This window comes from Babylonia areolata, chromosome 16 (genome assembly GCF_041734735.1).
Source record: "Babylonia areolata isolate BAREFJ2019XMU chromosome 16, ASM4173473v1, whole genome shotgun sequence".
NCBI classification, from domain to species: Eukaryota; Metazoa; Mollusca; class Gastropoda; order Neogastropoda; family Buccinidae; genus Babylonia; species Babylonia areolata.
The window spans coordinates 212,281-284,369 of record NC_134891.1 but is presented as its reverse complement, the minus strand read 5'-3'; the positions used below and the strand labels follow the sequence as shown (position 1 = coordinate 284,369).

General features: G+C 46.0%; 3 protein-coding genes and 1 pseudogene across 4 annotated transcripts in view; 1 reads left to right on the top strand and 3 right to left on the bottom strand.

Moving 5' to 3' along the window:
- The first annotated feature begins 12,775 nt into the window (after window positions 1-12,775).
- LOC143290712 (uncharacterized) lies at window positions 12,776-19,536 on the top strand. Its single transcript, XM_076600228.1, has 5 exons — window positions 12,776-12,840; window positions 15,022-15,070; window positions 15,700-15,783; window positions 16,474-16,546; window positions 18,755-19,536. Exons 1-5 carry the CDS (start codon window positions 12,776-12,778, stop codon window positions 19,534-19,536), a joined length of 1,053 nt encoding a protein of 350 aa, XP_076456343.1.
- A 6,953-nt stretch (window positions 19,537-26,489) lies between these two features.
- LOC143291051 (uncharacterized) lies at window positions 26,490-58,458 on the bottom strand. The gene is made up of 9 exons (XM_076600634.1): window positions 58,424-58,458; window positions 56,956-57,071; window positions 56,238-56,345; window positions 51,796-51,842; window positions 49,724-49,815; window positions 41,637-42,256; window positions 35,318-35,547; window positions 32,060-32,165; window positions 26,490-30,381 (listed from the first exon to the last, which is right to left on the bottom strand). The coding sequence occupies exons 2-9, from the start codon at window positions 57,026-57,028 to the stop codon at window positions 29,192-29,194; spliced, it is 2,466 nt and encodes an 821-aa protein (XP_076456749.1). The 5' UTR covers window positions 57,029-57,071; window positions 58,424-58,458; the 3' UTR covers window positions 26,490-29,191.
- On the bottom strand, window positions 43,951-47,254 carry LOC143290767 (uncharacterized). Its single transcript, XM_076600278.1, has 2 exons — window positions 46,590-47,254; window positions 43,951-46,137 (listed from the first exon to the last, which is right to left on the bottom strand). Exons 1-2 carry the CDS (start codon window positions 46,971-46,973, stop codon window positions 44,611-44,613), a joined length of 1,911 nt encoding a protein of 636 aa, XP_076456393.1. The 5' UTR covers window positions 46,974-47,254; the 3' UTR covers window positions 43,951-44,610.
- A 6,159-nt stretch (window positions 58,459-64,617) lies between the features above and the next one.
- Window positions 64,618-72,089, bottom strand: part of LOC143291050 (glutathione peroxidase-like) — a 9,711-nt pseudogene continuing 2,239 nt past the window's right edge. The window contains exons 3-4 of the transcript XR_013056466.1: window positions 70,712-70,855; window positions 64,618-66,275 (exon numbers count right to left, since the gene is read on the bottom strand). The product of XR_013056466.1 is annotated as a glutathione peroxidase-like (transcript). The remainder of the gene's footprint in view (window positions 66,276-70,711; window positions 70,856-72,089) is intronic.

The window sequence follows — 72,089 nt, the reverse complement described above, 5'->3', positions numbered from 1 at the left end:
CAAATCGGTTTGAAACGTTATCGTTTCAAATGATTCATTGTAATTATCACTTTGTGCAGAACTGTAATTCTTTACCATTATCACTTTGTGCAGAACTGTAATTCTTTACCATTATCACTTTGTGCAGAACTGTAATTCTTTACCATTATCACTTTGTGCAGAACTGTAATTCTTTACCATTATCACTTTGTGCAGAACTGTAATTCGTTGCCATTGTAATTATCAATTTGTGCAAAGCTATAATTCTTTGCCATTGTAATTATCACTTTGTGCAGAACTGCAATTTTTTCCCATTGTAATTATCACTTTGTGCAGAGCTATAATTTTTTGCCATTGTAATTATCACTTTGTGCAGAGCTATAATTCTTTGCCATTGTAATTATCACTTTCTGGAGAACTGTAATTCTTTGCCATTGTAATTATCACTTTGTGCAGAACTGTAATTCTTTGCCATTGTAATTATCGCTTTGTGCAGAACAGTAATTATTTGCCATTATCACTTTGTGCAGAACTGTAATTCTTTGCCATTGTAAATATCACTTTGTGCAGAACTGTAATTCTTTGCCATTGTAATTCTCGCTTTGTGCAGAGCTATAATTCTTTGCCATTGTAATTATCACTTTGTGCAGAACTGTAATTCCTTGCCATTGTAATGATCACTTTGTGCAGAACTGTAATTCTTTGCCGTTGTAATTATCACTTTGTGCAGAACTGCCATTCTTTGCCATTGTAATTATCACTTTGTGCAGAACTGTAGTTCTATGCCATTATCATTTGTGCAGAACTGTAGTTCTTTGCCATTGTAATGATCACTTTGTGCAGAACTGTCATTCTTTGCTATTATCACTTTGTGCAGAACTGTCATTCTTTGCTATTATCACTTTGTGCAGAACTGCCATTCTTTGTCATTATCACTTTGTGCAGAACTGTCATTCTTTGCCATTATCACTTTGTGCAGAACTGTAGTTCTTTGCCATTGTAATTATCACTTTGTGCAGAACTGTCATTCTTTGCCATTATCACTTTGTGCAGAACTGTCATTCTTTGCCATTGTAATTATCACTTTGCGCAGGACTGTCATTCTTTGTCATTATCACTTTGTGCAGAACTGCCATTCTTTGCCATTGTAATTATCACTTTGTGCAGGACTGTCATTCTTTGTCATTATCACTTTGTGCAGAACTGTCATTCTTTGCCATTATCACTTTGTGCAGAACTGTCATTCTTTGCCATTATCACTTTGTGCAGGACTGTCATTCTTTGCCATTATCACTTTGTGCAGGACTGTCATTCTTTGCCATTATCACTTTGTGCAGGACTGTCATTCTTTGCCATTGTAATCCATTACACCGACCTGGATGAGACGGTTTTATCCTGGAAGGAAAATACATTCCTACGGTGAGTGTTATTTTACAACCAACAGTTTTTTGATCACCTTTCAGTTTTTATCAATTTTCTCCACTTGTTTTTATAGACTAAGCAGTTATCGTCCTACCTTTCTGTTTTTTACTGTCTTTCTGCTGAATTTCCCGTCATGTGGTGTGTTCTTTCTGCTGTAATTCCCGTCACGTGGTTTGTTCTTTCTGCTGTATTTCCCGTCACGTGGTTTGTTCTTTCTGCAGTATTTCCTGTCACGTGGTTTGTTCTTTCTGCAGTATTTCCCGCCACGTGGTTTGTTCTTTCTGCAGTATTTCCCGTCACGTGGTTTGTTCTTTCTGCTGTATTTCCCGTCACGTGGTTTGTTCTTTCTGCTGTATTTCCCGTCACGTGGTTTGTTCTTTCTGCTGTATTTCCCGTCACGTGGTTTGTTCTTTCTGCTGTATTTCCCGTCACGTGGTTTGTTCTTTCTGCAGTATTTCCCGTCACGTGGTTTGTTCTTTCTGCTGTATTTCCCGTCACGTGGTTGTATTCTGAGCCACGTCCTGTGGACCTGTCGTGGTGACGGTTCCCACGCTGACTGAAACGACGTTAGCGGCGATAATGATGAAAATAGACGAGCGCCGCGCCGCGCCCTGACGCGCGCGAGAGAGACCGGTGAGGGCAGGCCGCAGCCAGTGGTTCCCCTCCCCCCTGTCCCACCCTTAACTCTCCCCTGCCCTCACCCACTCTACACCCACACACGCTCACTCCCCCGTGTCCGAACAGAAGGGCTGAGGTTTGGTCAGTACAGGCGCAGTTGTAAACAGGGACACCATGGGAGCGTGGGAAGACAAGCTGTCCCGTTAAACAACAGAACTATACGGCGAAATGGGACTACAGCCACAGCATCAAATCGATGGAGGCTGGAGGGGAAAAGGAGTGGGGTGGGGGGTGGGGGTGAGCAGGGGGTGATGGAGGGGGTAGAGGGGTGGTGGTGGTGGTGGTCGAGATGTGAGGAAGGTTGCGTTCGACGGGGCAGTTTCGTATTGTCAGAGCGTTCGGGACACATGATACTCTGCGCCACATCTGCTGACATAAAAAAGAAAAAAAGAAAAAAAAGAGCATTTGTTTGATCTTCACATAGCCCAACGCGCTGATCAGGCCTTAAGAGGCGGTCCTCGGTGAAAGAAAAATGCTGACATAAGAGAGAAATGAACTCCATCTTGTTCGTCAGATGGACACCCCCAGCAGAGAGAAAGAAAAATTAAATCCTCTGGAAACATAAAGCGAGAAAGACTTCCCGTACCTCTGCTTTCTTCCCGTCCCCCCACCCCCTCCCCCCAACCTGCCACTCGTCAACGCCACCTCCCCAACCCCCACCCATACACACACACACACACCACGACCCCCCCTCCCTCCACCTCTACACACACACCACGCCCCCCCCCACCACCATCCACCCCCCACCTCTACACACACATCACGAGTAGTAGTAGCAGTAGTAGTAGTGGCGGCAGGAGCAACATTAGTAGCAGTAGTAGTAGTGGCAGCAGGAGCAACATTAGTAACAGTAGTAGTAGTGGCAGCAGGAGCAACATTAGTAACAGTAGTAGTAATGGCAGCAGGAGCAACATTAGTAGCAGTAGTAGTAGTGGCAGCAGGAGCAACATTAGTAACAGTAGTAGTAGTGGCAGCAGGAGCAACATTAGTAACAGTAGTAGTAGTGGCAGCAGGAGCAACATTAGTAGCAGTAGTAGTAGTGGCAGCAGGAGCAACATTAGTAACAGTAGTAGTAGTGGCAGCAGGAGCAACATTAGTAACAGTAGTAGTAGTGGCAGCAGGAGCAACATTAGTAACAGTAGTAGTAATGGCAGCAGGAGCAACATTAGTAGCAGTAGTAGTAGTGGCAGCAGAAGTAGTTGTTGTTGTAGCAACAGTAGTAGAAGTAGTCGTTGTATCATCATCAGTTAATATTATTTCCATCATAATCACAATTATCCAACACAGACCACGAACAACAGGGTCACATCCCCCACCCCACCCCAGACAGACACGCAGAGACAGACAGAGACAGATAGAGAGATATAGACAGGCAGACAGAGACAGAGAGACGGAAAGATACAGACAGACAGAGACAGATAGAGAGACAGAGACAGACAGAGACATACAGAGAGACAGAGGCAGATAGACATAGACAGGCAGACAGAGACAGAGAGACAGACAGACAGACAGACAGACAGACAGACAGACAGACTGAAACAGACAGACAGCTAGAGAGACAGAGACAAACAGAGACTGACAGAGAGACACAGAGACATTCAGAGAGACAGAGACAGATAGAGAGACATAGACAGGCAGACAGAGACAGAGAGACTGACAGATACAAATAGACAGACAGACAGACAGACAGACTGAAACAGACAGACAGCTAGAGAGACAGAGACAAACAGAGACTGACAGAGAGACACAGAGACATTCAGAGAGACAGAGACAGATAGAGAGACATAGACAGGCAGACAGAGACAGAGAGACTGACAGATACAAATAGACAGACAGACAGAGACAAAAAGACAGATAGAGAGACAAAGACAGACAGACACAGACAGAGAGACAGAGACAGATAGACAGACAGATACAAAGAGACATAGACAGGCAGACAGAGACAGAGACAGACAGAGACAGACAGAGAGACACAGACAAATAGACAGATACAGACAGACAGAGTATACAGAAAGACAGATAGAGAGACATGGACAGGCAGACAGAAACAGAGAGACTGACAGAGACAGACACAGACAGAGACAGGCAGACAGAAACAGAGGGACTGACAGAGACAGACAGACAAAGACAGGCAGACAGAAACAGAGGGACTGACAGAGACAGACACAGAGACAGACAAAGACAGGCAGACAGAAACAGAGAGACTGACAGAGACAGACACAGACAAACAGACATAGAGAGAGACAGAGACAGACAGAGACAGAGAGACTGACAGATACAAACAGACAGACAGACAGAGACAGACAGACAGAGAGAGAGAGACAGAGAGAGAGAGACAGAGACAGACAGAGACCCAGTGGCAGCAGAGAAGCAGGAACACAGCACACATGACCCACCCACTGTCTGCAGCCATCAGCAGCCCTCAGCACACCCACTGTCTGCAGCCATCAGCACACCCACTGTCTGCAGCCATCAGCACACCCACTGTCTGCGGCCATCAGCAGCCCTCAGCACACCCACTGTCTGCAGCCATCAGCACACCCACTGTCTGCGGCCATCAGCACACCCACTGTCTGCAGCCATCAGCAGCCCTCAGCACACCCACTGTCTGCAGCCATCAGCACACCCACTGTCTGCAGCCATCAGCAGCCCTCAGCACACCCACTGTCTGCAGCCATCAGCACACCCACTGTCTGCAGCCATCAGCACACCCACTGTCTGCAGCCATCAGCACACCCACTGTCTGCAGCCATCAGCAGCCCTCAGCACACCCACTGTCTGCAGCCATCAGCACACCCACTGTCTGCGGCCATCAGCACACCCACTGTCTGCAGCCATCAGCAGCCCTCAGCACACCCACTGTCTGCAGTCATCAGCACACCCACTGTCTGCGGCCATCAGCACACCCACTGTCTGCAGTCATCAGCACACCCACTGTCTGCAGTCATCAGCACACCCACTGTCTGCAGCCCTCAGCACACCCACTGTCTGCAGCCATCAGCACACCCACTGTCTGCAGTCATCAGCACACCCACTGTCTGCAGCCATCAGCACACCCACTGTCTGCAGCCATCAGCACACCCACTGTCTGCAGTCATCAGCACACCCACTGTCTGCGGCCATCAGCACACCCACTGTCTGCGGCCATCAGCACACCCACTGTCTGCGGCCATCAGCACACCCACTGTCTGCGGCCCTCAGCACACCCACTGTCTGCAGCCATCAGCACACCCACTGTCTGCGGCCATCAGCACACCCACTGTCTGCGGCCATCAGCACACCCACTGTCTGCGGCCATCAGCACACCCACTGTCTGCGGCCCTCAGCACACCCACTGTCTGCGGCCATCAGCACACCCACTGTCTGCGGCCATCAGCACACCCACTGTCTGCAGCCCTCAGCACACCCACTGTCTGCGGCCATCAGCACACCCACTGTCTGCAGCCCTCAGCACACCCACTGTCTGCAGTCATCAGCACACCCACTGTCTGCAGCCCTCAGCACACCCACTGTCTGCAGCCCTCAGCACACCCACTGTCTGCAGCCCTCAGCACACCCACTGTCTGCAGCCCTCAGCACACCCACTGTCTGCAGTCATCAGCACACCCACTGTCTGCAGCCCTCAGCACACCCACTGTCTGCAGTCATCAGCACACCCACTGTCTGCAGCCCTCAGCACACCCACTGTCTGCGGCCATCAGCACACCCACTGTCTGCGGCCATCAGCACACCCACTGTCTGCGGCCATCAGCACACCCACTGTCTGCGGCCATCAGCACACCCACTGTCTGCGGCCATCAGCACACCCACTGTCTGCGGCCATCAGCACACCCACTGTCTGCGGCCATCAGCACACCCACTGTCTGCAGTCATCAGCACACCCACTGTCTGCGGCCATCAGCACACCCACTGTCTGCGGCCATCAGCACACCCACTGTCTGCAGTCATCAGCACACCCACTGTCTGCGGCCCTCAGCACACCCACTGTCTGCGGCCATCAGCACACCCACTGTCTGCAGTCATCAGCACACCCACTGTCAGCACACCCACTGTCTGCGGCCATCAGCACACCCACTGTCTGCGGCCATCAGCACACCCACTGTCTGCGGCCATCAGCACACCCACTGTCTGCAGTCATCAGCACACCCACTGTCAGCACACCCACTGTCTGCGGCCATCAGCACACCCACTGTCTGCGGCCATCAGCACACCCACTGTCTGCGGCCATCAGCACACCCACTGTCTGCAGCCATCAGCACACCCACTATCTGCGGCCATCAGCACACCCACTGTCTGCGGCCATCAGCAGCCCTCAGCACACCCACTGTCTGCGGCCATCAGCAGCCCTCAGCACACCCACTGTCTGCAGTCATCAGCAGCCCTCAGCACACCCACTGTCTGCAGTCATCAGCACACCCACTGTCTGCAGTCATCAGCAGCCATCAGCACACCCACTGTCTGCGGCCATCAGCACGGCCACTGTCTGCGGCCATCAGCACGGCCACTGTCTGCGGCCATCAGCACACCCACTGTCTGCAGCCCTCAGCACACCCACTGTCTGCGGCCATCAGCACACCCACTGTCTGCGGCCATCAGCACGGCCACTGTCTGCGGCCATCAGCACACCCACTGTCTGCAGCCCTCAGCACACCCACTGTCTGCGGCCATCAGCACACCCACTGTCTGCAGTCATCAGCACACCCACTGTCTGCGGCCATCAGCACGGCCACTGTCTGCGGCCATCAGCACACCCACTGTCTGCGGCCATCAGCACACCCACTGTCTGCGGCCATCAGCACACCCACTGTCTGCGGCCATCAGCACGGCCACTGTCTGCGGCCATCAGCACACCCACTGTCTGCGGCCATCAGCACACCCACTGTCTGCAGCCATCAGCACACCCACTGTCTGCGGCCATCAGCACGGCCACTGTCTGCGGCCATCAGCACACCCACTGTCTGCAGTCATCAGCACACCCACTGTCTGCAGCCATCAGCACACCCACTGTCTGCAGCCATCAGCACACCCACTGTCTGCAGCCATCAGCACACCCACTGTCTGCAGCCATCAGCACACCCACTGTCTGCGGCCATCAGCACACCCACTGTCTGCAGTCATCAGCACGGCCAGGAAAGCAGCAGTGTCGGTGACAAGCAGATGTCAGAGCGTGCCCACCGATCCATATACGCTACATCACATTCGCTGCTGACACCCACAACAAAAAGGAGCTGTTGTCTGACCGAACAGAGCCACATAACGTGCTGCTGAGACCTTCAGAGCCTTACCTGGCTTTGTTGTGGTGATACATGGTCACAAAACGAACGGGAAAAAAGAAGTAGATACACGAAGAATATAACACAATGAGACACGTAGAAAGGCAAAACTAAATGGTTGAAATGACAATGATAGGACAAAACTAAATGGTTGAAATGACAATGATAGGACAAAACTAAATGGTTGAAATGACAATGATAGGACATGACTCTCCCTCCATCTCCTCGCACAAAATAATCCCACAATGATGAATCCCTGTTGCAGTTCAATCAAAATGATGGGATTAGAACCGAACGGCTTTCCCAAGCAGGGGAAAACTGTCCCAAGGCTGCACATGGACTGTGGCTGGGTGGGGGGTGGAAGGGTGAGGGGTCGCACCACTGTTTGTCACTGCCAGTCATCCTCCCATACCTAAATCGATCCGCTCGTCCGTGTCAGAAACTCTAAAAAAAATGTCCGTCTGCTTTCTTGTCAGCGACTGTGGGGGTTGTCTCCCCTCCCTGACACGTGGGAACACGCAAGAGACGAGCCTCTCACAGGGAGATCGGGGTGGTGGGGGAGGGAGGGGGCGATGGGAGGAGGGGGGAGTCATGACGAGGACAGGAGGGGAGGGGGTGAAACGGAGGTTGGCAGTGGGGATGGGGGTGTGGGGCAGTGGGAACACAGCGAAAGAAAAAAGGAAGGAAGAAAAGAAAGAAGTGAGACCAGCTGGTAGACCAAGGTGGGAGAAGAGGGGGAGTTGTGGGGTGGTGGGGGTAGGGATGGATGGAGTGGGGGGGGCGGGGGGGTTGCAAAGGAAGGATCATTGGGTCAACTGATGTGATTAACTGCTGACCCAAGCACTCACACGCCGTGAGAAAGTGAAGGACACTTTTTTTTCTTTGATCCTCTGTTCGATTTGTTTCACCCTCTCCTCTCTACTGCCTTCCATGGGATGTTTCTGTTATCTCTTCCCTACTGCCTTCCATGGGATGTTTCTGTTTCTGTTATCTCTTCTCTACTGCCTTCCATGGGATGTTTCTGTTATCTCTTCCCTACTGCCTTCCATGGGATGTTTCTGTTATCTCTTCCCTACTGCCTTCCATGGGATGTTTCTGTTTCTGTTATCTCTTACCTACTGCCTTCCATGGGATGATTCTGTTATCTCTTCCCTACTGCCTTCCATGGGATATTTCTGTGATCTCTTCTCTACTGCCTTCCATGGGATTATTCTGTTTCTGTTATCTCTTCTCTACTGCCTTCCATGGGATGCTTCTGTTATCTCTTACCTACTGCCTTCCATGGGATGTTTCTGTTATCTCTTCCCTACTGCCTTCCATGGGATGATTCTGTTATCTCTTACCTACTGCCTTCCATGGGATGTTTCTGTTATCTCTTACCTACTGCCTTCCATGGGATGTTTCTGTTATCTCTTCCCTACTGCCTTCCATGGGATGATTCTGTTATCTCTTACCTACTGCCTTCCATGGGATTATTCTGTTTCTGTTATCTCTTCTCTACTGCCTTCCATGGGATGTTTCTGTTTCTGTTATCTCTTCCCTACTGCCTTCCATGGGATGCTTCTGTTTCTGTTACCTCTTCTCTACTGCCTTCCATGGGATGATTCTGTTATCTCTTCCCTACTGCCTTCCATGGGATGTTTCTGTTTCTGTTATCTCTTCCCTACTGCCTTCCATGGGATGTTTCTGTTTCTGTTATCTCTTCCCTACTGCCTTCCATGGGATGATTCTGTTATCTCTTCCCTACTGCCTTCCATGGGATGTTTCTGTTTCTGTTATCTCTTCCCTACTGCCTTCCATGGGATGTTTCTGTTACTGTTATCTCTTCCCTACTGCCTTCCATGGGATGTTTCTGTTTCTGTTATCTCTTCTCTACTGCCTTCCATGGGATGATTCTGTTATCTCTTCCCTACTGCCTGCCATGGGATGTTTCTGTTATCTCTTCCCTACTGCCTTCCATGGGATGTTTCTGTTATCTCTTCCCTACTGCCTTCCATGGGATTATTCTGTTTCTGTTATCTCTTCTCTACTGCCTTCCATGGGATGTTTCTGTTATCTCTTCCCTACTGCCTTCCATGGGATGTTTCTGTTATCTCTTCTCTACTGCCTTCCATGGGATGTTTCTGTTATCTCTTCCCTACTGCCTTCCATGGGATGTTTCTGTTATCTCTTCCCTACTGCCTTCCATGGGATGATTCTGTTATCTCTTCCCTACTGCCTTCCATGGGATGATTCTGTTTCTGTTATCTTTTGAATGGATGCTGTGAGTGTGCTGTTTCTTATAATGATATAGAAAGATAGTGGTCAATGGACTGATTCTTATAATGATATAGAAGGTAGTGGTCAATGGATTGATTCTTATGATGATATAGAAGGTAGTGGTTAATGGATTGATTCTCAGAAAGATATAGAAGGTAGTGCTCAATGGATTGATTCTTATAATGATATAGAAGGATAGTGGTCAATGGATTGATTCTTAGAAAGATAGTGTTGTATTGTATTGTATTTCTCTTTTTATCACAACAGATTTCTCTGTGTGAAATTCGGGTTGCTCTCCCCAGGGAGAGCGCGTCGTCACACCTACAGCGCCACACTAGCGTCCAGATCACCACTCAAGGTCTAGTAGGCGCTAGTCATTCGGATGAGACGATAAGCCGCGGTCCCGTGTGCAGCATACACTTAGCGCACGTAAAAGAGTCTACGGCAACAAAAGGGTTGTTCCTGGCAAAATTCTGAAAAAAAAACCCCACTTCGATAGCAAAAACAAATAAAACTGCACGCAGAAAAAGAAGAATAAGAATTGGGTGGCGCTGTAGTGTAGCGACGCGCTCTCCCTGGGCAGAGCAGCCCGAATTTCACACAGAGGAATCTGTTGTGATAAAAAGAAATACAAATATAACTACAAATTATTATTATTATTATTATTATTTAGCATGTATTAGTTTAGGTCAGGGCGTACTTAACTGTGATCATCTTTATCCTCGGCAATTTTTTTTTTTAATCTAATGTAATCATTCTATAGGAAGGGTCTTGAATTAAGAGTCTGAAAGGGGAAGCCACTTTGTTTTAAAGTCATTTGGCCGAGACCATTCCTCACCAGATCGGATTTTCCCACACTGATGCGACTGGTAGTACTGGGTGACGTGGTTACCAGTATCGGAGGAGAACCAAACAAGTTGTCAGTTTATTCTGCTTCCAAAATTAAAACGCCTTTTTTTTACGATGTTCAACTCTCTCTCTCCCCCTCTCTCTCTCCCTCCCTCTTTCTCTCCCTCCCTACCCCCCCCCCCCCCTCCCTCTCTCTCTCTCTCTCTTCCTCCTCCTCCTCTCTCCCCCTCTCTCTCTCTGTCTTCCTCCTCCTCCTCTCTCTCTGTCTTCCTCCTCCTCCCCCCCCCCTCTCTCTCTCTCTTCCTCCTCCTCCTCTCTCCCCCTCTCTCTCTCTGTCTTCCTCCTCCTCCTCTCTCTCTCTCTCTCTCTCTCCACCGCAACGTGCCCCGTCACCATTGATGTCAAACCGATCAGCTGTCTTTCGTTTCGCTCAATCGTCAACCAATCAAAGACAGTTTTTCCTTCACGTGACCTGCAGCGCGTGCTGTGTGACAGGCCGGCGCACGCGATCCCTCCCTGCTGCTTTAGGGGGGCCACACTCTGTGTGTGTGTGTGTGTGTGTGTGTGTAGGGGGTACGGGGAGCGTGGGTGGAGCGTGGGGTGGGAGGAGGAAGGGTGCGGAGAGAATGGGGTAGCGCGCACGGACGTGGGTAGCGCGTGCGGGGCGCGCGCGTGTTTTATTTGGCCGTGCGCGTGAGGAGTGGGGCAGTGTAGGAAGAACTGACGCTGAGGAAGCAGTAGCAGCGAGTGGTTCCGCTGTGTGTGATGAGCCTGCTGCAGTCGCCACTGGTGTCGCCACTGACCGGCCACGTGACTCTGTGTGCAGCCTGCTGTCGTCCGTGTGCACGAGACACAAGGTGTGCTTTGTGGGGGTGCGGGGTGCAGCGCTGTCCTGACCGTGTCCTGCACGTGGAGTGACGCCATCACCAACAACAAGCTGCACGTGGACCGGATGTTGTTGTTGTCACTGGTGAGCACTGATTGACTGATTGACAGAGTGACAGAGTGAGAGAGCCACCAGCGCCGTTCTCATGCTACCCACAGTGTCAGTGCCAAGACAGATTCCCATGGGACATTAATTAATTAATTAATCAATCAGTTTTAGGCTTCTGGTGTTCACATCGTCATCCTGTCTCAATAATTAACCTTCGTTGTTGTTTTTCTTTTTGTTTTCTTTTTTTTCTTTGGGTTTTGTGTGTGTGGTTCTTTCTGCACGTGTTTGACTGGTGAGAAGCACTTGTGTGGTCACTGAAGGAAGAGACACAGGGCCCGAACCCTGTCTGCCCGACATGACATTGGCAGTGTGTACCTCCCCTGGTGTCAGTGCTCGGTTTGTGGAGAAGGATCGGCCTTGTGACTGAAAGAAGCTTTTGTCAGTCCTTCGGCAATAAAGAGAAACCAATATTCTCCCTCATCTATGAACTGAACCACAAGATCAACTTGTGTGACTCGCGGGGAAAACGACATCGTGCAATCCACGTCTTTGGAGTATCTAGTCGTCTGGAGTTTTGGAGGAGACAACAAAAGGCGAAGATATTTAATGGTGGCTAATTCTCTTTGACCTTTGAGTCAGTCCAACAATTGCAACTCACTGGTCAAACCTGTGATTTTATCATGTTCCACAAGACCGCGCGGTAATTTTCCATCACTGACTTGATGTATCATAATTTCCCATCACTGACTTGATGTATCATAATTTCCCATCACTGACTTGATGTATCAATTTCCCATCACTGATTTTATCCTAACAATTTCCCATCACTGACTTTATGTATCATAACATTTTCCCATCACTGATTTTATCCTAACAATTTCCCATCAGTGACTTTATGTATCCTAACAATTTCCCATCACTGACTTTATGTATCATAACAATTCCCCATCACTGACTTTACCATAACAGTTTCTGCAAATCCTGATCCAGCTTGCCACACCACGGACGAAACATGCACTGATTAGCGGCAACAACAACAACAGCAGCAGCAACAACAACAACAACAACAGCAGCAGCAACAACAACAACAACAACAACAGCAGCAGCAACAACAACAACAGCAACAACAACAGCAGCAGCAGCAACAACAACAACAACAGCAGCAGCAGCAACAACAACAACAACAACGACAACGGGTGTTGACAGTGTGAGTGAAGACGATGTGTGGACAGGACCGGAAGCAGTGAAGCTGTCCTGGTGACGTCAGCCAGGCCGCCATTGGCACTGCACGTGCAGCCAGTAACCGTCACGTGCATCCTGTGACAGTCACGTGCACCCAGTCACCGTCACGTGCACCCAGTAACAGGCAGCCCCAGTGACCATGAAGAGAACCATGAGTGACAGTGACTCCGACTGCGATGTGTTCGACGACAGGCTCAAATCAGGGTCAGTGGTGTGTGTGTGTGTGTGTGTGTGTGATGTACATTTTCCAGTCAAAGATTTTGAGGTCATTTGATTGTTGATATTGCTGTTGTTGCATGGTATCATAATGTTGTGATTTTTTATTGTAATTGTTGGTGTTACTGTTATCTGCATCTGACCAGAATATAATTCGAAATATATTTATCAGACAGTCTCACATTCACACACAAAACGATTCTTTTTAAAGAGCTGAAACACGGAATGTCTGGGAGTGTGCACATCAAAATCGTTTACATTGCTTTTTTTTTTCCTTTTCCTTTTTCTTTTTTTTTTTTAAACAAATTTATCTGCCCTAGCTTTTGTTTCTTGGCAGGTAAAAATGTCTCGATATCTGGCAGTGATTTTCACTGCACGATTTGACCAGCACCAACATGTAACAAGTGCTGGTTCACCATGAAAACAGTTACTGATACTACTACTACTACCACTACTACTAGAATGTGTAGCCAATGAAAAGGACTGGCTATGGAGAGTTCAGTTACAACCATCAGCAATGCTTCTTCACGACAACAACTCCACAGTCGCCAGTGTTGTCTCCCCATACACTAGACCTTGAGTGGTGGTCTGGACGCTAGTCAGTCAGATGAGACAATAAATCGAGGTTCTGCACTTAGCGCACGTAAAGAACCCACGGCACGATGTTGATGTTGATTGTGAAGATGGTGATGATGGTGATGATGATGAAGATGAGGTTGTTTCGAGATGAAATAACTCGTAACATTCGTTGCAAGGGACCAAAAATAATGTGAAAAATTCTGAAGGAAAGACATTTCTTCTTCTACGTTCGTGGGCTGCATCTCCCACGTTCACTCGTATTTACACGAGTGGGCTTTTACGTGTATGACCGCTTCTACCCCGCCATGTAGGCAGCCATACTCAGCTTTCGGGGGTGTGCATGCTGGGTATGTTCTTGTTCCTATAACCCACCGAACGCTGACATATATTACAGGATCTTTAACGTGCGTACTTGATCTTCTGCTTGCGTATACACACGAAGGGGGTTCAGGTTATAGCTGGTCTGCACACATGTTGACTTGGGGGATCGGAAAAATCTCCACCCTTTACCCACCAAGCGCCGTTACGGAGATTTGAACCCGGGACCCTCAAATTGAAAGTCCAACGCTCTAACCACTCGGCTATTGCACCCGTCATTGATGGCCATTTAAGGATTCACAACTATGCGGGTTTCCTCTTCAAAGCGCCAGAGTCACTCATGAAGAATGATAGTTCTTTGTCGATTTAACATTTCCTTGGTCTTCGCCTCATTTAGATTATCAAATTACTGCTATGGCGTTGGTGTTGGTGGTGTTGGTGTTGGTGTTTGTAGTGGTGGTGTTGTTGACAACTAGTGGGAAGCTGTTTAATTGTTGGTGTTGTTGACATCTACTGGGAAGCTGTATAATTGTTGGTGTTGTTGACAACTAGTGGGAAGCTGTTTAATTGTTGGTGTTGTTGACATGTAGTTGGAAGCTGTTTAATTGTTGGGTTTATTGTGTGGTGATATTACTGATATGGGTGTCTGTATTGTGTGGTGATATTGCTGACCTGGGTTTATTGTGTGGTGATATTGCTGACCTGGGTGTATTGTGTGGTGATATTGCTGACCTGGGTGTGTTGTGTGGTGATATTGCTGACCTGGGTTTATTGTGTGGTGATATTGCTGACCTGGGTGTCTGTATTGTGTGGTGATATTGCTGACCTGGGTGTGTTGTGTGGTGATATTGCTGACCTGGGTGTGTTGTGTGGTGATATTGCTGACCTGGGTGTGTTGTGTGGTGATATTGCTGACCTGGGTGTGTTGTGTGGTGATATTGCTGACCTGGGTGTGTTGTGTGGTGATATTGCTGACCTGGGTGTGTTGTGTGGTGATATTGCTGACCTGGGTTTATTGTGTGGTGATATTGCTGACCTGGGTGTGTTGTGTGGTGATATTGCTGACCTGGGTGTGTTGTGTGGTGATATTGCTGACCTGGGTGTGTTGTGTGGTGATATTGCTGACCTGGGTGTGTTGTGTGGTGATATTGCTGACCTGGGTTTATTGTGTGGTGATATTGCTGACCTGGGTGTGTGTGTTGTGTGGTGATATTGCTGACCTGGGTGTGTTGTGTGGTGATATTGCTGACCTGGGTGTGTTGTGTGTGGCAGGTCGCCGTCACAGAGCTGTCAGATCACAGACCGCAAGAAGAGGAGGGGGGTGAGTGTTCCCTTCGTCTCTCCATCCCCTTCCCCACCCCACTGCCTACACTGGCTGGTTGGTTGGTTGGTTGGTTGGTTTGTTGGCTGGTTAGTTGGCTGGTTGGATAGTTGGTTGGTTAGTTACCAACCAGACTGGTTATACATTTTTACATACATTATTTCTATGTATCTGGCTAACTGTGTCCATTTCCATTTGACAAACCCTCCTTCACCCTCCCCCCCCCCCCCCGCACCCTCCCTACACACACACAACAGCAACAGCAACACAGCAACAACAACATGCACGAAAAAAGGATACAAACATTTATTTTCACAATTTAGACATATGGATGCATTGTGCGGAAGGGATAACTTGGTGGACAGAAATTCACCATCACCATCATCATCATAATCGCCATCACTATTATCATCCTCAACAGCAAAAGCAAAAACAAAAAAGCAAACAAGCGGTGGTTATTTCACCCACACCGACAACCGTCAAGATATTCAGCATTCAGTTTGTCAGGTTGTAGACCTGACTGGGATAATCGTCTAACATTGTGATGATTCTGGGAAATGTCATTTGATTTCCTGATTGAGAATTTGGTGAACATGAAAATGGATGCGTATTTTTTTCTGTCGATGCAGGTTATCGAGAAAAGACGGCGAGACCGAATCAACTCGAGTCTGTCCGAGCTGAGGCGTCTGGTACCGTCTGCATTTGAAAAACAGGTCGGTATTCTCTGGACTGCAACACTATACAACGATGATGATAGCAATGTGATGATAACATGGATAATACGAGTAATAATAATAATAAGAAGAAGAAGAAGAATGTAATCATCATCATTAAAACATTAATATTATCGTGATTATTGGTTTTGTTATTGTACATTTGTATAGCTCTTTCAAATCTCTCAAAACGCGTTACAAGGACACTTCAGTCACACACACACACACACACACACACACACACACACACACACTCTCTCTCTCTCTCTCTCTCTCTCTCTCTTTTGATGTAAAAAAGCAATTGTTGATTATTCAATTTACCATCGCATCATGAAATAAAATCTTGACTTGACTTGACTTGACACACATACAATATATACAATATATATATATATATATATATATATATATATATATATATATATATATATAATTTTTATGTATATGTGTGTGTGTATGTGTGTGTGTGGATGGAAGCATACACACACACACACACACACACACACACACCGCGCGCCCACGCACGCACGCACGCACACACATACACGCACGCACCACACACACACGCTCACGCACGGACACACGTTTTCATTTATGTGTCTTTTTGTTTGTAAAACATGTTTAATGATTAACCAATGTATGGTGTGTGTGTGTGTGTGTGTGTGTGTGTGTGTGTGTGTGTGTGTGCAGGGATCAGCCAAACTCGAGAAGGCAGAGATTCTTCAGATGACAGTTGACCATCTCAAACTGCTCCACCAGAAAGGTATGATAGCCGTGTCTGACTATGACCATCACAACAGCAGAGGAGGCAACTGCTGTTCCGACTATTTGGGCGAGAATTTGATAATAGTGGAGAGTGTCTTGCCCAAGTTACACTCCCACTCTCTCGGCCAAGAGGGTTTTAGGACAGTTGGCGTTGGGATGGTTCCCAAAGGCTAACTAACCCACAAGGCTGCAGCACTAAGAGCCAGTGCAATTTTGCCTCCTAGTTTGAGAGTCATAGTCCTTCACAAAAGACTAAGCTGTAAATGATTTCCCATTGACTGGAGAAACCATTGATAATACAGCTCTCACTTTGCTGTTGGCCCAAATGTAAACTTATGTCAATCTGTGATATAAGCCAAGTGTTGGGCCGATTAAGGTACAGTGGCAATATTCACAGTGAGCAGATGCCTCATCTACGCATAAATCTGACGCTGCTCATTCAAACACAATATAATACAATGGAGGACACATGAAGAGCAAACCACTGAAATGAAACAGGAATACAAAAATAGTACTACACTTCCACCCCCACCCCCACCCCCACCACCCCCCGTACACAAACACACACGGATTCACAATACATGTAACAATATATCATGCAGTCTCACAAACACACACGGATTCACAACACATGTAACAATATATCATGCAGTCTCACAAACACACACGGTAACACAACACATGTAACAATATATCATGCAGTCTCACAGACACACACGGATTCACAACACATGTAACAATATATCATGCAGTCTCACAAACACACACGGATTCACAACACATGTAACAATATATCATGCAGTCTCACAAACACACACGGATTCACAACACATGTAACAATATATCATGCAGTCTCACAGACACCCAGGACCAATCCTCAACCGACAAACAACACACCCACATCTCATCCTTCACCTACATACACATATCAATACATTCTCTCTCTCTCTCTCTCGCACACACACACACACACACACACACACACACACACACACACACACTGACGAACACATGTACACCTTATGTACGTCTCACGGACACATAGTTATAAGGATTACTCGGCAGAAATAAAACATACGCATCACAAGAACGTACATTCAGAAAGCCAGGGGAGAACAGCTGTGTTAGGTTTGTGGACAGTCATTGGTTATCTGCCCTTTAATGTTCTATCTCCCTCCCCCTCCTTCCCCCTTCAACCCCCCCCCCCCCCTCTCTCTCTCTCTCTCAGACCCCTGGGGAGATGGGGTGTATGTAGGGGTGGGGGGGGGGGGGGAGGCGAGGGGGCGTGACGGGAGGGGAGGGGGGTGAAGCAAGGAGATGGGGGAAGGGGGCTGAGAAAGAACAACTACTACCTCCCCTGCCCCCATCCTCACCCTCGCCCACCCCCCTCTCTCTCCCCCTCTCCCTCTCCCAAATGGTTGTATGAAAAAAAAAAGTATGCTTGATCTATTACCCCCAGAAAAAAGGTTAATTCATTCCCTCTTTCTCAGGGGAGGAGAGGGAGGGGGGGGGGGAAGTGAGGGGAGGGAAGGTGGTAAAAGGGAGGGGAGGTGGTAAAAGGGAGAGGTAAAGGTGAGGGGGGGGTAAAGGTGACAGATAAGGAAAGAGATGGAGACGGGATACAGTTGTTCGCATGTTCGTTCGTTGTGTGTGTGTGTGTGTGTGTGTGTGTGTGTGTGTGTCCTGTGTGTGTGTCCGGTGTGTGTGTGTGTGTGTGTGTGTCCGGTGTGTGTGTGTGTGTCCGGTGTGTGTGTGTGTGTGTGTGTGTCCGGTGTGTGTGTGTGTGTGTGTGTGTGTGTGTGTCGGTGTGTGTGTGTGTGCGTGCGTGCGTGTGTGTGTGTGTCCGGTGTGTGTGTGTGTCTCCGGTGTGTGTGTGTGTGTGTGTGTGTGTGCGTGCGTGTGTGTGTGTGTGTGTGTGTGTGCGTGCGTGTGTGTGTGTCCGGTGTGTGTGTGTGTCCGGTGTGTGTGTGTGTGTGTGTCCGGTGTGTGTGTGTGTGTGTGTGTGTGTGTCCGGTGTGTGTGTGTGTGTGTCCTGTGTGTGTGTGTGTGTCCGGTGTGTGTGTGTGTCCGGTGTGTGTGTGTGTGCGTGCGTGCGTGTGTGTGTGTGTGTGTGTGTCCGGTGTGTGTGTGTGTGCGTGCGTGTGTGTGTGTGTGTGTGTGTGTGTGTGTGTGCCCATGAAGCACTGACCCTGTGTGCCGTGTGCAGGTCTGACTGGCTACAGCTGTGACCCTCACGCCGTGGCTCTGGACTACCGGTCTGTGGGCTTCCGGGAGTGTGCGGCGGAGGTGGCCCGCTACCTGGTGGCCGTGGAGGGCATGGACCTGCAGGACCCGCTGCGGATGCGCCTGCTGAGCCACCTGCAGTGCTACTCGGCGCAGCGCGAGGCGGCGGCCAAGGCGTCCCTGCAGTCGGCGGTGCCCCCCCCCCACCACCACCACACCGCGTCGTGGCCCCCCGCCCCGCCCCCCTCCTCCTCCATGCCCCCCGTGCCCTCCTTCACCCCCCAGTACCACCACCCCCCTCCTCCTCCTCCCCCCGCCGCCATCATGCCTGCCACCCACGCCCCCGCCGACCCCATGACGTCACACGCCCCGTCCAGCTCGGCATCCATCCTCAACGCCGCCTTCCACGACGCCTCGCGCCACCTGGGGGCAGCGGACGGGGGTGGTGGTGGAGGGGGGTTGGTGGGGGGTCTGCACCCTCCCCCCTCCTCGCGACCCACCCCGGGCCCCATGGCGGCCATGACGGCCACCTCGTCGTCCTCCAGCCAGCCCCCACCGCCCTCCCTGTCGCCGCCCCTCCTGCACTCCCTGCCGCAATTCCACGCCACCCAGTTCCCCTCCCAGGCCCTCATGCCCCCGGCCTCACACCCCGCCTACACCCACACCCACTCCCACCACCACAGCCAGGGAGGAGGGGGTGCCGGGCTGCAGCAGTCGGCCAGCGTCAAGCCCTACCGGCCCTGGGGGGGTGAGCTGGCCTACTGACCCCCACCCCCACCCACCCTAATCCCCCCCCCACACCCCTCCGCACACACACACACTCCCCACCCCCTGCCCCCTGACTGGCTAGGCTAGGCATCTCTCTGTCCTCCTCACCCGGCTTTGGTTCTCCTTCTTCTTCTTCTCCTTCTTGTTGTTCTTCTTCTTCTCCTTCTTCTCCCTCAGCTCTTTCAAGCGTCACTGGGTGGCCACACACAGAGGAACTGTTCACCAGAACAGATGTTGTGGATCGTTAGGATCAAAAGATGGTGTTGAGGTTAAAGGCTGCCTCCCCTGATCGTTAGGATCAAAAGGGGGTGTTGAGGTTAAAGGCTGCCTCCCCTAACTGCTGACTTCATCACCATGACCACCACCACCACCACCATCACCATATGAGGTGGCAGTGAGGCCACACACCAGAGGAGACCGTGCGCTGCTGATGAGTCACTTTGTGGTCTTCAGTGGTGCCTCTTCAGATTCAGCTTAGGCAGTCACCACCTGCCAGCCCCTACTGATGACAATGATCTGTTAGTCATGGAGCCCCCTACTGATGACAATGATCTGTTAGTCATGGAGCCCCCCTACTGATGACAATGATCTGTCAGTCATGGAGCCCCCTACTGATGACAATGATCTGTTTGTCATGGAGCCCCCTACTGATGACAATGATCTGTCATGGAGTCCCCTACTGATGACAATGATCTGTCAGTCATGGAGCCCCCTACTGATGACAACGATCTGTTAGTCATGGAGCCCCCTACTGATGACAATGATCTGTTAGTCATGGAGCCCCCCTACTGATGACAATGATCTGTTAGTCATGGAGCCCCCTACTGATGACAATGATCTGTTAGTCATGGAGCCCCCTACTGATGACAATGATCTGTTAGTCATGGAGCCCCCCTACTGATGACAATAATCTGTCAGTTATGGAGCCCCCTACTGATGACAACGATCTGTTAGTCATGGAGCCCCCTACTGATGACAATGATCTGTCATGGAGCCCCCTACTGATGACAATGATCTGTTAGTAATGGAGCCCCCTACTGATGACAATGATCTGTTAGTCATGGAGCCCCCCTACTCATGACAATGATCTGTTAGTCATGGAGCCCCCTACTGATGACAATGATCTGTCATGGAGCCCCCTACTGATGACAATGATCTGTCAGTCATGGAGCCCCCTACTGATGACAATGATCTGTTAGTCATGGAGCCCCCCTACTGATGACAATGATCTGTCAGTCATGGAGCCCTCTACTGATGACAATGATCTGTCATGGAGCCCCCTACTGATGACAATGATCTGTCAGTCATGGAGCCCCCTACTGATGACAATGATCTGTTAGTCATGGAGCCCCCCTACTGATGACAATGATCTGTCAGTCATGGAGCCCTCTACTGATGACAATGATCTGTCATGGAGCCCCCTACTGATGACAATGATCTGTCAGTCATGGAGCCAAACTGAGTGAGCTTCTCCCGGGAATGGAGACCGCCGCTACGTCAGTTCACCGACAGTCAATTTACCGACAGACAGTCCTCCGTCAATCTGCCGACACTTCAGACTTCAGCAGAAATCACCAGACATCAAAGTTGGGGGTAAATCGGAAACAAAAGTTTACCATGAGAGCGGGGCATGAAAAACTACTGAATTTGGGTATCTTTTTTTCTTTCTTTGTTATTTTGTTTTTGTTTGTTGTTGTTTTTGACGGTGACTGATAAAGATGGTGAGGGCGGATACTCATGAACGTCCCAGTGGCTTTGAGCTCTGTGTGCCAATTGTCAGTCAGACCCGGATGACACACACACCTTCAGTGTTGGTCAGGACGTTTTGAGTAATTTCCTCTTCAGCCATGGCAGTCACAATAAACTGGCTGAGATTCTGGCGAATACGAATGGCTTGGCAAAAATTGCCTTTATTATTATTCTTTTTTTTATTTCTTTTTATTAAGATGAAGAGAATTTTGACTGACTGCCAGCCAAAACGTTTATTTTGTTTTCTGAAATTGTGCTTCAACCGTGTGCGGTTCTGGACAGACATCTGTCACTGAAATGCGTGACGGCCATCTGATACAGTGTGGCATTTTTTCCACTGATGGTGAGAGAGAGGAGAGGAGAGAGACGGGGGTGGAGGGGAGGAAAGGGAAAGGGCGATGAGGCGAGGTGACGTTTTCTGAATGTTTCATCCCCGAATATGCGCATGTTTAAAAAAAAAAAAAAAAGGGGGGGGGGTGGGGGGTGGGGGGAGAGTGAAACATCTCTTTTACTACACAATTTACATACATAAATGACAGATTTACAAGAAAGGCTCTGTGTGTGTGTGTGTGTGTGTGTGTGTGTGTGTGTGTGTGTGAGAGAGAGAGAGAGAGAGAGAGAGAGAGAGAGACCTTTGAACGGTCTTTTTTGTGAACAAAACGACTTGATGTTCACTCCTAGATTGTAAAAATGCAATCTGGATGGTGAAAATCAAAAGCCTTGACTGATTTAAAACCAGTATAAAAAAAAAAAAGAAAAAGAAAGAAAAGGTGGTATGTCTTTGTTTATTGTTATGATGCTTTTTATTTTTCACGCCTTCAACGAACATATTTTCATTCTTGTGCCTTCTGTGTCTATCTGACAACACGCTATGCAACTCCAATTTGGAGCTCAGTGCAGATCTTTTGGTGTGTTAATCATGCTGTCTGAAACAATGCAACTCCACTTTGTAGCTCAATGCAGATCTTTTGGTGTGTTGATCATGCTGTCTGAAACAATGACACTCCAGTTCGTAGCTCAATGCAGATCTTTTGGTGTGTTGATCATGCTGTCTGAAACAATGACAAGAAAACAAAGACATGTCTTTTTCCCCAGCTCTTATTGTTCGTGGTCATATACAACCACAAGGTTTATGCATATCCTCCTTTCACATTTGATCAGTTAAGTCTGTCTCGGTCTGTGAAAGTCTTCCATGAGCGCGTGTGAGTATGGGGGGAGGGGGGGAGTGGCTGTGAGGTTGGGGGAAGGGGGGAGTGGCTGAGTATGGGGGGAGGGGGGGAGTGGCTGTGAGGTTGGGGGGAGGGGGGAGTGGCTGAGTATGGGGGGAGGGGGAGTGGCTGAGTATGGGGGGAGGGGGGGGGGGAGTGGCTGTGAGGTTGGGGAAGGGGGAGTGGCTGAGTATGGGGGAAGGGGGAGTGGCTGAGTATGGGGGGAGGGGGAGTGGCTGAGTATGGGGGGAGGGGGGGGAGTGGCTGTGAGGTTGGGGGAGGGGGAGTGGCTGTGAGGTTGGGGGAGGGGGAGTGGCTGTGAGGTTGGGGGGAGGGGAGAGGGGGAGTGGCTGTGAGGTTGGGGGAGGGAGGAGGGGGAGTGGCTGAGTATGGGGGGAGGGGGGGGGAGTGGCTGTGAGGTTGGGGGGAGGGGGGGAGTGGCTGAGTATGGGGGGAAGGGGGGGGAGTGGCTGTGAGGTTGGGGAGGGGGGAGTGGCTGTGAGGTTGGGGGAGGGGGGAGTGGCTGTGAGGTTGGGGGGAGGGGGGAGTGGCTGTGAGGTTGGGGGAGGGGGGAGGGGAGTGGCTGTGAGGTTGGGGGGAGGGGGGGAGTGGCTGTGAGGTTGGGGGGAGGGGGAGAGGGGGAGTGACTGAGTATGGGGGGAGGGGGGGAGTGGCTGTGAGGTTGGGGGAGGGGGAGGGGGAGTGGCTGAGGTATGGGGGGAGGGGGGAGTGGCTGTGAGGTTGGAGGAGGGGGGAGGGGGAGTGGCTGTGAGGTTGGGGGGAGGGGAGAGGGGGAGTGGCTGTGAGGTTGGGGGAGGGGAGGGGGAGTGACTGAGGTTGGGGGAAGGGGGGAGGGGAGTGCTGTGAGTATGGGGGGAGGGGAGAGGGGAGTGGCTGTGAGGTTGGGGGGAGGGGGGGAGTGGCTGTGAGGTTGGGGGAAGGGGGGAGGGGGAGTGACTGAGTATGGGGGGAGGGGGGAGTGGCTGTGAGGTTGGGGGGAGGGAGGAGGGGGGGGAGTGGCTGTGAGGTTGGAGGAGGGGGGAGGGGGAGTGGCTGTGAGGTTGGGGGGAGGGAGGAGGGGGAGTGGCTGTGAGGTTGGGGGGAGGGGGGAGGGGGAGTGGCTGTGAGGTTGGGGGGAGGGAGGAGGGGGGAGTGGCTGTGAGGTTGGGGGAGGGGGGCATGGGGCTGAGGATGTGTTGTGATTATGATTCACACCAGAAACGTTGTAAGGACATGGTTTTTTTCCCCAGTTTGATACACTGAATAATCGCAAGAAATCTGAAGATCCATGGATTCTTTGTCAGGTTTTTGGCATCCGCTCAGTGTGCTGTGCTTTGTGTGATCAGCGTTGAAAAAGACTGAACCATGACTGAAGTCATAGGACAATCTGAAAACTTTTCAAAGTGGAAAACCAGAGACTTTTATTGCTTGGTTTGCTCTCTATATTTTCTGTGCAATGACCGATTCTGAGGAAAGGTTTTTTTGTTCTTTAATAAAAAAATTTTAAATGTTTTAATTAATATTCTTATCATGTGCAATATGTTCATTTTTGGTCATGCCCAAACGGAACAAAGATTGGCTTGTGGATACTGATGTTTTGTTTTTTGCTAATTATCATTATTATTATTACTGATGTGTAATTTGTGCTTGGAAATCAGTTATACTTACCTGCCTGCACTCAGCAGGTGGTTTGAGTGCAATAAATAAAAATTTAAACATGAATAATGAAACGAAAAGAACGTGCCTTCTGAAAATTGGTGATTAGATCCACAGCCTTTTTATTTTGTTGTATTATGTCCCCTAAAGGCGATGTTTTCATCATGCCATTTATACATTTGTCTAATTAAACATGACTTTTTTTTTTTTTTTGGCTTTTGAGAAGTGCAATTCGTTTAATTCGTTAACTTGCTACTGTTCTTTTTTCCTTGGGTGGCGGGGGTGGGTGGTGGGTGGTAGGTGGGTGGGTGGTTCTATCCTCCCCTCCCTTTCTACCTGCCTCCACAACACACCCACATTTTTTATGTACTTTTACATTGTAGATGTTTTCGCTTCCCTTAAAACACTTCATGACCACAGCATCTGTTTTTATATGTAGTTCTCAATTGTGTCTGTTGCCTTCAAATCAGTCAGTCTGTTCTCTTCTATTCTCTCTGCTGGACGGCGAAACTGAACTGCTTGATCCTGAAGTATTTTTTAATGAAATAAAATGTTTAGAATGCCATTGTTTTCATTCTTATTTTTGTGCTATATATCATGGGTCTCTGTGTGTGTGTGTGTGTGTGTGTGTGTGTGTGTGTGTGTGCATTTCCACGCAAGTGTTCATGTGTGCTGGAGTGCATGCTACAAATGTGTGTAAGGGGAATAAAGGAAATTTTCTTAATAAAAAAAAATTAATTACGTTTAATTAGTGCAGACTCCGGCAGGGGTCTGATTCCTGTCCTCTGCAAACGACTACCCGCCTATGCGGAGAAAACAAAAGAAGTTACGGCCGATAACCTCCCGAAGTAGGTTACCTCCCCTTTGCATCCCTGACTAGCGCCCTCTTTTGACGGCAATTCGCCGCACCAGTGCAGTGTGCAGGGAGAACAGAAAGCAGAGAGGAACGGGAGGGTCTTAAATGTGGGTCACGGTAAGTATGTTACTTAAACGTAATTTTAGGTAGAAAATTTCCTTTTAACTACACATACTTAGCCGTGATCCACTAGTGCAGAATGGCACCACAAGGTGGAGGGCTCACCTGTTCTATTATCTGTGCGCTGCGATGGCCTGTTGTGCGACCACCACAGACGGGATGCCTCTTGAGCCATCATTCCTAAAGTGATAGATGTCCCTCAAGTAGAATCCAATGAAGGTGCCAGGGTTTTTCCTGCAAGCAGCCTCCATGATGTCTTGTAACCATGCTGAGTGGGCAAAGGCAAGGGAAGAGGACCATGCTTTGACTTCGTGAGCTCTGGCTGAGGGGGCATGCGCTAAGGGGTCTGAGTTTGAGTGGGTGAGCTGACGACACCACTCGCCAGGAGTGATGGGGCTCGGAGATAGGGTGTACTGCGTCAACTAAGGATATTGGTGCGGGCAAAGAAGACTGAGGCCCACAGCTGTATAGCGGGAGTGGTCTGTGAACCACAGCTGTATAGCGGGAGTGGTCTGTGAACCACAGCTGTATAGCGGGAGAGGTCTGTGAACCACAGCTGTATAGCGGGAGTGGTCTGTGAACCACAGCTGTATAGCGGGAGTGGTCTGTGAACCACAGCTGTATAGTGGGAGAGGTCTGTGCTGTATAGTGGGAGAGGTCTGTGAACCACAGCTGTGCTGATAAATGTAGTGTGAAGAGAATCAGGTCAGTGTGTTCAAACCACACTTTATTGGGAGCCCTTCCAATCAAAGGAAGGGAAGGAAACACGTACCCTATGGGGTTGCCTCACTTGAGCGTGGTTGAGCCTCAACGCAAGGAGGTGCACATGTGGCTTGATCTGATGATTCCACATCGGTTGTGGGCCGACTGAGAAAGTGAATGTGTTTGAAGGAAACTGTGGCATCAGACAGAGGTAGCCCACCAGGATGTTGGGCTTGCCTTGGGCGTGACAGCTAGGTCTGTAGAGCTCCTCCATGCCCCCATGCTGGCATGTTGCCTGTGCATAGAATGGCGGACATTTGGCAACAAGAGACTTGAAGGACCTGGTGTCTCTGGGAGAAGACTGTGTAATTGCCCAGACAGGTACCATCACGAAAGGGGCAAACAGAAGGCTTCGTGGCTTCTCTGCCTGAGTATGGCATGTTGGAGCAACCTGCAGAAAGTTGTCGGCAGTCAATGGCTGGGTTGGATCAGGCTGTGGGAGTTGGTGTTCCCAAAAAGAACAAAAGGAGAAACTGGCACATGGAAAAAACATACATTTGCCTGCTTGTAGCTTCAGAATAAAAATTATCTTGAACATGTACTAGGTGTCAAAAAATTGAGAATCAAGTAAAAAATTATTAATTTCTATATGAAAAAGGCATGGTAAAACTTATATATCTCTCCTTACTAAAAAAACCCAGTCCAGAATGGTGAGTGGAGGAGTGACCCATGCCACAAGACAGCAGTCAACAGCAACAGTACAAGTTCAAATGAGAGACAAAGGCAGCATTTGTGTTTGAACAAAAAATATTTCCTGTAATATTGACTAATCTTTTGGACTTTGGCTTTAGATCCCAGATTGATAGCATGTACTGACTGCAGTCATTACGTGTAGTGCCACATCATCGGCTGACATAATTTAAGAAAATCCTGGAGTCACCACACTGAACATTGCAACTTAAGTGATCAATGTGTGCAGCAGTACCAACAATGCATCCACCTGAAAACAAAAATACTACAGTTTCAGGCAGATTTATGCTAATATAAAGAAAAGATAAGACTTCAAAGATGCCAAATTTGTAAAAATCTTGATTTTCATTATTTTGACACAGCTAGAATAGCTGGCTGCAACTTAAGCTGACACAGCTAGAATAGCTAGCTGCAGCTTAAGCTCACACAGCTAGAATAGCTGGCTGCAACTTAAGCTGGGTTTTCGCATGCTGCATCACATATCTATGAAAAAAAGTTTGTTTTGCTTTTCTTTAGAATACCCGCCACATAAATCGTCAACATGAAAACACAACAGATATCTATCATTTAGAATCACAATTAGTCACAAACACACACACTATATGTACAGGTTCACAAGGATCAATGATTCAAACCCCACCCCCTCCCCATTGTATTGTACTACAGGAATACAAAGACAGACCTAGCTCTGGTCATAATCATCTGGCTGTGTGACCTCCCCATTGTATTGTACTACAGGAATACAAAGACAGACCTAGCTCTGGTCATAATCATCTGGCTGTGTGACCTCCCCATTGTATTGTACTACAGGAATACAAAGACAGACCTAGCTCTGGTCATAATCATCTGGCTGTGTGACCTCCCCATTGTATTGTACTACAGGAATACAAAGACATACCTAGCTCTGGTCATAATCATCTGGCTGTGTGACCTCCCCATTGTATTGTACTACAGGAATACAAAGACATACCTAGCTCTGGTCATAATCATCTGGCTGTGTGACCTCCCCATTGTATTGTACTACAGGAATACAAAGACAGACCTAGCTCTGGTCATGATCATCTGGCTGTGTGACCTCCCCATTGTATTGTACTACAGGAATACAAAGACAGACCTAGCTCTGGTCATAATCATCTGGCTGTGTGACCTCCCCATTGTATTGTACTACAGGAATACAAAGACATACCTAGCTCTGGTCATAATCATCTGGCTGTGTGACCTCCCCATTGTATTGTACTACAGGAATACAAAGACAGACCTAGCTCTGGTCATAATCATCTGGCTGTGTGACCTCCCCATTGTATTGTACTACAGGAATACAAAGACAGACCTAGCTCTGGTCATAATCATCTTGCTTTCTGGGCCAACAAGTGGGAATGTAAACAACTCTTCTTAACAGCAAATGACCCTAGCATCAGAAAAAAGCTCTGACACTCCTTTTCACTCTTTTTATGTGTTCCTTGCAAGAATTTTTATTATGGGGAACCATCAACATGCTGTATGACCTTTCCGTTTTACTATTGTCAGAGATGCATATATTGCCACTTGGAATGGCCAGATTTACATGTTATCAGCCACCCTGGCCACTTGGAATGGCCAGATTTACATGTTATCAGTCACCCCGGCCACTTGGAATGGCCAGATTTACATGTTATCAATCACCCTGGCCACTTGGAATGGCCAGATTTACATGTTAGCTGTCATCCTGGTCACAGTCATCTTGGCACGGCCAGGTTTACCAAAGCCACCTCTTACCCACTGATTGATACGGATACTAAGTCCTTTAACGCTTATTCTTGTTCAGAGACAAAGCACTTCATGCTTTTCAAACAGTCATTTATGCTACAAGCTGCCAACCTCGTCAGAGTTGAGAGCTGCCTGTAGGTGCTCATCATTTGTTTCCTGTGTCATTCAGTCTGGCTTCACTCACATACACACATATGCATTACACATTCTTAAAATGTTCATACCATTCATCAGTCGTTATATTGTTGCTAGTTTTTTAAACACACACACACACACAACACACACACATTACAAACACACATGTAAGTATATATATATCGGAGTGGATTTTACTGTAAAATTTAGCCAGAGACAACTCACTTGTTGCCCCGAGTTCTTTTTGTGTGCAAAGTGCACATTACACACAGGGCCTGGGTTTATCATCTCATCCGAATGGTCAGGCGCTAACAACGTATCACCTTGGCACACCAGAACAAAGCAGACCCATTGCATCAGCACAAAGTATCCCTACAGCACAAAGTATCCCTACAGCACAAAGTATCTCTACAGCACAAAGTATCCCTACAGCACAAAGTATCCCTACAGCACAAAGTATCTCTACACGTCTTGATTTTGCTCCCCCTCCTCATCATGAAGTTAAAGTTATTATTCTTTTTCATAATGTGTTGTTTCATTTTTGGTTGTGTTCCTTCAAAAATATGTTTGCTATATCAACAAATACACAAAGAACACATGTAAATAGGCCTCTAATGTGCATGCACATTGAAACAATTCATGTGAAATGAATATGTATTTCTAGAAAAACCACTGACAAGTACCAAAATAAGCTCCATGGATTTGTACGCCCGATCCCTGAGCGGCACGGCTACTGGTTCTCCAGCACCACACTGCCGTCCCTGGTCTCAAAGACGACGGTGACCACACTGTCCAGCAGATCAGAGGAGGGCAGGATGGAGGGGGGCGGGGGGTGGGGGAGGAGGGTGGTGACCTCACTCAGGGTGCCATCAGGATATTGGATGACCTGCGTCACGTTGCCCGAGGTGTACTGAATCACCTCCCCTGTCTCCGTCAGGCTGAGGGGGGCGCTGCTGACTGGCAGGTGCATGTTGGGAGGATCACCCGCCATGTTGCCGAAGGCTGCAGCGTCGATGATGGTGACAGTGCCGGCGTTGGCCTGCTGGGGGGGCGGGGGCTGGGCAGGGTGTGGAAGGAGGGACAGCGGCAGGCTGGTGCCATGCGTGTGGGGAGGATGGGGGTGGGGGTGGGAGGTGGGGGCCATGCTGATGCTGTCAGGGGGTTGCATGGAAGCGCCGGGTTGGGGGATGGTGCCAGTGATGTGAGGGGCAGGGAGGTGGTGGTGGGGGGACACTGGGACGTCCTCCTGTCCGACGGTGATGCTGTGTGCTGCCAGGGCACGGTCCGGAGCCGCGCTGCACTGCGACACGTCCTGCACGGCCACAGACGCCAGGAGTGAGGCGGCCACCTGCTGCAGGTGGGAGGTGGGTGTCAACGATGTCTCCTGCAACACGGACGTCTCCTGCTTCGGCCTGCGGCTCGCCCCCTTGCGCTCGGTGACAGCCCCGCTCTGGTGCTTGTTCTTGTGGGTGTGGTAACCTCGCAGGTGCTTGAAGCGCTCCCCGCACACCTCGCAGGCGTAGGGCCGGTACTGAAGGTGCAGAGCCGTGGGCTCCCCCTCCCCTCCCTCCCTCCCCCCATCCTCCACCACCCCCACCCGCCGTCGGGGGCACCGTTTGGGGGCCGCCCTCTTCGGGGGGTCGTCGGAGGAGGAGGAGTGCAGGCGGATGTGGCGCTTGAGGCTGAGGGGCTGTCGGTAGCGGATGCCACAGAACTGGCACTGGTAGGGTCGGTGTTCGGACCTGACCCCTCCAATCCCATCCTTGTCCTGCCCGTCCTGCCCACTGCCCCCCTCCCCCTCCTGGCTCCCACCCTCCCCTTCCCCCCCAGGGGGGCTGCGATGAACCAGCTTGTGGTTGTGCAGCGTGGTCCAGTCGGCGAAGGCAGCCACACACTGGTCACAGGAGTACGGCCGTTCACCTGCAACCAGCACACTGCACACTTTGACAGGTGCCTGCCACATTTTCCTGCAATGTCCACTCAACAGGAACTAAATTTGATAAAATAAAAAAAATACATACTGTGGGAGGAAAACAAGTGCTTGCAGCAATCAAACAACCCTTCCATTATTTGAAAATAACTCATTCACACACTCACACACACACACACACAAACACACACATCAATCACATGTACAATCCAACAGACACTATCATCACACTCACAGACAAGCTGTGAGCCTTGCAAGTTCCCACCACATAATTGGACCACCCCTCACCTGTATGGACCACCCCTCACCTGTATGGACCACCACTCACCTGTATGGACCACCCCTCACCTGTATGGACCATCCCTCACCTGTATGGACCACCACTCACCTGTATGGACCACCCCTCACCTGTATGGACCACCCCTCACCTGTATGGACCATCCCTCACCTGTATGGACCAACCCTCACCTGTATGGACCAACCCTCACCTGTATGGACCACCCCTCACCTGTATGGACCATCCCTCACCTGTATGAACCACCACTCATCTGTATGGACCACCTGTATGGACCACCCCTCACCTGTATGGACCACCCCTCACCTGTATGGACCACCCTTCACCTGTATGGACCATCCCTCACCTGTATGAACCACATGATTGGACCATCCCTCACCTGTATGGACCACCTGTATGGACCACCCCTCACCTGTATGGACCATCCCTCACCTGTATGGACCACCTGTATGGACCACCCCTCACCTGTATGGACCATCCCTCACCTGTATGGACCACCTGTATGGACCACCCCTCACCTGTATGGACCACCTGTATGGACCACCCTTCACCTGTATGGACCACCCTTCACCTGTATGGACCACCTGTATGGACCACCCCTCACCTGTATGGACCACCCCTCACCTGTATGGACTACCCCTCACCTGTATGGGTCACCTGTTTGGACCACCCCTCACCTGTATGGACCACCCCTCACCTGTATGGATCACCTGTTTGGACCACCCCTCACCTGTATGGACCATCCCTCACCTGTATGGACCACCTGTTTGGACCACCCCTCACCTGTATGGGTCACCTGTTTGGACCACCCCTCACCTGTATGGACCACCCCTCACCTGTATGGATCACCTGTTTGGACCACCCCTCACCTGTTTGGACCACCCCTCACCTGTATGGACCACCCCTCACCTGTTTGGACCACCCCTCACCTGTATGGACCACCCCTCACCTGTTTGGACCACCCCTCACCTGTATGGACCACCCCTCACCTGTATGGATCACCTGTTTGGACCACCCCTCACCTGTATGGACCACCCCTCACCTGTATGGATCACCTGTTTGGACCACCCCTCACCTGTATGGACCACCCCTCACCTGTATGGATCACCTGTTTGGACCACCCCTCACCTGTATGGACCACCCCTCACCTGTATGGATCACCTGTTTGGACCATCCATCACCTGTATGGATCACCTGTTTGGACCACCCCTCACCTGTATGGACCACCCCTCACCTGTATGGATCACCTGTTTGGACCACCCCTCACCTGTATGGACCACCCCTCACCTGTATGGATCACCTGTTTGGACCATCCATCACCTGTATGGATCACCTGTTTGGACCATCCCTCACCTGTATGGACCACCCCTCACCTGTATGGACACGTATATGTCGAGTCAAACTTCGCTTGGCAGCAAAAGCCATTCCGCACCGCTCACACACGTATGGTCTGTCGCCTGTGTGTCTCCTCATGTGGCCCTGCAACACACACGCGCTGTCATACACTTCACAGAGAAATGCAACACGTACGTGCTAACATACACTTCACAGAGAAATGCAACACGCACGCGCTGTCATACACTTCACAGAGCAATGCAACACGCACGCGCTGTCATACACTTCACAGAGAAATGCAACAGGCACGCGCTGTCATACACTTCACAGAGAAATGCAACAGGCACGCGCTGTCATACGCGCTGTCATACACTTCACAGAGCAATGCAACACGCACGCGCTGTCATACACTTCACAGAGAAATGCAACAGGCACGCGCTGTCATACACTTCACAGAGAAATACAACAGGCACGCGCTGTCATACACCTCACAGGGAAATACAACAGGCACGCGCTGTCATACACTTCACAGAGAAATACAACAGGCATGCGCTGTCATACACTTCACAGAGAAATACAACAGGCACGCGCTGTCATACACTTCACAGAGAAATACAACAGGCACGCGCTGTCATACACTTCACAGAGAGAAACACTGGAGGACAGGACACAGACATGATACAGACTGCCAAGAGAAATGAAACACTGAAGGACAGGACAGGACACAGGCATGATACAGACTGCCAGGATTCTGACTGTAACAGCAAAACAGGACACAGGCATTATACAGACTGCCAGGATTCTGACTGTAACAGCAAAGCACTCTGAGTGGAACACTAACAGCACAGCATTCTGAGGCCCAGTTGAGTGTAACAGCACAGCACTGAGTGTAACAGCACAGCACTGAGTGTAACAGCACAGCATTCTGAGGCCCAGTTGAGTGTAACAGCACAGCACTGAGTGTAACAGCACAGCACTGAGTGTAACAGCACAGCATTCTGAGTGTAACAGCACAGCACTGAGTGTAACAGCACAGCATTCTGAGGCCCAGTTGAGTGTAATAGCACAGCACTGAGTGTAACAGCACAGCACTGAGTGTAACAGCACAGCATTCTGAGTGTAACAGCACAGCACTGAGTGTAACAGCACAGCATTCTGAGGCCCAGTTGAGTGTAACAGCACAGCACTGAGTGTAACAGCACAGCATTCTGAGTGTAACAGCACAGCACTGAGTGTAACAGCACAGCATTCTGAGGCCCAGTTGAGTGTAACAGCAGAGCACTGAGTGTAACAGCACAGCATTCTGAGTGTCTGAGTGTAACAGCATAGCATTCTGAGTGTAACACTAACAGCACGGCATTCTGAGGCCCAGTTGAATGTAACAGCATAGCATTCTGAATGTAACAACATAGTATTCTGAGTGTAACAGCACAGCATTCTGAGGCCAAGCTGAGTGTAACAGCATAGCATTGAGTGTAACAGCACAGCATTCTGAGGCCAAGCTGAGTGTAACAGCATAGCATTGAGTGTAAGAGCACAGCATTCTGAGTGTAACAGCATAGCACTGAGTGTAACAGTATAGCATTCTGAGTGTAACAGTACAGCATTCTGAGTAGCATTCTGAGTGCAACAGTACAGCATTCTGAGTGTAACAGCACAGCATTCTGAGTATAACAGCACAGCATTCTGAGTGTAACACTAACAGCACGGCATTCTGAGGGCCAGTTGAATTTAACAGCATAGCATTCTGAATGTAACAGCATAGTATTCTGAGTGTAACAGCACAGGATTCTGACGCCAAGTTTAGTGTAACAGCATAGTATTCTGAGTGTAACAGCACAGTGTAACAGTATAGCATTCTGAGTGTAACAGCATAGCATTCTGAGTGTAACAGCACAGTGTAACAGTATAGCATTCTGAGTGTAACAGCATAGTATTCTGAGTGTAACAGCACAGTGTAACAGTATAGCATTCTGAGTGTAACAGCATAGCATTCTGAGTGTAACAGCACAGCATTATATTCTGAGTGTAAAAGCATAGCATTCTGAATGTAACACTAACAGCACAGCATTCTGAGTCGCACACATTCACAAAACAGCACTTTTGGTACATATTACTCTTTCATAGCACAACACAGTCTGTTCACATGTTACTTTTTTATTTATGTCTGTTTTATTCAGATGGACTTATATTAACCTTTTCAGTGCCAAGCCTACTTTCTGCTCAGTGTCAACTTTTTGCCGAGGGATTTCTGGTCTCAGAGGGTCACAATCTTTTGTCTTAAAATTCTACCATGCAAACTACTGAAATAAAGTGGACATGAAACCTATGCTTTTCTGAAGAAAAATGAACACACTATCCGGTGAATACAATTTCACATGAATGAAATGATTTTTGCAAAAGGAAGGGGATGGAGACTGCCATCTTGGGGCACTGTTTTGCACAACGGAAGGGGCTGGAGACAGCCATCTGGGGCACTGTTTTGCATGGAGACAGCCATCTTGGGGCACTGTTTTGCATGGAGACAGCCATCTTGGGGCACTGTTTTGCACAACGGAAGGGGCTGGAGACAGCCATCTTGGGGCACTGTTTTGCACAACGGAAGGGGCTGGAGACAGCCATCTGGGGCACTGTTTTGCATGGAGACAGCCATCTTGGGGCACTGTTTTGCACAACGGAAGGGGCTGGAGACAGCCATCTTGGGGCACTGTTTTGCACAACGGAAGGGGCTGGAGACAGCCATCTTGGGGCACTGTTTTGCACAACAGAAGGGGATGGAGACAGCCATCTTGGGGCACTGTTTTGCACAACAGAAGGGGATGGAGATAGCCATCTTGGGGCACTGTTTTGCACAACGGAAGGGGCTGGAGACAGCCATCTGGGGCACTGTTTTGCATGGAGACAGCCATCTTGGGGCACTGTTTTGCACAACGGAAGGGGCTGGAGACAGCCATCTTGGGGCACTGTTTTGCACAACGGAAGGGGATGGAGACAGCCATCTTGGGGCACTGTTTTGCACAACAGAAGGGGATGGAGATAGCCATCTTGGGGCACTGTTTTGCACAACGGAAGGGGCTGGAGACAGCCATCTTGGGGCACTGTTTTGCACAACGGAAGGGGCTGGAGACAGCCATCTTGGGGCACTCAAGAGTTAACTGTTTGATCTTCTTCTTTTTTTCTTTTTTTTTTTTGTCTAATGGTTGTCATTCTGAGTTTGAAACAAGAAATGAAATCCAGCAAACTAATCCTGTGAAAAGAAAGAAGCAGACAAACAGAAGGAATCCCAGCTCACCCACCTTCAACCCCTCTTTCTGGCGGAAGCGGTTGCCACAGATCTGGCAGACAAAGGGTCGGTCGTCGGTATGCACTCTGCTGTGTGTGCGCAGAGAGGTGGGGTCAAAGAAGCACTTGTCGCACTGGGGGCACCTGTAGGGGCGCCGACCCTCGTGCACAAGCTGGTGCCGCTTCAGGCTGCGAGGGTAGGCGAACACCGCCGGGCAGACCGAGCACTGGTACGGCTTCTCACCTGAGGCACAGTTCACATCTCACCATTTACCTACCTTTCACATCATATATATATATATGTCATGGCATAAACAATTCCAACTACACGATGACACGACGCAGTGCATCATCAGCCTGGGCATCGGCAGAGCAAAGACAAAAAGAGGAACAAGAGTGGGCAGACTTCGCCGTTTGTGGGGCTCTGTCCACTGCATTGATCGCCCTGTCTCCCACGTCAGCCCTGCTGTTGCTGTGACTGTCACTGACAACCTCAACATTCATGTTCAAGATGACTCCTTTACTTCCCGTGACACTGTCCTCTCTGACACTGTTCCAAAATGTGGTGTATCTCCCGTGATTGGCTCTGGTCTGCTTTCTACCCCTTCCACACCTGTCTCAACTCCCGGACCTTTCTCTGCCTTCCCACCGTCCTCCACTGCTCAGTCACCATCGTCTCCTTCCGTTGCCTGTCTGTCTGACTCACCTGCTTCACCATTAGATTTCTCTCAGCCTGCCTCTGATCTCTTTCATGCCTGCCTGTTCAATGCTCAGTCTGTCTGCCCTGATCAAAAGACTATATTTCTGATTATATTTTTGAAAATAACTTTGATATCGTATTTCTCACCGAAACCTGGTTGAAATTACAAGGTCACGAACCCAAAATTAAACAACTGACCCCCCCTGGATACAAAACCAAGTCACTTCCTCGACTGTCTTGTGGAGGTGGCATCGCCATCGTCTATAGAAATATCTTGCAGTCTTCCCTTTTCTTCTCCCATAACCATGCCTTTCCACATGACACTTTTGAAATGCTCGAAATCACTCTCAATATTCCCGGTCACTCAGTCATCTTCTGTTGTCTCTATCGTCCTCCTCCAAGTCGTAAAAACAACCTAACGTCTTCTCTGTTTCACGATGAGTTCCGAACATTACTTGATTACTACAACCTTCGTTCTGGCAAACTTATCATCCTCGGAGACTTCAATTTTCATTTTGACAACCAAACTTCCTCTGATGTCAAACGCCTATGTCTATCTCTGTCCAATCATTCTCTCTCTCAGTTCGTTACAGAACCAACACACAGATCTGGCCATACGTTGGACTGGCTCATCACGTGTGACTCTGATGCCATGATTGCGTCAGTGACTGTAACTGACGAACTCTCTTCCGACCATTCTGCTGTCACATTCTTGCTTAATATTTCAAAACCTACCAGAACCAAAAAATCCGTTACTCATCGCAACCTGAAATCCATGAACATTAACACTTTTTCTTCTCAAGCTGCTGAACGCCTTTCCAAAATTTCTTCCCGCACCAATGTCTCTACACACTACAACACTGTCCTCTCTCAACTGCTGGATGAACATGCACCCCCCACTACCCGCATGCTCCCTGATAGACCTTCCGCCCCGTGGTACATACAAGACATTCGACTAGAAAAACGCAAATGTCGCCAATTGGAGTGGCGATGGCGATCAACAAAACTGAAAGTCCACAATCAAACCTTCCGAAAACAAATAAATAAAGCCAAACATATGATCTCATCAGCGAAGACAAACTTCTTTTCTTCTCAAGTTATCAATGCCTCATCCACCAAATCTCTTTACTCTGTCATGTCAAATCTACTCGGAACTGCAAAAAAGACTCCTCTTGCTTCTGCCTACACTTTATATGAACTCCCCAGTGTCTTCTCCTCTTTCTTTTTCGACAAAGTCCAAAATATTCGTACCATCTGAGACCAAATGCCTTTCCAACCTGCTCATCCTGATCCTCAATTCAACAGCACTCCTCTCCATTCCTTTAATCCATTAACTGAAACAGAAGTCCATGAAATCCTAAAAGAAATGACAATAAAATCCTGTGAGCTCGATCATATACCAGCCTCTGTTTTTTCCCAGTGTGTCTCACAGCTTCTCCCCACAATCACCAACATTGTCAACTCATCCCGTCTCACTGGAACATTTCCATCCACTTTCAAACTGCAATCGTCCGGCCTCTTCGAAAGAAATCCAACCTTGACGCAAACATTTTGAAAAACTATCGACCAGTTTCTAATCTTCCATTCCTGTCCAAACTCCTTGAAAAAGCTGTCCTGAAGCAGCTCAACAATCACCTTTGTTTCAACAATCTCATCCACCCATTTCAGTCTGCCTATCGTGCTGATCACAACACCGAAACCACTCTCCTCCACATCCTGCATAACCTACTGCTAGCGTCCAACTCAGGACAGATCTCCCTTCTCACTCTTCTTGACTTGTCAGCCGCCTTTGACATGACAGACCATTCAATCCTTCTTTCCCGTCTTCATTTTACATTTGGTATCAACAGCACTGTTCTCAACTGGTTCAAATCTTATCTCACTGATCGATTCCAGTCTGTCATTGTTGATAATTTCCAGCCTAAACCCGTTAAAATAAAACATGAAGTCCCACAGGGATCTGTTTTGGGCCCAGTGCTCTTCACACTGTACACTGCTCCTCTCGCTGAAATTATCAACCGCCATAATGTCAGTCATCATTCTTATGCTGATGACACTCAACTCCAGAAGAGTGATACACCTGAAAAACTGTCATCCCTCTTGCAAGAAACATCCAACTGCTTCCTGGATATTCAAAATTGGATGGCTCTAAATAAGTTACAATTGAATGCAGACAAAACTGAAGCAATGATCACAGGAACTAAACAAAAACTCTCTTCCATCACAACTGACACAATCAAACTTGGCAGTACATCCATCCCTCTTTCCAGTTCAGTCAGGAACCTCAGTGTTGTCCTTGACAACACGCTGTCCATGCAAAAATTTATCAGTCAGACATGTTAATCCTGCTACTGTCAACTGCGGCGCATCAGTTCCATCCGGAAATATCTGTCCATTGACACAACACCTAGACTTGTCGTTTCTCTCATTCTCTCTCGCCTTGACTACTGTAACTCTCTATTGTCTGGTTTGCCTGCTTCATCCATTCAGTCCCTTCAGCACATACAAAACTCTGCTGCCCGACTTGTCCTCAGAAAGAAACGAAATGAAACGAAACGAAACGAAATTTTATTTCACCAGGGTAATGAGATAAGCAAGTACACATGCTTTTTTCCACCCAGCCCTGGACAAAGAGAGAAAAAAGAAGAAAACACACACACACACACACACACACACACACACACACACACACACACACACACACACAAAACAAGAAAACAAAAAACACGCACAAATTTGCAATTATCAAGTACAAGAAAAAGAGAAAAAAAAGAATTAAGTACTATTAAAAAAAAATAATAATAATAATAAAAAAAGAGAAAAAACTTTAAAAGAAGGAAGGTAAGGGGGGTGGGGGCTGGGGGGTGGATAGTCCATCGACCACAAACAGAATCACAAGAAAGAAAAGATCTGAGCACATCACTCCTCTTTTGCAACATCTCCACTGGCTCCCTGTCTCACACCAAATAAAGTACAAGATCAGCACTCTATGCTACAAATGTATTCACAAATCAGCCCCTTCCTATCTCTGTGGCTGCCTTCACCTCTACACTCCATCTCGCTCACTACGATCAGCTTCAGATCCACTCCATTTACGCATACCCAGATTCAAACTCTCGACTGTTGGCCACCGTTCTTTCTCTGTCTCTGGACCTTGCAATTGGAATGAACTTTCTCTTTCGCTTCATCAAGTCTCCACACTCAGCTCTTTTAAGTCTGGCCTTAAAACCCACCTCTTCCCAAAATAGCCTCCCTTCCCTGCCTCTTCCTTGTCTTCAGTTTCTCCAGTTTTAGGGTTATGCGTGCGTGAGAATGACTGGTGCGAAAGCGCTTAGATTTGTCTATGCACAAGGTTCAGTGCCATATAAATACCATTATTATTATAATATATATATATACATATACATATATATATATATATATATATATATATATATATATCTTCTCACCTGAGGCACGGTTCACACCTCGCCATTTTACCTACCTTTCACATCACACAAACACATGTGCGCGCGCGCCCACCAGCACGCACGCATGCACGCACGCAGACACACACACACACACACATATATATATCTTCTCACCTGGGGCACAGTTCACATCACACCATTTACCTACCTTTGACAACACACACACACACATATCTATATATATATACCTTCTCACCTGAGACACAGTTCACACTTCACCATTTATCTACCTTTCATACATCACACATATATATCTTCTCACCTGAGACACAGTTCACACCTTGCCATTTATCTACCTTTCATACATCACACATATATATCTTCTCACCTGAGACACAGTTCACACCTTGCCATTTATCTACCTTTCATACATCACACATATATATCTTCTCACCTAAGGCACAGTTCACACCTTGCCATTTATCTACCTTTCATACATCACACATATATATCTTCTCACCTGAGGCACAGTTCACACCTTGCCATTTGCCTACCTTTCATACTACTAGAAGGGCTGATTACGAACAGTAACGAGTCAACATTGTGGGAAGAAGTACTGGAACTTGTCAGCTGGTGTGATCAAAACAACTAAGAACTCAACATATCAAAAACAAAAGAATTAATTCTAGATTTCAGGAAAACCAGATCTGACCCATTACCACTATTCATTAAAGACAAGCAAGTAGAGATCATCAGTGAATTTAAATTTCTCAGACTGATCATTTCCAACGATTTGAAATGGGAGAAAATTATGGAAAAAATTGTTCAGAAAGCACAACAACGCCTGTACCTTCTTCGGCACCTCAAAAAGTTCAGAATTAAAAAAGACATCATGGTTGATTTCTACCGAGCAGTCATTGAGAGTGTGCTAACCTTCACTATTACTGTTTGGTATGGAAACATTTCCAAGGCAGAAGTTGCAGCCTTTAACAGAATCATAAAAACTGCCACCAAGATTACCGGGGCTGATCTACCTTCTCTAGAAGACATATATTATAAACAGCTATTCAGAAAAGCAAAATCAATCAGCCAGGATGAATCACATCCAGCTTCTGGGATTTTCGAGATGCTCCCATCTGGTCGATGGTACAGAAGTATAAGGACGAAAACCAATCGCTTCGCCAACAGCTTTTTCCCCAAAGCAGTCAATACCCTGTCTCTCGAACAAATCCAGTATGATAAATAGAACTTTGCAATCAACAACCATCTACTTGAAGATCTAGTCATCAACCCCATCCACATGTAATATGCGGCTTCTGTTCAAACATGTGAGAGAGAGAGAGAGTGTGTGTGCATGTGTGTGTGTGTGTGTGTGTATGCACAAGTTTTTAGATTGATATGCACTTGTATGTATCCTAATTTCCTATATACTATCCCCCCCAATATTCCTTGTGACCCCGGTACACTTGGTAATAAAGACATATTCTATTCTATTCTATTCTATACATCATACATATATATCTTCTCACCTGAGGCATGGTTCACACTTCACCATTTATCTACCTTTCATACATCACATATATATCACTCTCTCTTTTCACCTGAGGCACAGTTCACACTTTACCAATGTTTCATGCCTTACCATTTATCTACCTTTCACACATCACATATATATCACTCTCTCTTTTCACCTGAGGCATGGTTCACATTTTACCAATGTTTCACGCCTTACCATTTATCTACCTTTCATACATCACACACACATACAGGAACACTATGTTAACAGCTCTATCACCTGTGTCATGCCACCTAAGTCACATGACAGGAACACTATGGTAACAGCTCTATCACCTGTGTCATGCCACCTAAGTCACATGACAGGAACACTATGGTAACAGCTCTATCACATCAGCTGTGAAGTCACCTGACAGGGGACCCAACTCTATCAGCTGTGAAGTCACCTGACAGGGGACCCAACTCTATCAGCTGTGAAGTCACCTGACAAGGGACCCAACTCTATCAGCTGTGAAGTCACCTGACAGGGGACCCAACTCTATCAGCTGTGAAGTCACCTGACAGGGGACCCAACTCTATCAGCTGTGAAGTCACCTGACAAGGGACCCAACTCTATCAGCTGTGAAGACCCAACTCTAACAATGAGAGTGGTAACAGCTCTATCACATCAGCTGTGAAGTCACCTGACAGGGGACCCAACTCTCTCACCTGTGTGTTTACGCAGGTGTTTGCGGATGTTGGTCTGCAGCTTGGCCACCTTGCCGCACTCCAGGCAGCGAAACTTGCCCTCCGCCGTGCGTTCATACATGCTCGTGGCCAGTCCTGAGCGCTGCCTGCACCGCCGCGGTTTGCTCTCCACCCCCTCCTCCTCTTCCTTTACTTCCACTTCCATCGTTTCCCTCACCCCCTTCTTGGCAGGGGGCACCACCCCCTTCTTCTTCACCGCCCCCAGCTTCCGTTTCCGTGCACCGGAGGGTTTAGGCGGCGAGGTCCTAGGTGGAGGTTTTGCCGGCGGCTTGGCAGCATGTTTGGCAGCGGCTGTTGCTCTGCCGGCTGAGTTGGCAGGAAGTCTGGTGGGGGGTGTGGGGGCGTTCCTCCTGCGCCGTGAGGGCCTGGGCATGGCGAAAGGCTTGCGGTTCAGGACGCTGGTCCGAAGGGACTTCCGGAGTGGCTGGCAGGGGATAGGGGTGGTGGTGGCAAGGCCGGCGCCAGCAGGTGTCATGGCGACAATGAGGTTCTGCTCTCCGTCTCCATCTTTCTCTTTTCCCTCCTCCTCCCCCCTCTCCTGACCCGCAGCTGTTGCTGTGGAGCCACAGGTCACCACTGTCCTGGACATTCACAAAAACATTCTTCCATCAATGAAAAGCACAAATGCAGCTCACCACACACTGACACACACATATACACCAACAGACACACTGATGCACTTCTTAAAACACACACACAGACACACATACAACACTCACACACAGACACACACGCACTTGTACACACACACACACAAAGACACACATATACACACACAACCACACACACACACACACACACTCACTCACTCACTAACTCACACACTTATACACACACAAACACACTCATTCTCACCCATAGACACACACAAACTCACACAAACATACACACAATATATATATATACATTACATATACATACTTATATATACACACACACATAAAACCCTGAATAAAAAAAATTAAAAAATAGAAAATACAAAATTTAAAAAAAAAAAGAAGCTCTGCTCCATATTGAGGTATACAACTACCCTCTTCAACACCCCACATCACGTCACTAACCAGGATCACATGAGGTACACAGCCACTCTCTTCAACACTCCACATCAGGTCACTAACCAGGATCACATTGAGGTACACAGTCACTCTCTTCAACACCCCACATCAGGTCACTAACCAGGATCACATTGAGGTACACAGTCACTCTCTTCAACACTCCACATCAGGTCACTAACCAGGATCACATTGAGGTACACAGTCACTCTCTTCAACACTCCACATCACGTCATTAACCAGGATCACATGAGGTACACAGCCACTCTCTTCAACACTCCACATCACGTCATTAACCAGGATCACATTGAGGTACACAGTCACTCTCTTCAACACTCCACATCAGGTCACTAACCAGGATCATATTGAGGTACACAGTCACTCTCTTCAACACCCCACATCAGGTCACTAACCAGGATCACATTGAGGTACACAGTCACTCTCTTCAACACTCCACATCAGGTCACTAACCAGGATCACACTGAGGCACACAGTCACTCTCTTCAACACCCCACATCACGTCATTAACCAGGATCACACTGAGGTACACAGTCACACTCTTCAACACCCCACATCAGGTCACTAACCAGGATCACATTGAGGTACACAGTCACTCTCTTTAACACTCCACATCAGGTCATCAACCAGGATCACATTGAGGTACACAGTCACTCTCTTCAACACTCCACATCAGGTCACTAACCAGGATCACATTGAGGTACACAGTCACTCTCTTCAACACTCCACATCAGGTCATCAACCAGGATCACATTGAGGTACACAGTCACTCTCTTCAACACATATCACGTCACTAACCAGGATCATATTGAGGCATGCAATCACTCTCTTCAACACTCCACATCAGGTCACTAACCAGGATCACATTGAGGTACACAGCCACTCTCTTCAACACTCCACATCAGGTCATTAACCAGGATCACATTGAGGCATGCAGTCACTCTCTTCAACACTCCACATCAGGTCACTAACCAGGATCACATTGAGGTACACAGCCACTCTCTTCAACACTCCACATCAGGTCATTAACCAGGATCACATTGAGGCATGCAATCACTCTCTTCAACACTCCACATCAGGTCACTAACCAGGATCACATTGAGGTACAGTCACTCTCTTCAACACTCCACATCACGTGATTAACCAGGATCACACTGAGGTACACAGTCACTCTCTTCAACACTCCACATCACGTCATTAAGGTGGACCACTGCGTCATTTTTAGCTAATTTTTGTTTCTCAGGAACTACTAAAGATATTTGCATGAAATTTGGTACACATACTCAGGATGTTAATATAGACATCTGTGCTAAGTTTGAAGATTATAAGTCAAACAGATATGAAGATATGATAATTTTATCATAAAAATACACACGGTTATTTGGCCCATTTGCAGCACTAAACACATGCATTACATAATGATTCTCATCATTTCCACAGTTTGTTTTGACATCATTTAGTGCAATGATCACAAAAGCAGATGCCCATTGTCCACAAGCATTGTTCTCTGTCTTGTCAAAAACGCATAAAATTATGCATTCACGTTTGTATGCTTTAGTCACTTGCTATGAAAAAAACTACTAGAGGTAGAGAGTTCTAACTATGTTCATTGCACTCAGCACACATTTTTACATCAGTGTACCTAATTTTATGATAATATTTTCACTGTATCAATTGTTACACGTGGGCCACTGACGCACCTGCAGCAGAAATTCAACTTTTGAGAAAAACGCCTTCAAAGATTGTGTTGAGAACTCACAAACTGCAACCCATAGTTACACACTAAAAAAATAATACACAGGAAAATAGCACTTGGCCAATATCACTAAGTGGTGAGAGAGAGTTTTTTTCAGTTACTTGATTGTTCAAAATGCTCCTGGGGCGTATACTTCTCCCTCATCTGCCCGTCGATGTTCACGTTCCTGACGTCTCACAGTTTCAATTTTTTTCCTCTTTTGTTTTGCTCTGTCAGAGGATTTTCTGGTTGCTGTTTTGACCCTGAGCATATCTGATTTCTCTGCAAACATCTCTGCATTGCTCCCAGCCACAAGATCCAGTTCAGCAAGCACATCCAGAAGGGCGGTAGATCCCTTATTGTATCGCTGAACGCAGACTGCCACAGCAGAGTGGACTGTACGGAGGCCAGCCCATCGCTCCTTCGGACATGTCCTCCACACCATGGAATGGAAAGACTCATTAGAATTTTGAGTCTTTCCAGCCAGACAGCGCTCCAAAAGTTGGGGGTCACCAAGGCGTTTGTAGACCGGTACAAGCGCATCAACGAGGTCACGTGGGAGGGGATTTGTGTGGGGTCTTGGTGGTTGGTTGTTGGCCTCAGCTCTTCTAAAGAAACACCAGGAATCCTTTCCTGCTGGACATCGCAGGTGATGGGGATCATCATCGGTGCTAATTGTGTGGAAAAATGATGCCCACACTGCCTGCTCCATTTTGCTGAGGTCCCCTGCGTGGTCTTTTATAGCCCGTCCATAGTAGTTGGTGAGCTGCTTTATCCTTTTTTCTGTCAGCTTCCCTCTTCCTCCTATGGGCTGCTTGATGGCTTTTTGTTTTTCGACTAGATTTCGTAGCGCTGTGCCCATCCTTTTCGTGACATGGTTCACGCACTCAATCTTTTCCACCAAAAAGCCATCGCCATATGGAGCTGACTCATTGACCGCAGCATGAGCCTTCGCATCCCCATCTCCAAGCAGATGCTTGTATCTGAAGTTGTGCAGCTCCACCGACCTTCCAAACATGATGACAGCTGCTTGGGTCTCCATGGCAGCAGAAGAACAGCTGCAGTTCTTTTGACAGTCGGGTTCATGTTTCTCCCACCATTCAGCATATCCTGGATCGTCTTCAGCAGGGCCTTGTTCACAAGCCTGGCAGTAATTGCTCAGCACAGCATAGTCCAGGATAAGTCCACTAAAAATTTCGATGACAGTGGCAATTCCGTTGTGGGAAGTCCTTCCTCTCCGATGCCAACTGCCATCAAAAGAGACAGAGATGTCTAAGCAGCCATCATCTGATGGCTGACCTAGACCCATCTCTGCATAGGCTTCCCGCACATGGTGAGCTGCATCCTGCAGGTGTGTGCTGGCTGCTCTGCTTGCACCCTCACTATATTTTTTTTGGTAGTGAAGCCATGTTTTTTGGTGCATGGGTCGTGGCATATTCACCATACCAAAAAAACGGCATAGCTGGGTGTAGCCAATCCCAGTTGCAGAAGCAGCAGCAACAAGGCGACGGTTGATGTCAAAACCTGTGAAGACAGTCCCCGTCTTTAGCGATGTCATGGTCTGTGTCCCTGGAATCACAGCGCCACAGGAAACACACCTCACCTCCAGACTGCATGCTGACCCCATCCTCTTTGTCTCATCTTCAAATACAGAGACCTGAAAAAAAAATCAAATGTGTGAGAATTGAAGGTACAAGAGAAAGAATGAGAGAGAGAGAGAAAGAGAGAGAATAAAGAGACTGACAGTTTTTTTTTTACACACACACACATACACACACACTGACAGTATGTCAGACTCAGTAAAAATCCACAGAAATATTACTTGGAAAAGTATTTCAATACTTGAGAAAAATAAAAACTGCCTCTGAAAACAAAAATCAAAGAACTTGAAAAAAAAAGAAAAAAAAAAAGAAGTAAATCAATGGGTTCACAAAAAAAGAAGAAGAAAGGTATTCAGATGGCTTTTTTTTCGGTTTTTTTTTTTTTTTTTTTTTTTTTTTTTTTTTTTTGCTATGAAACAAAACAAAAACTCATGAAATAAAATAGAATACTATATTATATTTATTAAATATTATATATCTGTAGACTATTATATTATTTTCCACAAACCTTTGATATGCATTTTCCACAATGAACTGACGACACCAAGCAGTCCAATGTTGACACATCAACGATGATGTTCTGTGAGGACTGTGGCTGTCCCGAGCGAAGTTGTACTTCGGGAACTGATGCACTTTTTTTTGACGGTGGTTCTTCGTCTGAACTGGAGTCACTGTCACCCGTACACACATGTTTTCTGGTGAAAACGTCCAATTTTCTCTTCGAACTGAGAAGCGGCGTGCTTTCACTGACGCCGGTCGATGTCGAAGGCACCGCTAAGTCGGTCGCTGTTTCAGCAGACTTTTTTTCAGCTTGTGTTGTAATCTTTCGCTTTCTCTTCTTTTTGCCGAATGCAAAGACAGTCCTAAACTTCTTTCCAGCGTGTCTTGGCATTGTCCGTGACTTATAGTAGAAAATTTCGATCAAAATCTTAGGCAACTGGTGTGTCGATTGAAACCGTGATGAAAACAGACGCCATCTTGGAAAAAGTCACATGACCGATTGGGCCAATGGGCTATTTTTTTACTCCGACAAGCCAATCAGAAACCTCGACTCAGCCACAACCCCTAAAAAATGCCTCTCGGGTTCCTTCGGATTTGCTCTTCGTGTGTTTCCGTGAGTGGAATTTTCCACAGGAAATAGCAATGAGAAGACAGACCGGTGAATGACCTTCACACTGATACCAAACAAGATGGGGTTTCCAAACCAGATCGTGAGCACCAGGCTGTCCAAATCGATGCAAACTTCGAGTTTTTTGTCACATTCGCTCAAACTTCACACACACCCAGGTCAAAAAATGATTTTATTTGCAATGAAATCGGTCAAATTGAGCAAAATGGTTGACAGAAATGCAAAGAAGAGACATTGTTTGACCAAATACAAGTATAATCCCCAAACACGTTTTTTAATGATTTTTGGTGAAAAACCTATGCCGTGGTCCACCTTAACCAGGATGACATTGAGGTACACAGTCACTCTCTTCAACACACATCAGGTCACTAACCAGGATCACATTGAGGCATGCAATCACTCTCTTCAACACCCCACATCAGGTCACTAACCATGATCACACTGAGGTACACAGTCACTCTCTTCAACACTCCACATCAGGTCACTAACCAGGATCACATTGAGGTACACAGTCACTCTCTTCAACACCCCACATCAGGTCACTAACCAGGATCACATTGAGGTACACAGTCACTCTCTTCAACACATATCACGTCACTAACCAGGATCACATTGAGGCATGGAATCACTCTCTTCAACACTCCACATCAGGTCACTAACCAGGATCACATTGAGGTACACAGTCACTCTCTTCAACACTCCACATCACGTCATTAACCAGGATCACATTGAGGTACACAGTCACTCTCTTCAACACCCCACATCAGGTCACTAACCAGGATCATATTGAGGTACACAGTCACACTCTTCAACACCCCACATCAGGTCATTAACCAGAATCACATTGAGGTACACAGTCACTCTCTCCAACACTCCACATCACGTCACTAACCAGGATCACACTGAGGTACACAGTCACTCTCTTCAACACCCCACATCAGGTCACTAACCAGGATCACATTGAGGTACACAGCCACTCTCTTCAACACTCCACATCACGTCATTAACCAGGATCACATTGAGGCATGCAGTCACTCTCTTCAACACTGCACATCAGGTCACTAACCAGGATCACACTGAGGCATGCAGTCACTCTCTTCAACACTGCACATCAGGTCACTAACCAGGATCACATTGTTTACACAGCCACTCTCTTCAACACTCCACGTCAGGTCATTAACCAGGATCACATTGAGGCATGCAATCACTCTCTTTAACACTCCACATCAGGTCACTAACCAGGATCACATTGAGGTACAGTCACTCTCTTCAACACTCCACATCACGTGATTAACCAGGATCACACTGAGGTACACAGTCACTCTCTTCAACACTCCACATCAGGTCACTAACCAGGATCACATTGAGGTACAGTCACTCTCTTCAACACTCCACATCACGTGATTAACCAGGATCACATTGAGGTACACAGTCACTCTCTTCAACACTCCACATCAGGTCATCAACCAGGATCACATTGAGGTACACAGCCACTCTCTTCAACACTCCACATCACGTCATTAACCAGGATCACATTGAGGTACACAGTCACTCTCTTCAACACTCCACATCAGGTCACTAACCAGGATCACATTGAAGTACACAGTCACTCTCTTCAACACTCCACATCAGGTCATCAACCAGGATCACATTGAGGCATGCAGTCACTCTCTTCAACACTCCACATCAGGTCACTAACCAGGATCACATTGAGGTACACAGTCACTCTCTTCAACACCCCACATCAGGTCACTAACCAGGATCACATTGAGGTACACAGTCACTCTCTTCAACACTCCACATCAGGTCACTAACCAGGATCACATTGAGGTACACAGTCACTCTCTTCAACACTCCACATCAGGTCACTAACCAGGATCACATTGAGGTACACAGTCACTCTCTTCAACACTCCACATCATGTCATTAACCAGGATCACACTGAGGTACACAGTCACTCTCTTCAACACCCCACATCAGGTCACTAACCAGGATCACATTGAGGCATGCAGTCACTCTCTTTAATCCCTCACTTTATACATCAAATGGACTCTTCTTTTTCTGTTTGTAGGTGTATTCATTTATACGTCAAATGGGCTTCTTTTTCTGTTTGCAGGTGTATTCCCTTTATACATCAAATGGACTTCTTTTTCTGTTTGCAGGTGTATTCACTTTATACGTCAAATGGACTTCTTTTTCTGTTTGCAGGTGTATTCACTTTATACATCAAATGGACTTCTTTTTCTGTTTGCAGGTGTATTCACTTTATACGTCAAATGGACTTCTTTTTCTGTTTGCAGGTGTATTCCCTTTATACATCAAATGGACTTCTTTTTCTGTTTGCAGGTGTATTCACTTTATATGTCAAATGGACTTCTTTTTCTGTTTGCAGGTGTATTCACTTTATACGTCAAATGGACTTCTTTTTCTGTTTGCAGGTGTATTCACTTTACACATTCAAGAGCACTGTCCATAGAACTGTGCTGAAGAGGACAGGACAGGGCAACACTCACAGCTGCGGCACCAACGCCGGTTTGGCATCAGACAGGCTGTCCTCTGTCTGCATTCCTTTCTCTGCCGTCTGCAGCCCCTCTGCTTCCTGGCACTGCACACACACACACACACACACACACACACACACACACACACACACACACACACACACAGCCTCACAGGAAATTTTCTATCTAAAATCACGTTTAAATAACATACTTACCGTGACCCAACTAGTGCAGACTCCGGCAGGGGTCTGACATTCCTGTCCTGTGCAAACTATTATCCGCCTATGCAGAGAAAACGAAAGTAACTATGGCCGATAACCTCCCGGAAGTAGGTAACCTCCCCTTTGTCCACTGGCTAACTTTCGCATACACAACGGAAGAAGTTGTAAAAATCCCATTCCACATTTGGGACTGGAAATGATATCCACTTTCATATAGGGTGTAACATCAATAGGCCACTGCTTTCCATGCCTTCCATACTTTGCTTGTTTCTCACACATCATCATTCTAGGTATGACCACATACCTTACTGATAATGAAGACAGTCAGAAGTGTATTTCTCCGGTATCATCATTCTGGGTATGCTTAGAGCTTGGTCACGGATTATGTAAGCTCTATCAGAATTAAGTCTCTGACTGAGGATAGGCATCAGAGAAGTATTACGATTCCGACTGATGATAAGTGCTTGATAAGTATTTGGTCTCTGACTGATGATAAGTGCTAGATAAGTATTAGGTCTCTGACTGATGATAAGTGCTTGATAAGTATTAGGTCTCTGACTGATGATAAGTGCTAGATAAGTATTAGGTCTCTGACTGATGATAAGTGCTAGATAAGTATTAGGTCTCTGACTGATGATAAGTGCTTGATAAGTATTAGGTCTCTGACTGATGATAAGTGCTTGATAAGTATTAGGTCTCTGACTGATGATAAGTGCTTGATAAGTATTAGGTCTCTGACTGATGATAAGTGCTAGATAAGTATTTGGTCTCTGACTGATGATAAGTGCTTGATAAGTATTAGGTCTCTGACTGATGATAAGTGCTTGATAAGTATTAGGTCTCTGACTGATGATAAGCGCTGTATAAGTATCAAGTCTGACCAAGGATAAGCGCTGTATAAGTATCAAGTCTGACCAAGGATAAGCGCTGTATAAGTATCAAGTGTGACCAAGGATAGGCACTGTATAAGTATCAAGTGTGACCAAGGATAAGCAATGTATAAGTATCACGTCTGACCAAGGATAGATTCTGTATAAATATCACATCTGACCAAGGATAAGCGCTGTATAAGTATCAAGTCTGACCAAGGATAGGCGCTGTATAAGTATCACGTCTGACCAAGGATAAGCGCTGTATAAGTATCACGTCTGACCAAGGATAAGCACTGTGTAAGTATCAAGTGAGACCAAGGATAGGTGCTGTATAAGTATCACATCTGACCAAGGATAAGCGCTGTATAAGTATCAAGTCTGACCAAGGATAGGCGCTGTATAAGTATCAAGTCTGACCAAGGATAAGCGCTGTATAAGTATCAAGTCTGACCAAGGATAAGCGCTGTATAAGTATCACATCTGACCAAGGATAAGCGCTGTGTAAGTATCAAGTCTGACCAAGGATAAGCACTGTGTAAGTATCAAGTGTGACCAAGGATAGGTGCTGTATAAGTATCAAGTGTGACCAAGGATAAGCGCTGTATAAGTATCAAGTGTGACCAAGGATAGGTGCTGTATAAGTATCATGTCTGACCAAGGATAAGCGCTGTATAAGTATCAAGTCTGACCAAGGATAGGTGCTGTATAAGTATCATGTCTGACCAAGGATAAGCGCTGTATAAGTATCATGTCTGACCAAGGATAAGCGCTGTATAAGTATCAAGTCTATCTATCAATGAGGAAAGACAAAAAGTGTGTACCTCAGGCATCATGATCTCAGACAAACTTATAACAAACATACGAACACTGAACAAGCATACAAGAAACATACAAGCATACAACAACACAGAAAAATACAACAAACATAAACATACAACAAACATATAAACATACAACAAACATACATACAACAAATTATGCACAAACTCACCTTGCTGACAGCGATGGCATGAACCAGTTCCACCACCAGCTGCAACACTGAAAAGGCACACAGGAAAATCAGAACAGATGTATTCCTCGCAAAATAACAAATGATGGTCTCAGAAACCAGTACATGTGAGAGAAAACTCAAGCCGACCACGCAGAAGACTCCAACTTTGAACAAAAAGGAAAAACCTACACAACAACACTGGCATCATGAGTATGACACCAGAGTCATAATGTACAGACCATGACAGAAACGTGATAAACACTGTAGACTCTATCAGGATGTCTCTTTTATCGTTATCATTTTTGTACACAATACTACACACACACACACACACACACACTCAGAATCAAACAAACTATTTGGGAAGAATCCCCACTCATCCTTCAGACACCTTGTGAAAGCTCACCTGTTAAAAAAATTATTTGTGAGTGATCCTGCTATTGTTACCATAAAATTATGCTTCAGTTTGTTGTGCAAAATATTCTATTTCAGAGTCTGCTGTGCTATTGTCTGGTGATGTAGGAATGAGAAAGTTTATGTGTGAGAGTGAATGTGTGTGTGTGTGTGTGTATGTGTTTGCGTGTGTGTGTGTGTTTGACTGTATATGTATGTGTGTGTGTGTGTGTGTGTGTGTGTGTGTGTGTGTATGTGTGTGTACATGTAAATGTGTATAATGTGCAACGACATACGTGCGGGTGTACTTTTGCACTTGTGTGGGTGGGTGGGAGGGCGGTGTGGGAGAGGGGTGTTTGGGTGTGAGGGACGGACGTGCATATGCACACATGAGCTGGAATAATATGAAATAATAATAATAACAACAGGAATAATAATAATGATAATAGCAAATCTGTCAATGATGAAGATAAAGATGACGATGACAACAAACAGGATGACGAGGCCTAAAACTCCTCTCTCACCCAGTAAAACATTTAGGATGACAGAGACAAACACTCCTCTCTTACCCACTAAAACATTAAGGATGACAGAGACAAACACTCCTCTCTCACCCAGTAAAACATTAAGGATGACAGAGACAAACACTCCTCTCTCACCCAGTAAAACATTAAGGATGACAGAGACAAACACCCCTCTCTCACCCAGTAAAACATTAAGGATGACAGAGACAAACACTCCTCTCTCACCCAGTAAAACATTAAGGATGACAGAGACAAACACCCCTCTCTCACCCAGTAAAACATTAAGGACGACAGAGACAAACACCCCTCTCTCACCCAGTAAAACATTAAGGATGACAGAGACAAACACTCCTCTCTCACCCAGTAAAACATTCAGGACGACAGAGACAAACACTCCTCTCTCACCCAGTAAAACATTAAGGATGACAGAGACAAACACCCCTCTCTCACCCAGTAAAACATTAAGGATGACAGAGACAAACACTCCCCTCTCACCCAGTAAAACATTAAGGACGACAGAGACAAACACTCCTCTCTCACCCAGTAAAACATTAAGGATGACAGAGACAAACACTCCTCTCTCACCCAGTAAAACATTAAGGATGACAAACACACCTCTCTCACCCAGTAAAACATCATTGTAACAAATCTGTCAATGATGAAATTCAAAATGATGATGATAACAAACAGGACGACAGAGACAAACACTCATCTCTCACCCAGTAAAACATTGAGGACGACAGAGACAAACACTCCTCTCTCACCCAGTAAAACATTAAGGACGACAGGGACAAACACTCCTCTCTCACCCAGTAAAACATTAAGGACGACAGAGACAAACACTCCTCTCTCACCCAGTAAAACATTAAGGATGACAAACACTCCTCTCTCACCCAGTAAAACATTAAGGACGACAGAGACAAACACTCCTCTCTCACCCAGTAAAACATTAAGGATGACAGAGAGAAACACCCCTCTCTCACCCAGTAAAACATTAAGGATGACAAACACACCTCTCTCACCCAGTAGAACATTAGACGACAAACACTCCTCTCTCACCCAGTAGAACATTAGACGACAAACACTCCTCTCTCACCGAGTAGAACATTAAAGATGACAAACACTCCTCTCTCACCCAGTAAAACATTAAGGACGACAGAGACAAACACTCCTCTCTCACCCAGTAAAACATTAAGGACGACAAACACTCCTCTCTCACCCAGTAGAACATTAAGGATGACAGGGACAAACACTCCTCTCTCACCCAGTAAAACATTAGACGACAAACACTCCTCTCTCACCCAGTAGAACATTAGACGACAAACACTCCTCTCTCACCGAGTAGAACATTAAAGATGACAAACACTCCTCTCTCACCCAGTAAAACATTAAGGACGACAGAGACAAACACTCCTCTCTCACCCAGTAAAACATTAGACGACAAACACTCCTCTCTCACCCAGTAGAACATTAGATGACAAACACTCCTCTCTCACCGAGTAGAACATTAAAGATGACAAACACTCCTCTCTCACCCAGTAAAACATTAAGGACGACAGAGACAAACACTCCTCTCTCACCCAGTAAAACATTAAGGACGACAAACACTCCTCTCTCACCCAGTAGAACATTAAGGATGACAGGGACAAACACTCCTCTCTCACCCAGTAAAACATTAGACGACAAACACTCCTCTCTCACCCAGTAGAACATTAGACGACAAACACTCCTCTCTCACCGAGTAGAACATTAAAGATGACAAACACTCCTCTCTCACCCAGTAAAACATTAAGGACGACAGAGACAAACACTCCTCTCTCACCCAGTAAAACATTAAGGACGACAAACACTCCTCTCTCACCCAGTAAAACATTAGACGACAAACACTCCTCTCTCACCCATTAAAACATTAGACGACAAACACTCCTCTCTCACCCAGTAAAACATTAGACGACAAACACTCCTCTCTCACCCAGTAGAACATTAAAGATGACAAACACTCCTCTCTCACCCAGTAGAACATTAACTCACTCCATGCCAAGAGTTTTTGCCCTTGCCAATCCCTGAAAACCCAGGGTTTGTATAGGATGGGGAAAAAATTGTAAAAAAAACCAAATAAACACCCAGACAATTGATATTTAGTATATGTATGCAAGGAATGTTGTTCCATATGTGTGCAAAAAATCAAAGTATTTACTCACCATCTTGATGTTGATCGCGGTATCCATATTTAGTGTATTTTTTTAGCATTTTTGCACCCATCAGAAAGGTACACCAACATGTTCCACATCACATTCTAACACTATTTGAGGAACTGAAGACCTAGTGCATGGAATGAAGTATGAACAGGTGGTGAAGAAAGTTGAAATTCACACATACAAAAAAAATATATATATTGTCTCTACATAATGAAAATCAAAGAACAAAGAAAAAAAAACTCAACCGGCTGGGTGTTGACTGGCCAGTCAGCTGACAAACCTGGTATGCCAGTGAAGGGATGTGCAAGAGGGAAAAAGGAAAAATTGTCAGTCCAATCACTGGTGAAAACACTTGCAAAATCGTCCATTTCCTCAGTGGTTTCGTCGTCTGTGCCTGTCTCATCCGCTGGCACATGTTCCTCACTTTCCTCTCCATTGTAAACACTCTCTTCAGCGGCCGAATCTGTTTCTAGTTCATCGGGATCTGGTTCAAATTAACTGTCCGAAGAATCAACATTATCTCCTTCGACATCAGAGCCTTCAGTTTGGATCATTTCCAAAGCATCTTCGACGCTGAGTAACATTTCACCTCTCCGACCGTGTCGAACACTTCGCCGTGACGCCATCTGGTCAAACAACTTACAAAGCTGACAGGGGGCACGCTTTGTTATCAACTGCGGTTGAGCTTATCGCGACACACACGCAGCGTGTGTGAATGAAAAGCTGACCAGAGGTGACGTAAGATATCACATCTGCTTATGATTTTCGCATCCGACTCGTCACTCCGACAGCACGACTTTTTAAAATCCAAGTCCGCATATGCGGACATTGGCATCCAACGCTTTCTCCGACGATGTCCGCATATGCGGACAATGGCAGCGAGTGAGTTAAAGATGACAAACACTCCTCTCTCACCCAGTAGAACATTAAAGACGACAAACACTCCTCTCTCACCCAGTAAAACATTAGACGACAAACACTCCTCTCTCACCCAGTAAAACATTAAGGATGACAGAGACAAACACTCCTCTCTCACCCAGTAAAACATTAAGGACGACAGAGACAAACACTCCTCTCTCACCCAGTAAAACATTAAGGATGACAGAGACAAACACTCCTCTCTCACCCAGTAAAACATTAAGGATGACAGAGACAAACACTCCTCTCTCACCCAGTAAAACATTAAGGACGACAGAGAGAAACACTCCTCTCTCACCCAGTAAAACATTAGACGACAAACACTCCTCTCTCACCCAGTAAAACATTAGACGACAAATACTCCTCTCTCACCCAGTAAAACATTAGACGACAAACACTCCTCTCTCACCCAGTAAAACATTAGACGACAGCTGCTTCACTGGGGGCCGCCCATCCCCTTCTGTTTCTATGGAAACTGTTTCCAGCTCATCCAGCCTCATGCTTTCAACCACCAGACCTGTCACATCATTCCACACACTGATGTTATATATCTAGTGCAAAGGTTTGACAAAGTGAAGTTTAAGCTTAAATCTTCACTCTTGAGTGTTTGGAGCTCTTCTTTGTGCACAATGGTGTGAAACATTTGACTAAACATGCGAAATTTACTGAACTCTTCTTGGCCAACACAGTGTTTGATGACACCCCCCTTTTAACATGTCCATTACCTGAGGAGTTGAGTACACTGTTCCACTGGTAGCGCATATCTTCCTTGAAGAGATCTCAATCAAAACCAAGTTCCTAGATCAGGTTGTTGAAGGCACCCAGCTTCAAAATATAAAATTGGCAAATAGCTTCATAATGCACATTGATAAAGTCATGAACACACACATACACATACACACACACACACACATACACACACACATAAACACACCACACACACACACACACACAAACACAAACACACACACACACGCACACGAAAAAAAAACACCACATACAGAACATTCACAATAGCAGTGCCCCTTGCACATATACAACCAAGTATGTGTGCACTTGCGCACACACATGTATACAATGTTGAAGGGATAGTAAAAATCAATGTACCTGTAGTGTACAGTACATACCCATTTCAGAAAACAGTTTGGACAGTTTGTCTTTGAAATTGACAACCAGTTTGTACATGTGTACACAGTCCATTTCCTTGGGTGCTGACCCCTCTGCAAACAAGATGGAACTGGACCTGGACAAACACAATTCCCATATATTCACTGTTTCCTTTCTTCAGTTGTATATCCTGTTCCCGTACATTCCACTGTTCCCTTTTTTCAATTATGTTCCTTTCCTGGTGTGCCAGTCTGTGTAGTAGTTGTAGTATTGTCTTCAATTTCAAGGCCTTCCACTTTAAGTGATATAATATATTAGTGTGTGTGTGTGTGTGTGTGTGTGTGTGTGTGTGTGTGAATGTATCTGTATGTCCCCAGTTCATATGTGTGTGTGCATGCGTTTGTGAGTGTGTTCATGAATTCTTCTTCTTTTTCTTCTGCGTTCGTGGGTTGCAACTCCCACGTTCACTCGTATGCACACGAGTGGGCTTTTACGTGTATGACCGTTTTTACCCCACCATGTAGGCAGCCATACTCCGTTTTCGGGGGTGTGCATGCTGGGTATGTTCTTGTTTCCATAACCCATCGAACGCTGACATGGATTACAGGATCTTTAACGTGCGTATTTGATATTCTGCTTGCGTATACACACGAAGGGGGTTCAGGCACTAGCAGGTCTGCACATATGTTGACCTGGGAGATCGTAAAAACCTCCACCCTTCACCCACCAGGCGCCGTCACCGTGATTCGAACCCGGGACCCTCAGATTGACAGTCCAACGCTTTAACCACTCGGCTATTGCGCCCGTCGTTCATGAATGAATGTGCATGCATATATATCCATACGGGTATAACGATAACCATTACCATTCTGCAGTTTGATTTTTTCTCTGTGTGTGTGTATGTGTGTGTGTGTGTGTGTGTGTGTAGATTGTGTATGTGAGGGAGAGAGAGTGATATATATACAGATGTGTTTGTGCGTGAGTGTTTTTTCATGAATGTATGTGCATGCATGTGCATGTAAACAGTCTTACTTGCAGAACGATAAACAGGCCCCTTGGAAGGGGGCATCAAACATTGCATATCAAGTCACATGTTTAGTGTGTGCGTGTGTGTTCCGAACATAAACTAAATGTGTGCGTGTGCCGGTCACTGTCAGTTTTTGTTTTTCTCCGCCTGGGGTTTTGTATTTTACAATGGCTTTTCCCTTCAAACACTTTCACTCGGTTTAAGTCCTGAGGTACCACACCCTCATTAGGCCTACCGTTCAACTTTAACGTTTTATTTTAACTGATATTATTCATCGACTGCTGTCCGACAATCGGCATTACTTGTGATCTCCATGGTTCTCATCTTTTAGACTTTAATAACCAAGACCAGTAATTCCCATAAGTAAATTGATGACTGATTGATATAATGTGGCATTAAACCAAGATTATTCCCCAAACGTACGCACATTTTATGACACAATTGTTGACTATCTATCCAACCTCGGTTGCTTTGATTCCGTCGTGACAATGGGAAGCAATCGGGTTTGCCAATGAAAAGACATCTATTCACCAGAAATTGTACAATTCGTTTACAATCCAACGAAAAAGATGTCAGCGCCCAATTCGGCTGGATTCCTAAACAAATAGTGAGACAGAGACGGGCGTGAATGATGGCTGAATGGCTCTGATGATTTCATGGAAAATATCATTTATAATCATTGTTCACAGAAGTATTTACTGTTCAGCTGAAGTCCGGCGATCTGTAACAACAACAAAACTGACAAAAAAGATGAATGCACAGGACCTGTTTCCGGAAATTCGATATATTTAATTCCTTAAAGTAGAGTTAAATCTTTGTTGGCATCCGTCTGTCTCGGGAGACAATGGAATTCTGCGCCTAGTTCAGTCAAGTTGTAAAGTTGCAGCGCCTGCTGTGGCTGTACAGTCCGATTCTGGATCGGCAGGCTCTGAGTAAAATCTCCGGCATTTGTTCATGGCGACAAGTGACTGCGGCAAGTAATTGCTGCTCCGTGTGCTCACAAATCAGTTTTGAGGGACACAGGCACACACTGCTTGGCTATTTTGAGGGGGGCGGGGGGTTGTTTTGTTTTGTTTTGTTTGTTTTTGTTTTGTTTGTTTTGTTTTTTGTTGTATTTTGTTTGTTGTTTTTGTTTTATTGTTGTTGTTGTTTTGTTTTTTCTTCTTTTGTTTTTTAAGGCTTGAGAAAGACAGTATTTAAAGAACACAGACTTACCTCCGTGTCATTGCAACGTAGGGCACACTTTGAGTGTGTGTTTCGTGTGTGTGTCTTTTTCTTCTTCTTCTTTCTTTTTTGTTATTGTTTTGATTAATTTTGCTTTGTTTGCTTGCTTGTTTTATAATCATGCAGGCTATCCATTGGCCAGTTACAAAGGTACATACATTCCGAAACCGAAACTTTGGAAAGAAGTACTAATCCTGTTACCAAGTGAAGTTATATGTTCCACTATAGACAGTTCCATACCTTTGCTCAGCACCAAACACCAAGTGCCGTCACTGCTGAGTGTTTGCCGTCAGCCTCACACTGCACTGACACACATACACACACCTCAGCACGCACGCACGCACTCACACACACACACACGCACACACACACACACACACACACACATATGTTCAGTTATCACGCTTTGGCTGTTTATGAAAATCGCGACAAAACAGTATGTTTAGAGCAAAAGATAGATGTGTGTGTGTGTGTGTGTAACCGTGAACCGAGTGGCACTCGTCAACTCTGTCCTCTTTCAAAAGTCAAACTGAAAACCCACCTGTTCAAAATGGCTTTTGGAAGTGACGAAACATAGTTCTTTGCCTCCTCCCACCTTGTGCCCCCCCCCCCCCCCCCCCGCCATTGTAGTATTCCTATCGTGTGTGAGCTTGTGGGTTGTTATATTGGTGGATACTGATCTTGTTTTCCACTTCTATGTCTTCATGTGCTTTTGTGTTTTACAATGCACGAATGTCAGTGTACTATTTCATGTGAGGCGCTTAAAGCCCATCTTTGGGGAGCTTGCACCATATAAGTACAATTTATTATTGTTATTATAGTATTATATTATAAAGGGGTTACAAAAGAATTACTGGATTAGACAGGATAAAAAGTGAAAGGATAGAAAGCTCCTTTGCACAGGCCAAGGACATACAGAGGCAAGTCACAAAGGGTGTTTCTATTGTTTTATTACAATATCAAAAGAAAGGAGATGAGAAGACAGTGCCTGTAAAAGAAACAAACAACAAATGTCATAAGTACATGTCAGGAATGCAAGTGAATAGTAAGCACATCATATGTTACAATGGAAAGACTACCACCTGGTTTGGAGTAAGCAACAACATAACATAAATAATGCATATGTGTGAAGACCAAACACTGACAGCAAATGATATTTCTAATACATTTAGATAGTGTTGTTAAAGTTGTTGAAGCTAAGCTGATTCAGTGAAAGTATACTGACCGTATAGATTTAAGTAAAGCTCATACTATGTCAAAGTGACTAAAATGAATCAGTTACCATTTAGCACTATACTGGAGTAAGCAGTATGGAAAGAAGCAGTTGAATTACAATTATCAGACTGTGGTACATACCAGATGGTTTTAACCAATTTCTGATATTAATCCAGCACTATCTTTAAATCACCACAACAGAATTCTACATACACACTGAAGAGGACTAAGCACACTGTAACTGTGAAGCTATAGTACTGAGAATCAGTGAAACGCTGTAGCAGTACAACTGATATCAGCATGTAAAATCAGTGATACGTGAATAATAGAAAAGATAATAGATTCAGTGGCTTTGATATCAAACACTGGCAAACTAAATAACCAAATAGTAGTCAGTGCTCAATACAATGATTGGCGAACTATCATGGCTTAACCATTAAGTGGCTTCAACATTTAAATTTCCTAAAAGCCTAACCTTCATCAGTGTTAGCAGAAGAGAAAGAGCACGTCACCCTCAGTGAGAATATTTTCGAACAGTTGAATGAACTATCAGTGGGTGGAGACGTCTACAAGTGAATCATGACGACATGATGATAATTTGCGTCCAACAATAATAAGACCTGTGACTGAACAACAACGCAATTCTTCTGACAAAGTTAACCAACTTAAGACAATATCAACATAGTCATATGAACACAAGCACTGTGTTGAAAAATACGATTTAAAAATCAACACATTTGACACAAAGTACTTACAGCAATGATGTGTGACACTGGCCTTTTGGGCAACACACACAGAGAGAGAGAGAGAGAGCAGGCTATAGCCACAAGGAGTGACCAGTGTTTACATACTTCGCTAATTTATGCCTTCATTGAGGACAGAGGTGAATGACTGGAATTCTGGCATCTCCCCCCTTCATTGAAGACAGAAGTGAATGACTGGTATTCTGACATCTCATTCCTTCATTGAAGACAGAAGTGAATGACTGGAATTCTGGCATCTCATCCCTCCATTGAAGACAGAAGTGAATGACTGGAATTCTGACATATTCTTTCATTGAGGACAGAAGGAATGACGAATTCTGGCAGCTCATTCCTTCATTGAGGACAGAAGTGAATGACTGGAATTCTGACATCTCCCCCCTTCATTAAGGACAGAATTGAATGACTGGAATTCTGACATCTCACCCCGCTGCTCTCACCCATCATTGACTCTCAGTCCAACACACACGTGTCATCCAAATGAGCTTGTACAATGTGTATGGACGGAAGCATGGATGTGCATTCGCGCATGTGTGTGTGTGTGTGTGTGTGTGTGTGTTGTGTTGTGTTGTGTCACAGTGTGTGTGTGTGTGTGTGTGTTTGCGTGTGTGTGTTGTGTTGTGTCACAGTGTGTGTGTGTGTGTGTGTGTGTGTGTGTTTGCCAGTAATGGATTACGATTCTTGTGAACATGTTATTCTTGGGCTACATTGTTCCAAGCACTACTGACAACCACTGTAACATGTTATAGTTGGGCTACGTTGTTCCAGGCACTACTGACAACCACTGTAACATGTTATAGTTGGGCTACGTTGTTCCATGCACTACTGACAACCACTGTAACATGTTATAGTTGGGCTACGTTGTTCCATGCACTACTGATAACCACTGTAACATGTTATAGTTGGGCTACGTTGTTCTATGCACTTCTGACAACCACTGTAACATGTTATAGTTGGGCTACGTTGTTCCAGGCACTTCTGACAACCATTGTAACGTGTTATAGTTGGGCTACTTTGTTCCAGGCACTACTGACAACTATTGTAACGTGTTATAGTTGGGCTACGTTGTTCCAAGCACTACTGACAACCAGTGTAACATGTTATAGTTGGGCTACGTTGTTCCAGGCACTACTACTGACAATCATTGTAACATGTTATAGTTGGGCTACATTGTTCCAGACACTACTGACAACCATTGTAACGTGTTATAGTCGGGCTACGTTGTTCCAGGCACTACTGACAACCATTGTAACGTGTTATAGTTGGGCTACGTTGTTCCAAGCACTTATGACAACCTCTGTAACATGTTATAGTTGGGCTACGTTGTTCCATGCACTACTGACAACCACTGTAACATGTTATAGTTGGGCTACGTTGTTCCATGCACTACTGATAACCACTGTAACATGTTATAGTTGGGCTACGTTGTTCTATGCACTTCTGACAACCACTGTAACATGTTATAGTTGGGCTACGTTGTTCCAGGCACTTCTGACAACCATTGTAACGTGTTATAGTTGGGCTACTTTGTTCCAGGCACTACTGACAACTATTGTAACGTGTTATAGTTGGGCTACGTTGTTCCAAGCACTACTGACAACCAGTGTAACATGTTATAGTTGGGCTACGTTGTTCCAGGCACTACTACTGACAATCATTGTAACATGTTATAGTTGGGCTACATTGTTCCAGACACTACTGACAACCATTGTAACGTGTTATAGTCGGGCTACGTTGTTCCAAGCACTACTGACAACCATTGTAACGTGTTATAGTTGGGCTACGTTGTTCCAAGCACTTATGACAACCTCTGTAACATGTTATAGTTGGGCTACGTTGTTCCAAGCACTACTGACAATCATTGTAACATGTTATAGTTGGGCTACGTTGTTCCAGGCACTATTGACAACCATTGTAACGTGTTATAGTTGGGCTACGTTGTTCCAGGCACTACTGACAACCATTGTAGCATGTTATAGTTGGGCTACGTTGTTCCAGGCACTACTGACAACCATTGTAACATGTTATAGTTGGGCTACGTTGTTCCAGGCACTACTGACAACCATTGTAACATGTTATAGTTGGGCTACGTTGTTCCAGGCACTACTGACAACCATTGTAACATGTTATAGTCGGGCTACGTTGTTCCAGGCACTACTGACAACCATTGTAACATGTTATAGTTGGGCTACGTTGTTCCAGGCACTACTGACAACCATTGTAGCATGTTATAGTTGGGCTACGTTGTTCCAGGCACTACTGACAACCTCTGTAACATGTTATAGTTGGGCTACGTTGTTCCAGGCACTACTGACAACCATTGTAACATGTTATAGTTGGGCTCCATTTTTTCCAGGCACTAATGACAACCACTGTAACATGTTATAGTTGAGATGGAAGTGATATTCCTGCAAGGCAACTGGATACAAAGAACGTTTCGGTTCTGTGGTTGTTGTTGTTGTTGTTGTTGTTGTTTTCCAGTGCTGTTCTGTTGAAACACGGAAGAATGTGCTGCGTCGGTAGAACTGACAGAAATGAATCAGTATATTGGCCAGATGGCAGTGTGATCGTGTGAACGTGTTTGATGTGCTACTTTTAACAACACTCAGTGGTAAACGTTGCTGATGTTCAATTAATATTCGGTGATTGTGGAGACTGGTGGCAACACCGATAACTTAGTGATGCTGGCATCACGTCGGTGTGATGTTGTACTGTTGTGGTGACTGTCGCCAACATTTACACTTTATTGTCACTTGATTTTCATTAGTTTCGTTCATATGTATTGACTGACGTGTGCAAATGTTGTAACTATGTTTCGGTTGTGTGTGTCTGTGCATATTCATGGTCATCTTTTGCCGCACGTTTTAAAGACATAAGACAGAGCAAGGTGATATTTGATACAGCCTGACCAGCCATCACTTGTATCAAGATGGTGCACATCAGCCAGTCTTTCTAAACGTTTCTGTACTGATTAAAGATTGATTTTATCAGTTGAAATTTAATGCTTTCTTTGAACTGTTCACACATTGGACATGTTGCTTTACTGCATTGTTAAACATTTTTGAATCAATATTTTATCACGACAATAACTGAAATGGATCCTGTAAAGACAACATTGTATTGACCGCATGACATAAAGGCTATTATTAGTTTCTATGGGAATATATCTACTGGGGAAAATGCCCACCAGTCTCTCTGTGTGTGTGTATGTGTGTGTGTGTGTACTATTACTCATATGCATTTGTGTGTGTTTGTGTGTGGGCGGGGGTGGGGGTGGGGGGTGTCAGTGTGCGTGTGTGCCTGTGTGTGCGTGCGTGCATCAGTGGCCGCGTGCTAGCATGTGAGAGTGAGTGAGTGAGTGAATGAGTGAGCCTAGAGAGAGAGAGAGAGAGAGAGAGAGTGTGTGTGTGTTTGTGTGGATACATGCAGAAAGAAGAGCACAAAACAAAGCGACAAAATACGAAATCCATTTTAATTCCTGTCATCTCAAGTTGCACACAGTCCTCATCAGGGGAAGTAAGTGAATGCACAAACTTACCTCCCCTCCTGTAGGCCATCAGGACACGTCACCCTTGCGGTTTTTGACGCCTCCGTCATTGTTGTTAGCATCAAGAAATGACACGTGGAAAGCAAAATAAGATTTCGCTCAAACATTAGACCATGCATAACACAATGGGAGACCTTTTTTTCGTCCCATACATGACAACAGGAACAAAGTCCATCAGTTTGTGTGAAAGTACGACGCGGCACGCACAAACATACGTGTCACTGATGAAAAGAAATACTCGTTCCAAACGGAGAGTGGCTATATAGGGCAACAAGAAAGAACAAAAGCTGTACAGATGTCAAAGGAAAGGATCATCCACGCATCAAAACAGACACCTGAATCAACATTTTTTGGAGCCGGAAAATGTAAACCAGAGATGAACACTGTGAGCACTGACGTTCTGGTCAGTCCAGATTTTGCAGACACAAAACGTAGGCTGGGAGGTTGAGAGGACAGAAGACAGACGGTAGTGATGCAGAGAGGGGAGATAGACATGTACATGTGGATAACAGTATTCATCAGTTGATACAATGCAGACATGTGGATAACAGTATTCATCAGTTGATACAATGCAGACATGTGGATAACAGTATTCATCAGTTAATACAATGCAGACATGCAAAGACGAAGTACATACTCAAGAAAAAAAGTCACACTGGAAAAATAAGGACTGCAATGAATAGAACGGTGCCCTCCAAACAGTCATATTCATCCTACGGAAATTTGTCATTCAACCCACTTCAGTTACACAAACCAAAGTAAACACTAAGAATTGTCACTCACATGTGTGTTTTGTGACCTGCAACAAAAAGAATACTATTGGATTTTCCTCATAAATGCCTTTCTCAAACAACAAAGATCTTCAAGTGTATTTTATTTATGTTCCTTGAGCATTTTTTACATTGAAATTTTTTTTCAGACCGTATAGAATGTTTAAGAATGTCGAAGTGCTAATTTCTGATGTCCGACTGTCACAGCAAAGCATTTGAAAAGAAAAAGAAGATAATAATGCTACTACCTAATGTCTTTTCTCGCCTGAAAAATGCCTTTATCTAACAACAAACAAAAAAGAAACAATAAAACCACTCCAGTATGGAGTCTCGCCAGAAATTCCACAAAAAAAACAACACCAAAGAAATAATCCAATAACAAATTAATATGTCCTATTTAATAATTACATGAGTGTTCTTTTTCATTTTCGCGCCCCCTGCCCCGTTGTTGTCCTTAGTTTTCTGAAACGCTACGTAAAATCTCTCTCCCTCCGGCTGCTGGAAGCAGGAGTGAGGGGAGACGACCCAATCCCCAACAGACTGCCCTTGATACGACTATAAATGGAGGACACCGAGTCTAGAAAAAATCCAGGGGCTGCTTCTCCTGCAACAGGTCCTCAATGTCTTGGCGAATTTCGTCCGGCTGGATATTGGTGTGGTAGCGAAGCACTGGCTTGCCTTTCTTGTTGATGAGAAACTTCTCGAAGTTCCAGCGCACGTCGCTGTTCTTGTAGGGAGAGTAGTAGATGCCGGGTCCCACGGTGTAGAACACGTCGTCCACAGGCGGGCAGTAGGACTGACATTAAACAAGAAAGTAACAGAATTCAGCTTTCATTTTCCTTTCACCCCTTCTGTGAACGGGTGATAGGGGAGGGGGTGGCAGGCGTGGTATGGAGAATTATGGCAAAGAGGTGAAGAAAACAACTGATCTTGACAACAACTGATAAATGAACTGTGTCAGCGACACAATTAATGCGCCCAAAACAATGTATAACTAATGCATGCAGGATTTTCTCAGTTGCGACCCTATGACCCGCTCATTCTGATAATGCATCCACACATTCAAAACATGATGGAAAAATAATTTATAAAATGCCCTCGGATTTGTACAAGGACAGTAACTTGTGACGACAAAACCACCTCTAACATACAGTAACGACAAAACCACCTCTAACAGACAGTAACGACAAAACCACCTCACGCTCTAACAGACAGTAACGGCAAAACTACAGACAGTTACAACAAAACCACCTCTAAAAGACAGTAACGACAAAACCACCTCACAAAACCACTTCTAACAGGCAGTAACGACAAAACCACCTCTAACAGACAGTAACAACAAAACCACCTCTAACAGACAGTAACGACAAAACTACAGACAGTAACAACAAAACCACCTCTAACATACAGTAACGACAAAACTACAGACAGTAACAACAAAACCACCTCTAAAAGACAGTAACGACAAAACCACCTCACAAAACCACTTCTAACAGGCAGTAACAACAAAACCACCTCTAACAGACAGTAACGACAAAACTACAGACAGTAACAACAAAACCACCTCTAAAAGACAGTAACGACAAAACCACCTCACAAAACCACTTCTAACAGGCAGTAACGACAAAACCACCTCTAACAGACAGTAACGACAAGACCACCTCAGGCTCTGACAGTAACGACAAAACCACCTATAACATACAGTAACGACAAAACCACCTCAGGCTTTAACAGACAGTAACGACAAAACCACCTCAGGCTCTAACAGACAGTAACGACAAAACCACCTCTAACAGACAGTAACGACAAAACCACCTCAGGCTCTAACAGACAGTAACGACAAAACCATCACTAACAGACAGTAACGACAAGACCACCTCACGCTCTAACATACAGTAACGACAAAACCACCTCTAACATACAGTAACGACAAGACCACCTCACGCTCTAACAGACAGTAACGACAAAACCATCACTAACAGACAGTAACGACAAGACCACCTCACGCTCTAACATACAGTAACGACAAAACCACCTCTAACATACAGTAACGACAAAACCACCTCCAACAGACAGCAACGACAAAACCACCTCAGGCTCTAACAGACAGTAACGACAAAACCACCTCTGACATACAGTAACGACAAAACCACCTCCAACAGACAGTAACGACAAGACCACCTCAGGCTCTAACAGACAGTAACGACAAAACCACCTCAGGCTCTAACAGACAGTAACGACAAAACTACCTCTGACATACAGTAATGACAAAACCACCTCTGACATACAGTAACGACAAAACCACCTCCAACAGACAGCAACGACAAAACCACCTCAGGCTCTAACAGACAGTAACGACAAAACCACCTCTGACATACAGTAACGACAAAACCACCTCCAACAGACAGTAACGACAAAACCACCTCAGGCTCTAACAGACAGTAACGACAAAACCACCTCAGGCTCTAACAGACAGTAACGACAAAACTACCTCTGACATACAGTAATGACAAAACCACCTCTAACATACAGTAACGACAAAACCACCTCCAACAGACAGTAACGACAAGACCACCTCAGGCTCTAACAGACAGTAACGACAAAACCACCTCAGGCTCTAACAGACAGTAACGACAAAACTACCTCTGACATACAGTAATGACAAAACCACCTCTGACATACAGTAACGACAAAACCACCTCCAACAGACAGCAACGACAAAACCACCTCAGGCTCTAACAGACAGTAACGACAAAACCACCTCTAACATACAGTAACGACAAAACCACCTCCAACAGACAGTAACGACAAAACCACCTCCAACAGACAGCAACGACAAAACCACCTCTGACATACAGTAACGACAAAACCACCTCAGGCTCTAACAGACAGTAACGACAAAACCACCTCTAACATACAGTAACGACAAAACCACCTCCAACAGACAGTAACGACAAAACCACCTCCAACAGACAGTAACGACAAAACCACCTCTAACATACAGTAACGACAAAACCACCTCAGGCTCTAACATACAGTAACGACAAAACCACCTCTAACAGACAGTAACGACAAAACCACCTCAGGCTCTAACAGACAGTAACGACAAAACCACCTCTGACATACAGTAACGACAAAACTACCTCTGACATACAGTAATGACAAAACCACCTCTGACATACAGTAACGACAAAACCACCTCTGACATACAGTAACGACAAAACCACCTCTGACATACAGTAACGACAAAACCACCTCAGGCTCTAACAGACAGTAATGACAAAACCATTTCTAACATACAGTAACGACAAAACCACCTCCAACAGACAGTAACGACAAAACCACCTCAGACTCTAACAGACAGTAACGACAAAACCATTTCTAACATACAGTAATGACAAAACCACCTCTAACGTGTGTTCAGGTACATTCTGACCAAAAACAGCAACAGGACCCGTGCCTGTTGTTATGGCTTTTTTTTCTTATTGTGCGCCTACAACCGCCACTTACCACTGTGCTGTGTTGTGACTTTGACCTTTGAACTTTAATTTAAATGTAGTTAATGGTGGTGGGTGTTTTTTTTATGTTTTTTATGTGTTTTTGTTTGTTTGTTTTTTGGTGTGTTGGGTTGGGTTTTTTTTGCCAACTCCTGCACCATGTTTGATGAAAGTTTGATGCAATACCTTTATTTTTTTAATTTTCATTCTTGTTCTTGTTCTATTATATATATATATATATATATATATATATATATATATATATATATATATATAAGTGAATGTTATTGATACATGATGCTGAAGAGGTGTCACATGGACGATGTACTACGGGCCTTAACACAGTTATTCTAACAGGCCTGCCACATTTCAGTTTCAAACAGGTGTCATTTGCCTATGGACGATATAATACGGGAATTTACACAGTCATCCTAACAGGCCTGTCACAATTTTAGTTTCAAACAGGTGTCACATGGATGATACAAAATCGGAATTAACAGGCCTGTCATAGTTTTAGTTTCAAACAGGTGTCACATGGATGATGTCATTTTGGAACAGTCCTTCTAACAAGCCAATCATTGTTTCAGTTTCAAACAGGTGTCACATAAATGATGTAAAGAATTAAAACAGTGTGTCACATAAATGATGTAAAGAATTAAAACAGTGTGTCACATGAATGATGTAAAGAATTAAAACAGTGTGTCACATGAATGATGTAAAGAATTAAAACAGTGTGTCACATAATTGATGTAAATTAAAACAGTTTGTCACTAAATGATGTAAAGAATTAAAACAGTGTGTCACATAAATGACTTAAAGAACTAAAACAGTCATACTAACAACCCTGTCATAGTTTCAGTTTCAAACAGGTACTATCACAAGAACGTTGTAAAATGGGAATTAACACAGTCATACTGACACGCCTGTCACAGTTTCAGTTTCAAACAGGTGTGGCATGAACGTTGTAAAATAGGAATTAACAGTTTCACACTAGTATCAAACAGGTGACAAATATAGCGGACTGGTCCATATCCGGCGCTATGACAATAATGATGATGATGGTAATAACGAATCAGTAAATATAGCGGACTGGTCCATATCCGGCGCTATGACAATAATGATGATGATGGTAATAACAATCAGTAAATATAGCGGACTGGTCCATATCCGGCGCTATGACAATAATGATGATGATGGTAATAACAATCAGTAAATATAGCGGACTGGTCCATATCCAGTCCGGCGCTATGACAATAATGATGATGATGGTAATAACAATCAGTAAATATAGCGGACTGGTCCATATCCAGTCCGTCGCTATGACAATAATGATGATGATGGTAATAACAATCAGTAAATATAGCGGACTGGTCCATATCCGGCGCTATGACAATAATGATGATGATGGTAATAACAATCAGTAAATATAGCGGACTGGTCCATATCCAGTCCGGCGCTATGACAATAATGATGATGATGGTAATAACAATCAGTAAATATAGCGGACTGGTCCATATCCAGTCCGTCGCTATGACAATAATGATGATGATGGCCGGTGATAACAATCAGTTTCAAGATGTCAAAGCATGTGGACTGATCCATTTAAGCTACTTCACACACACACACACACACACACACACACACACACACACAGAGTGAACAACAACACACACGCAACAACCAAAAACAACAACAAAAAGGAGAGCGCTAGAGAGGGGAGAGGGGAGTTGTGTACCTTGAGATAGGTGTACATTGGATGTTCATTATCACCGTTGACCTCGACCTTTTCGGTCAAGTTGAAGGCCGGCACGAACCCATTTCCCGGACGCACATACTTGAGGGAGTTGAGGATTTCCGTCCCATTCCCGCCAGGCTCTTGCTGAACAGTCCACATTGCTGACACTGACCTGACTGCGGCTTTTGGCCTGTGTGTGTGTGTGTGTGTGTGTGTGTGTGTGTGTGTGTGTGTGAGGTGTTCATGTGTGTGTGTGTGCGTGTGCGTGCGTGCGTGTGAGGTGTTCGTGTGTGTGTGTGTGCGTGCGTGCGTGTTAGTTCCAGTGTTCACTGTGTGTGTGTGCATGAGTGCGTGTGTATGAGGTGTTCATGTGTGTGTGTGTGTGTGTGTGTGTGACAGACAGACAGAGAGAGAGAGTACACGTGTGTGCGTGTGGTAATGCATGTCGGTAAGGTATCTGTCTCTGCCGATTTGCTGGGCCCAGTGTGTCTGTCTGTCTGTCTTTCTGTGTGCCTATCTATCTGCATCCATCTGTGTGTGTGTGTGTGTCTGTCAGTCTGTCTGTCTGTCTGTCTTTGTGTCTGTCTGCCTGTCGGTCGGTCTGTATAGAATAGAATAGATTAGAATATGTTTATTACCAAGTGTACCGGGGTCACAAGGAATATTGGGGGGGTGGGGGGGGGATAGTACATAACAAGATACGAACATAAATCAGTCGAAAATCATACACAAACACAGATACAGTAGAAATTAGGATACATACAAGTGCATATCAATATAAAAACAAGTGCATACTTGCACATGCACGCACTGCACACACACACACACACACACACACACACACGTTTGAACAGAAGCTGCATATTACATGTGGATGGGGCTGATGACTTGATCTTTCGCTAAATGGTTGTTGGTTGCACAATTCTATTTATCACACTGGATTTGTTCGAGAGAACAAATGTCTGCCTGTGTGCCTGTCTGTGTCTTTGTGTGTCTGTCTGTGTCTCTGTGTGTTTGTCTGTGTGTCACTGACTCTCCCGCCCCTCCCCCTCCTACCCGGCGCTCTATTTGGTGAAGAAGTAATGGCGTGTTCACACATGGCAAACGGCACACAATTTTCATCACTGGAAAAGCATCACAGCCGTCAGTGCTCTCTCTCTCTCTCGTCTGTACATGTGTTTGTGCCTTTCGTTTTCTGGGTTCTTGTCTGTGAGAAGAGGGAACACGATAGAAAGTGAGTAAATGATCTGCGGACTAGGGGTAAGCACATATTTGAGTACTTGAGTTCGAATCCCAGCAGGGGTCGTTTCAGTGTGAGATCTGTTCGGGCCCGAATTGCTTCTTAACTAATGGGCCCACAACATCGAGTGTCAATCAT

What these genes read in the sequence shown, in the direction of transcription:
- LOC143291051 (XM_076600634.1), bottom strand. Translation starts at nt 57,028, where the DNA reads ATGGACTGTGTACACATGTACAAACTGGTTGTCAATTTCAAAGACAAA. An exon ending in GTCGTCTAATGTTTTACTGG is followed by an intron (nt 51,843 to 56,237) that starts GTGAGAGAGGAG and finishes GTGCCTTTTCAG; the next exon opens with TGTTGCAGCTGGTGGTGGAA. An exon ending in GCCAGAAAGAGGGGTTGAAG is followed by an intron (nt 32,166 to 35,317) that starts GTGGGTGAGCTG and finishes TGTGTGTTGCAG; the next exon opens with GGCCACATGAGGAGACACAC.
- LOC143290767 (XM_076600278.1), bottom strand. Translation starts at nt 46,973, where the DNA reads ATGCCAAGACACGCTGGAAAGAAGTTTAGGACTGTCTTTGCATTCGGC. An exon ending in GTGGAAAATGCATATCAAAG is followed by an intron (nt 46,138 to 46,589) that starts GTTTGTGGAAAA and finishes TTTTTTTTTCAG; the next exon opens with GTCTCTGTATTTGAAGATGA.
- LOC143290712 (XM_076600228.1), top strand. Translation starts at nt 12,776, where the DNA reads ATGAAGAGAACCATGAGTGACAGTGACTCCGACTGCGATGTGTTCGAC. An exon ending in CGTCTGCATTTGAAAAACAG is followed by an intron (nt 15,784 to 16,473) that starts GTCGGTATTCTC and finishes GTGTGTGTGCAG; the next exon opens with GGATCAGCCAAACTCGAGAA. An exon ending in CAAACTGCTCCACCAGAAAG is followed by an intron (nt 16,547 to 18,754) that starts GTATGATAGCCG and finishes TGCCGTGTGCAG; the next exon opens with GTCTGACTGGCTACAGCTGT.